Source organism: Oryzias melastigma, linkage group LG22, assembly GCF_002922805.2.
Source record: "Oryzias melastigma strain HK-1 linkage group LG22, ASM292280v2, whole genome shotgun sequence".
NCBI classification, from domain to species: Eukaryota; Metazoa; Chordata; class Actinopteri; order Beloniformes; family Adrianichthyidae; genus Oryzias; species Oryzias melastigma.
In genome coordinates this window covers 14426127-14488943 of record NC_050533.1, presented here as the reverse complement: position 1 = coordinate 14488943, position 62817 = coordinate 14426127, and the positions used below count along the sequence as shown (strand labels likewise).

At 39.1% G+C, this 62817-nt stretch overlaps 7 protein-coding genes across 11 annotated transcripts in view; 5 read left to right on the top strand and 2 right to left on the bottom strand.

The window, feature by feature from the left end:
• Nucleotides 1-1262, top strand: part of fcf1 (FCF1 rRNA-processing protein) — a 3095-nt gene extending 1833 nt beyond the window's left edge. The window contains exons 7-8 of the mRNA XM_024269268.1: nucleotides 320-414; nucleotides 1006-1262. Of these exons, the coding sequence (XP_024125036.1) occupies nucleotides 320-414; nucleotides 1006-1054 (144 nt within the window). The 3' untranslated portion in view covers nucleotides 1055-1262. The remainder of the gene's footprint in view (nucleotides 1-319; nucleotides 415-1005) is intronic.
• An 874-nt stretch (nucleotides 1263-2136) lies between these two features.
• vash1 (vasohibin 1) lies at nucleotides 2137-7687 on the top strand. Of its 3 annotated transcripts, none has more exons than XM_024299165.2 (8): nucleotides 2137-2257; nucleotides 2801-3081; nucleotides 3880-3968; nucleotides 4249-4305; nucleotides 4620-4694; nucleotides 5282-5663; nucleotides 6140-6249; nucleotides 7108-7687. In XM_024299165.2, exons 2-8 carry the CDS (start codon nucleotides 2860-2862, stop codon nucleotides 7178-7180), a joined length of 1008 nt encoding a protein of 335 aa, XP_024154933.1. In that variant the 5' UTR covers nucleotides 2137-2257; nucleotides 2801-2859; the 3' UTR covers nucleotides 7181-7687. The 3 variants fall into 3 exon arrangements, with proteins under 3 accessions (XP_024154933.1, XP_024154852.1, XP_024154770.1); XM_024299084.2 differs by having other exon boundaries at nucleotides 2211-2681; XM_024299002.2 differs by having other exon boundaries at nucleotides 2212-3081.
• angel1 (angel homolog 1 (Drosophila)) lies at nucleotides 7080-16778 on the bottom strand. The gene is made up of 11 exons (XM_024298753.2): nucleotides 16645-16778; nucleotides 12202-13146; nucleotides 10170-10922; nucleotides 9829-10064; nucleotides 9681-9750; nucleotides 9160-9602; nucleotides 8903-9041; nucleotides 8718-8828; nucleotides 8617-8647; nucleotides 7950-8113; nucleotides 7080-7864 (listed from the first exon to the last, which is right to left on the bottom strand). Exons 2-11 carry the CDS (start codon nucleotides 12266-12268, stop codon nucleotides 7704-7706), a joined length of 2175 nt encoding a protein of 724 aa, XP_024154521.1. The 5' UTR covers nucleotides 12269-13146; nucleotides 16645-16778; the 3' UTR covers nucleotides 7080-7703.
• On the top strand, nucleotides 13364-17075 carry LOC112162614 (leucine-rich repeat-containing protein 74A). Its single transcript, XM_024298467.2, has 13 exons — nucleotides 13364-13466; nucleotides 13617-13789; nucleotides 13865-13972; nucleotides 14058-14151; nucleotides 14282-14331; nucleotides 14405-14486; nucleotides 14564-14649; nucleotides 14718-14912; nucleotides 14986-15081; nucleotides 15660-15803; nucleotides 15892-15996; nucleotides 16090-16175; nucleotides 16346-17075. The coding sequence occupies exons 1-13, from the start codon at nucleotides 13364-13366 to the stop codon at nucleotides 16953-16955; spliced, it is 1932 nt and encodes a 643-aa protein (XP_024154235.2). The 3' UTR covers nucleotides 16956-17075.
• Nucleotides 17076-18459: 1384 nt separating this feature from the next.
• Nucleotides 18460-26513, top strand: rps6kl1 (ribosomal protein S6 kinase-like 1). Of its 3 annotated transcripts, none has more exons than XM_024298364.2 (12): nucleotides 18460-19374; nucleotides 19918-20075; nucleotides 20173-20341; nucleotides 20538-20662; nucleotides 21706-21798; nucleotides 21987-22034; nucleotides 22557-22689; nucleotides 23352-24740; nucleotides 24818-24907; nucleotides 25036-25118; nucleotides 25192-25287; nucleotides 25358-26513. In XM_024298364.2, the coding sequence occupies exons 3-12, from the start codon at nucleotides 20206-20208 to the stop codon at nucleotides 25466-25468; spliced, it is 2304 nt and encodes a 767-aa protein (XP_024154132.1). In that variant the 5' UTR covers nucleotides 18460-19374; nucleotides 19918-20075; nucleotides 20173-20205; the 3' UTR covers nucleotides 25469-26513. The 3 variants fall into 3 exon arrangements, with proteins under 3 accessions (XP_024154132.1, XP_024154001.1, XP_024154059.1); XM_024298233.2 differs by having other exon boundaries at nucleotides 18461-19374; nucleotides 19918-20022; XM_024298291.2 differs by lacking the exon at nucleotides 18460-19374 and adding an exon at nucleotides 19381-19519 and having other exon boundaries at nucleotides 19918-20022.
• Nucleotides 26290-31787, bottom strand: dlst (dihydrolipoamide S-succinyltransferase). Its single transcript, XM_024298583.1, has 15 exons — nucleotides 31632-31787; nucleotides 30725-30758; nucleotides 30599-30638; nucleotides 30325-30386; nucleotides 30162-30236; nucleotides 30019-30074; nucleotides 29707-29815; nucleotides 29439-29612; nucleotides 29259-29344; nucleotides 29079-29176; nucleotides 27933-28063; nucleotides 27466-27539; nucleotides 27310-27393; nucleotides 27066-27233; nucleotides 26290-26989 (listed from the first exon to the last, which is right to left on the bottom strand). The coding sequence occupies exons 1-15, from the start codon at nucleotides 31692-31694 to the stop codon at nucleotides 26855-26857; spliced, it is 1389 nt and encodes a 462-aa protein (XP_024154351.1). The 5' UTR covers nucleotides 31695-31787; the 3' UTR covers nucleotides 26290-26854.
• Nucleotides 31788-36303: 4516 nt separating this feature from the next.
• prox2 (prospero homeobox 2) lies at nucleotides 36304-44702 on the top strand. The gene is made up of 5 exons (XM_024272170.2): nucleotides 36304-36981; nucleotides 38143-39704; nucleotides 41270-41377; nucleotides 42469-42663; nucleotides 43799-44702. The coding sequence occupies exons 2-5, from the start codon at nucleotides 38184-38186 to the stop codon at nucleotides 43964-43966; spliced, it is 1992 nt and encodes a 663-aa protein (XP_024127938.1). The 5' UTR covers nucleotides 36304-36981; nucleotides 38143-38183; the 3' UTR covers nucleotides 43967-44702.
• Nucleotides 44703-62817: the final 18115 nt, after the last annotated feature.

Below are 62817 nucleotides of genomic sequence, written 5' to 3'. Positions count from 1 at the left end.
AAAAAAAAACATAATAATCAGCTACAGCTGTTGGTGCCTTTGCGGGGAATTCAATTTGTCTTGATGGTAATTAAGATGTTTGTTTAAATAAAATTATGATCAAATACACTTTTATTTTTATAGCACTATTAAAACCATCAGGGCACCAAAGTGGTTTAATGATTACAAATAAATAAATACCACTCGAATATAGCTCAAATATAATATAAGTTCATTTATTTTGCAGATATTTTTCCACATATGTATCAAGTGTGACTTGTGTCACACACAAAGGAAATAACACACAAAGGAAATAATTTTAAAATGCTTTTTTCTGCAGCATAAGTGTTACATTCTGGCAACAGTGGACAGAGATCTGAAGAGAAGAGTCAGGAAAATTCCTGGAGTTCCAATCATGTACATCTCCAATCACAGGTAATCTGGATTGCCTTTATGTGAAGAGAAAATAGAGTCACTGGATTTGTGCGTAATGATTGACTTGAAACTCATAAAATACACTTTGTGTGCTTTGCGTGTACTTGCACGTGTGTATTCACATGTACACTCGAGTATCAAAAACATACAAATAAAAAATGCAATTTACGCATACACAACTTGAAATAACACAAGCTTCAAATCAAAATATCTAGTAAAAGCTTGACATTTTTTTTCTATTTTCTTAAACGGATATGCCTCAATAATTAAGATTTAAAAAAAAGAAAAAAGTCTAAATTAATCTAGTGATGGGGACAGCAGGCAGCACCAGGTTCTTCTTGACACCCAGAGAGCGAAGAGGCGCTGCCTGCGAATGTGAACACACAATTGCAAGACACACAGAAATGTGTTGTATGAGTTACAAATCAGGAATTATGCACAGACAAATCCAGTGAGTTTATTTTCTCTCAATATATCAAACATTCTAAAGAAATGTTTGCTTTTTAAAATGCATGTATTTATTTTTGAAGCTTAAGGAAATATAAACTTACTGCAAACTTCCTTTTTTTCTTTATCTTTATCTCACTACAGGTATAATATTGAACGGATGCCTGATGATTATGGTGCCCCAAGGTTTTAAAATGTCCAACGTTGAGCTGAACCTGTAAATACAAAGATGACTGCTGGATATTACTTCTTTGTGTATTTAAAATAACATAACTTGATGTTTATTTCATTTCCAGTTTTGGTTGTCAACTTTCATTTTGATTTGTTTCCATTACTTTTTCCCATTTATTTTTCTTTTTGAACAAATAAAGTTTTGAAGTGCTTTCTGCAGTTAATGCAACTGATTTATGTGTTAAATCCCAAAATCCTCCACACCTTTGAGGTCCAGTTGTTATTCTTTTCTTTTTTTATTCATAGATACAACTATTGAAGAAAATTGGATTAAAAGCTTACTCATACCTCATACTATTTTTCAAATATTAGATGGTCTTATGCAAATAAAGAAAGGATAAAAAGCAATAGTTAAAAGTTTTCTTTGAGGTCAAAGACCTTCATGTTTTGGCTCTAACATCCTCCAGATAATAAATATTAGACAGACATTTAGCTTTCACTGAAATAGTTTTAAAGGAAATGAGGATCAAATGCAGCTTGCACAATTTTTCTTCTTTAAAATATAGTTTTTCAGTCCTTTAAACACTTGACATTTTTCATTTCTTTACTAATAGATGACATTAAAAATAAACAAGCAAATGAATCACATTGGCACTTTTATTTAATAGTGGATTTTTTAAGTTCAGATGAATGCTTTTCGTAAATTTATCACTATTGAAAGTAACTCAAATTGTTATTTAAATTTGCCTGAGTGAAACTTCCTGTTATTTGCTTATGTAAATTTAAGAACCCGGAGTAACCAGCTTCTGTTTTTGGTATTTACATGCATTTGGAGAAAATTCACTTTTTCTTGTAAAGATGTTTGTTAAAAGTTTTAAAAAGAACAGATAAACTCTTGTTTTATTGCATTTTTGAATGCCATCAGGCTACCAAAGGTGTTAAATCATAAAAAATAAAGCAAGAAAATGAAGAACAACAACATAAAATACAATGGACAATAACAAACAAAAAAGATAAATGTCACCAACTACTGAATATTAAAAGTACTCTGACACTAACAGGGAGCCAGTGATTGCAACTGTTTTGAAATATCTTTCATATTGTAAGCTTGTAGAGAAATCGACAATTTACGAGGATCACCTAAACGCAGCACAACTTGCAGCTGAGATCATCCGTTGTAAACAACGCATGCGCAGAGGAGAACATCGGGGAGTGTCTTGAAGAGGTTCGTTGGACTCGAGAGCATCATTATGAACAATGACCCGGCTTTAAAGACGAGAACTGATGCAGTGACACGGACCTAAAGTGGCTTTTTGACGAGCGGCGGAGGAGACGGGCTCACGTCACCGCTTTGATTGTCTAATAGATGGGACGTTCACGAGCACTGACGGAACAAGGAATCAGGATTACTTTCCTGTTAACCTTCCTGCAGACCGTTATGATGGTGCACAGCGGTTGGGTTTGGGTTTATTTTAAGTTATCACTTTGGTGGAAATATTAATAATACTGATTTTCTCACCTTATTGTTGGATCTATACTAATATCTTTAAAAAATGCACCCTTATTACTTTTATTTCCACTAAGACATAAAGACTTGATGTAAATATATGCATTTAAAACAAACAGTTTCTTCTGCTTCAGCTTTTAAAGTGAGTTTGGTCCAAATTTTAATCCCCTGCATAAATAATTTAATTTAAACTATGGCTGCCATAATCCCCTGGATGTCATGAGTTGGCCATCTGCTGTTGGATCTTACTTAAACCCACAGGCTTAAGCAGTGACAGAATCCAGGAAATCAGAGCGTTTGGACTACCTGGTGAAGGAGACATGCTGAGGGCCACAGTGAGCTTAACTGAGGACAGGGATGAGGAGCAGGAGGATGAAGGTGAAGAAGAGATGCGGGATGGAGGGGTGCCTTTCTATGTGAATAGAGGAGGTTTCCCAGTGGACGAGGAGACCTGGGAGAGGATGTGGCGCCATGTGGCAAGAATCCATCCGAACGCTGAAGTGCTGGCAAAGGAGATCCGGAGTGCCACTGACCTTCCTAAGGTAAAGTCACCAAATGATTCTTGGACAAATCTCGGTTTACCGTTTGAGCTCGTCCCAATAATTATTGATCATTTCGATATTAAGAGATCAACTGCAAATAATTGTTATTCATCACTGTTCAGCAAATACTGTGTGTATATATATTTATGTATATATCAATCTGAGAGTAGAGACAGTCTAATACAATATAAACAAAACAATTAATCACAGAGTTACATGTAAAACATATTTACAATAGAAACACAATACTAGTGAAATCCACAAAAGTTCTTACAAGAAATATGAATATATAAGTAAAAATGGTTGTATATTTATGCAAGTCAAATTGGTTTTCAGCTGCAAATTACTCAGATTCGAGTTAAAACTGACGTAAAGGTCTTTTTTTGTTTAAGTTGTATACTTTAAACTTAGCCAAATAATAATAGAAAAGTGTATTTAGTTTTTTTATGCTTCATTGATTTTCCCCTTGGAAAATATACATAAAAGAAAAATAAGTACTTGTTTAAAAAAATATGTGCAAGAAAAAAAGTTTTTGGAACATGCGTCTTACATAAAAATGATTCCCTGGTGGCTTAAATTGATTAAAAGTACCTTTTTGTGTGGTTCTACTTTCTGTAACTCTACAATAATTAACCCACCTATGCTTGGTTTTGTCTCAGCATCACATTTGTATTTGATGCATTCGTGCAGCGCTTTATAAATATATCCCATACCTTGTTTAAAGAGAACCTCATATTTTATCTTCTGATTACCAGTATCTGATCTTTACTGTTGTAATGCAGCCATTTTACCCCACAGATTCCCATACCAAGTGTGCCTTCATTCCAACTTACAACCACTATCCCACAACGCCTGGAAGCCATACAGAAGTACATCAGGGAACTGCAGTATCCTTTTCTAAAAAAGGGATTATTGGCTTTAATGCTTCAAAGACAGACACATTTGAGATGTTCCTTACATCTCGTCTCTGAAGTAAAAATACCAACTGTACTTAGATGTAGGTCAGTAGACAGTTTATTCAATGTTAGGCCAATGCACAATTTCTAGTTAGAGAAGAAGGTCTTCAATTATTAAACAATGACCTATGAATATCGTAGCCGTTTTGCTGCTTCTCAGTGTTGGGATGCTGCGTTTCTCAGCTGTTGTTCCTCCTTAACCGTCTTTTAGGTACAATCACACCGGGACGCAGTTTTTTGAGATAAAGAAAAGCCGTCCTCTCACCGCGTAAGCAAGTCTGCTTTTTTAATCCGCAGTGCATTTAGGTCATCAGTCACAGGATAACAAGGATGGTGCTTGTTTGTGGGTCTTCAGCAGGTGATGACTGATGCATGTGGATTAGCCAGAGCCTCTGCTTTTACTCCAGAGCTTTGAGTCAGAGCTCAGACACAGGATGTTATTGTCAATGGTTTATGGAGAGTGCTTTTATTTGACAACATGAAATAAGCAGATATCTGTTTGCATATCTGATGCTGTGAACTTATTTTTCGAGTTTCAAAATGACCCTAAAATAATCACTTTATTTTATTGTTTTTGCACAGGTTAATGGACATTGCAAAGGAGATGACACGGGAGGCTCTGCCAATCAAATGTCTGGAAGCAGTTATCTTGGGAATGTATCTTTACAGCCAATCAGCATGCAGCTTTTATAGCAGTTTTAAATATTTTTACATCATAAGTATGATTTTTTTCTTTGTTTCACAAAACTGAACATTGAAAACAGGCTATGTTCAAATTTCCTCTACTCCCTAACCTCTAAAAGACTAAATAGTACAGGACTATCTAGCGGATTTTAACACAATTCAGACATGTGTTTTTAAACATCAAATGGGACGTCATCTATTTGCCAAATTCAAAACCTAGTAAATATGAACATTTTGCAAAGACTATTTATAAATCTATTGGGTTCTGATGATGGAAACTTTAAAGATATTTTGTTTTCGATGATAAATCTTTCAAATGCAGTGCATTGTGGTCTACGTTCGCCAATCCAATTTTTTGTATAAAACTTCTGGGAAATTTCCAGGGCACTGAATTTTGGAATCAAAGTTTTCTGAAACTCGTGCCTTAAGTAGTGAGGGGATTCAAACACAACCCCAAATTTACCAGTTTTCCAGGACGTTTGGATGAGTAATTGAACCTTCCAACTCTTAAAAATCATTTTTAGTCCCCAAATGCTGTTTTCCTTCACCTGTTCCTCCAGTTACCTCACCAACAACATGCCCGGTGTGGAGCGCTTCCCGCTCAGCTTTAAGTCTCAGTACTCAGGGAACCACTTCTACCACATTGTGCTGGGCGTTTACAGCGGGGGCCGCTTTGGGGCGCTGGGCATGAGTCGAAGAGAGGACCTCATGTTTAAGCCTATGGAGTTCCGCACGCTAACGGACTTGGTTCAGGAGTTCGAAGGGGCTTACAGAGGGTACTGGCACACCCTGCGCAAGGTGAAAATCGGCCAGTACGTGTCCCACGACCCCCACAGTGTGGAGCAGATAGAATGGAAGCATTCCATAATTGACGTAGACAAGCTGAGCAAGGAGGAGCTGCGGAAGGAGCTGGAGAGGCACACCCGTGACATGAGGCTGAAGGTACAGAACACACCATCTATTGGGATACACATATTGTTTAGGCTGATATTGCGATGATGATAAACTTGTGATTTATTGTGCAGGCCTAGTGGATGGTACCAGTACTAGTTACTTTTTTTGACCATTTTTCATCTTATAACGCCACCTGCTTTGTCATGTACTATGAATCCAAATGGTTCTGCTTCTTCCAAGGATGGAAAACACATCATCTCCTTATGCCAAGGCAGCCTTGATGCAGAACATTAGGTGGTATAAAACTAATGCGATGGCTTCGCTGTGTGCTTTGTGCACTGATGGCTTAATCCATCAACAGCTGGCCTTTTATGCCGAGTGCTCCACACAATCTCATTAAAGGCATGGAAGGGTTTAAACTGCCAATGTGGACAGGAAGGACAGAGGCATCTTCTATTCACCCATGTGACGCTCTGAAAGGGTTTGGAGTCTGATGAAGTGATTTTTTTTCCCGCTTTTTGCAGATAGGAAAGCAAGCGCCTCCATCTCCAACCAAAGACAGGAGGAACAGCATGGGCTCACCCATCAGAGGACCGGGCAGCCCCAATCGCAGGGTCAGCCGAGTTGAGAAACGGTATGATGGTGATGATAGTGGGGGTCTGCAACCTTCAACACTTCAAGGAGCAGGAAAATATAACACTAATTTATATTTATGTTACGAAAAATATTTTTGGCAATATTTAAACATAAAAATAGCCTTTTTTCAAAACAGGAAATAACTTTATAATTTTATTACTAACCTTTTTTATTTAGTTACAATATATATAATCAAAATAATACTATATAAATGTTTAACATTTAATACATTAAAAGGAGCAGAAAGAAGAAAACTTGTATTATCTGCCCCTATTGCTAAATCAATCAAATTAAATCAAAATGTATCAAAAACTTTAAACAGAGTATCACGACTTCCTTTCACTATATGACCCTGCTTCACATTAGATCATCTCAATTCAGAAAATGTAGTAGTAGGATGTGTAATCTCAGCAGTAATTGAAAAAAAAAAGTTTAACTGTTTGTGTTACATCTCAGCCAGAAATGTAAAAATCTAACTAAAAAAATTAAATCAGAGCTAATTAAGTGACGACTTACTTGATTATTTTTTTAACTATAAGGTGAACTTAAAATCCTTGAATTTGTTAAAAAATAGAAAACCCACTTTATATTCCACTGCGCCTTAAGCATGATTAACTGATTTTTTTGTGGTACATGACAGCAGAAAATCTGTCAAAATGTTTTAGTTCAACTTGATACGTACAGTCCTTAAACTGTTTGTGAATGAGTCTAAAAATGTTTGAGTTAATTTACTTATTTTTACTTTACAGTTACTTTTTACAATTTAAATCTATTTATTTTTCTTTTGCTCCTCATTCAGTGCATTTAGGTTTCAAAAACACACAACTATTGATGCTCATTTCTGTATTTATTGCAGTCCCTCCGGAGAGAAGAAAGTTTTGGAACAAAAGCCGTCCACCGACATCAACGGATACCAGATTCGAGTCTGAGGAACTTTAAATTGCTTTCAACAATTGCCACACACTTTGACCTATTCAGTGTTGAACGGGTGACCAGCAGCTTTTCTTCCTGAACACCTTTGTTTGTACAAGCTTTTTTATGTAGCCTTTAAATGTGTACAGTAACTGGTGCTGACACTGATTTTAGTATAGGAAATGTACAGAACAGTTTTTTATTAGGTGTGTGGGATAAAGGAACACTGAATGGAAACATAACCTAAGAAATATCTGTGCATCGGGGCTTTATGCAGTCTGTATTTATGTACTGTGAGTGTGCAAAACCATAGCGTGTCGTACAAATCCACCTCCTATGTCTATCACACATGTATGGACCTGGTTTATAAACCACTGCCTGTGCCTTGTTTTAAAGTTTAAATCAAAAAGTTCCTTTATTTTTCAGTCTTGTTGTCTAATCAAACACAAAACGGAGAAATGTCTTCTCTTTTAAATCCCTATCAAATAAACTCAAACAGACTGCCGGCTTTTGAGGCTGGCGTATTTGTCGCGATCTTCTTTATGAAATGTTAAGATCCAGCTGGAAGCGGGCCAAAAGACTGAGGTGGTCGGAGGGGAAGATGTGGTTGGGAAGACCGTTGAGTGACCACAACACATCCTCCGGCAGGAGAGAGAGATATCCGGTGAGCTTCAGGCCTTCACCGGAAAACTTTTCTCTAGCTACAAAAAAAAAAAAAAAAAAAGCATATATGTCAGCATTTAACCCAGATTTAACTCCAACTAGTTGAGGTGTATGGTCCCTCACGTTTTTGATGAGGGGAATATGTGCGTTTTGGGGTGTAGAAGATATAGTCCACAGTGGCTCCTCCTTCAGAGTGCAAGGTCGTGACCTCAGGTCTTTCAAAGTTAGGAAAAACGTGCTTGTAGACAGATTCCAGGTTTAGTCTGTGCTGGAGAATGTGCCGAAATCTGTGAAACAGAAACATCTTTTCTGATCAAAGGTTTGATTTATTTTATATAAAGGTATTTTTTACAAAAATAAAATTAACACTCCAACTATATTTTATTCTATTGTAAAATTGTTCCCAGTGATCCTATAATTATAATTATACAGTTTTTAGCCAAAATCAAAAAGAATTTGTATTTTTTTAAGACATATTTTATGCACAGCGGCATTAGCTCATTAGAAACACAATTTTGGTTTGTGAGCTTGACTGTTGACGTGGACCGACCTGCCCCCCTTCCCGTCGCTGAGAGCTCTGTTAAGCTTTTAGCCTCAAGCTAACATTAGCGGCGCCAACATAGCGACGAGCAATACAGGATCAATCCTCCCGTACAGTTTTAAGACGGAATCCCAATTCACTACAGCACGAGTGTTTAAATGTTTTTTTTTTTTTAATATAATGAATCATTATTTAGCAGATAAACATTTGAAATATTTATAATTGTTGAAATGAGATGATCCAACTGACCTTTGAGGATAATGATTTGGCTTTGAAGCATCTGTGTAGAACAAAACAAACAAACTTTAGGCCTGAAGGGAAAGCAGAAAGATTTGAAGTGAGCGTCTGACCTGGGGCGAGGTCGGTCACTCCTTCAATCAGAACCAAGTCTGGAGGACGAACACACGCAGCTTGACAGAAGCGCAGCTGCAGCATGAAGTCGTGGCTGTAGCGACATTTTCCTACACAAAAACAATGTGGTGAATACGGTGAAATGAAAGGAGAAATTAAGCATCAAAAGTATCAAAGCACAGACCTGCTTTCAGGCTCTGGCTCTCTTGACTGTTAGCGGTGGTGTACTGGCAGCTGTCAGTGATACCCAGTGAGCTGGGCCACAGTGGGGCAGACAGTTTGTGACAGCTGAGTTTGTGGGACAGGTCCTCCTGGCCTGATACCTGTTGGACATAAACTGTTTAAAGGTGAGTGAGCCAGCTGTTGAGGAAAAACCTGAAAAATACTTGACATTTCCTGAAACAAAAGGCAAAAATTGTGTATTTTTCTATGTTTTCTCACCATCCACGTGGGCAGTCCCTGATAGAAGAGCTCACCAGCGACGATGAGCTGGTACAGAGGAGTGTTTGGAAGGGAGTTAAAGTCCCCGCACAGCACAACATTGCAGTGTTCACCTTTGACCTTGCAGGCCTTCACCACAGCATCGATTTCTGCCAGCATTATGGCTAACTGAGCCAGCTTGATGTCTCCCCTGCGTGGGTTGAAGAGCAGGTGGGTGTTGGCCACGCACAGCGGCGGTCCACTCTCTTTGAGCGCCGCTCCTTGAGCCACCAGTGGGCGAAGCAGTAAAACAATGCCCACATTGTGACGGTTCAACAGCTCCGTTTCCGGCCTGAAGAACTCCAGTTCAGTGGAGCTAACTCCAGCAAAGCAACTGCTGCGATAACAAACGGCGCAGCCGTCTGTTTTGGTTCCTGTGCGACGCTTGTACACACAGGAGTAACCTGCACAATATAAACAAAAATATTTGTCTTAAAATGAACAATCGTTGCTATTCTGCTGCTTTGTCTCCGAACACCTACCCATTTCAACAAGGGCAGGATGCAGCTGTTCCACATAGTGGTTCTCCTGAACTTCTTGAAGACACAATATCTATGATGGAGAAAACGTAAACAGCTGTCCTTAAATCTAAAAAAAGAAAAATAAAGGAAAAAGGCGTTTTTGACTCACATCTGGTGTCCATTTTTTAATTTCCTCTACAAGTAGATTGTAGCGGTAGTTCCACGCCAACACCTCCAGGGGGCAGTGTGCATACAAATGCTGGTTAAGTTCTAGTAAATCCTGAGCAAGGAGGTTGTAGGACATGACAGTGAAGTCCATTGACACATTATTGAAGGGGAAGGGAATCAGATCAAGCTCCGGTGCAGCACTGTGATTGCTCAGTTCTTCCCAGACTCTCCATATTACTGTTTAAAAGACAATATTTCAGATAAATACACAAAGGAAAAAAATACAGAACATTAGATGTGGGCTTGTCAATGAATGGATGATATATGTATAACATTTCCTGCCTTCGAATGGTTCCGTTGGTTCCACTGGCAGGTAATAGCTCATAGCAGGAAATTCCCAAGGTTTGCACTGGATTTCCTGCATTAGGCCGGGTCCCTGAGGGAAGTGCCAACAGGTTTGATCTTCGTGTGCTTCAACATGCTGAAGATGCAGGGAGGACGGTGAAAACTGAGGAGCCGTCGCACCATCAGATGCCTCCTTTCTGAAGGGAAGAGCATATTCATCCCAACACTCGGATACTTCTGACACATTCTCCACTGAAGTCTGGGGCGACTTTTTGCTTGGTGTTTGGAGTTGATCCTCAGCTGAACAACTTTGTTCGGTGCTCTCAGCTGGATTGTAAGAGATTTGTGTCTGAATCTGTTCGGCAGTTGTAAGCTTCTCTTCTTGCGCATGGCTCTGTGATTGTAGACTTTTCAACTCTTCTGCTTCTGAACCAGCAATATCCTCTGTGGAGGAGCGTCTGTCCTCACTGTCTTGCTTCTTATTGCAGTTTTCATTGGGATTTCCTTCATCCTTCTGCAAAACAGATTGCACCTCAGTGATTTCTGGGTCTGCATCCTGTTTTGTTCCTTCATGTGATTCCATGTCAGTGTTTGGGTGGAGCTTCTTTTCCCGTTCTACCCTTTCTTTCGTTTCTCCACTCTGGTGCACCAAGGATGTCTCAGACGGGGTGAAGCTGACAGTAAGAGAACCACCATCCCACTCTGCTGTGCCTTTAACCACAGCAGGAGAGAAAGCATCCCCTGATATTTCTGTAAAATGAACACAAGAGAATAATTATTACACATGTAAAGGAAGGTTTTCCACATGAGAAGCAATAAATCAACAAGAAATTCCAAAGGCTTGACAACCTAATTACAAAAAATAACATTTTGACGCCAAAAAATTGTCAAAACTTTGTTTGTTTTTTCCCCAATTGCACTTCCTGACATAAAAAGTAATGCTTCATTGCTTTGGGAGAGCTTAAAAATAAATATAATTCACAACATTCAAGCAAAGGCAATACATTTATACATGCAACTTTAATTAATGCATTTAATTAAGAAAAAAATATTTCTTATATGTTAACATGTTTAGTGAAACAATGTTTATTATACAATTTTATTATTTAAAAGACAAATTTCAAGCTCAAAACTGTAATAAAAGTTATATATTACATAAAAGTTTTTCTATAAGGATGTTCTTCGTTTACAGAGGGAAAAGTTAGCATCTATGACAAAATTTAAAATATCTGATATAATTTGGATTTAGAAATTATTTATTTCAAGCAATCAATCAAAACAAAATAATACGAAACAAAAAACAACAGAAATATATACCAACAGGCTTGAAAATACAATACATATTAAAACAAGTATTACGTTTATCAAAAGTTTAAGAAAAGTTTAAATTAAGATTGAAGAAGAAAATGAATATAATCCCACCCGTGCACAGCCTTTCTCATCTATTTATTTTTGTTTTATTTTCTTTACATTGTACATTTCTTTTAACACATTTTCATATTTTTTTCGCACACTAGTTTTTAAACATTATTTTAAAGCCTTTGAAGCTTTGAAGTCTAGTAGGTGGTTTTAGTGTTTTGTGGAAATTTTTACAAAATTATTTTGTGTTTGGAATGTAAAAGTTTGAATTGATGTCAAGTAGAATTTGACCTGTTTTGACTGAAGCCAAACTTTTTATAAATATAATGTTAATTGGAAAATAAAATCCTACTGGTTTAGTGTTTTCTTTCTTTCTTTTTAAGCGTTTTTGTTCTGAGCTTTTATTATTATTATTATAAGCTAAAAAAAAATGCAACAACATATGAAATGAAAATATTTATTTTTATTTATTTATTTAAATAAACTATTTTTTTAACCACGAAGCTTGCGTCGTGTCAAATGATTTGGGTGAACAAATAACAAAGCTCTGCTGGCTAGCTTAAAATAAGCGTTAGCCACATGCCAAACGCAGCGGCCGTCAGTGTCAAAGTATCGAAATAGTAACTAAACATGCACTTTAAATAACGTAATAGAGGTAATGAAGTTTTACCTGTCGGCCTAGAGCAGAGGTATCGCGAAAACGGATAGAGAACGTGGAAAAGCAAGTTTCCAATCATGTTACTATTTGCTACAAGTTAACGCATGCGCACTCTACGGTCTCTGCTGACGTTGACGTCACTTCACTCCACGCGGAGAGACAAGTGTTTGCTGTCAATCACTGAGAAATTCTGACCTGCTGTTTTCACTTTTTTTTTTCTTTTTTTACCATATATTCTTCTTTCAGACATATCTTGTGCTTTAAAACATATTAACTCTGTGTTTTTTAAGCACAACATTGGGACCAAGAATTATATTTTGAATTTAACTTTTATTTTAGGCATAAATCATGTTCATGGATGAAAAATATTTTTTCCTTCTTTTCATATGTGAACTAAAACGATATTAATAAAATATATATCAATAATACGAGTAAAGAAATTCATACATTTATTTTTACTTAATATGTACCCTATACATATGTACTTATCAGTGTTTGAATATTGATAACTTGGGCTTTTGAAATGACTGTAAAATGTGTATTTCATTTTTTTTATGAATGCTTCAACACAATTTCTCTGTGGAATGTTTTTTTCTCTGCTCCAGTGCTTCATCCAACCATAACCAATGTAATGTAAGTTTAGATCCACAAGTAACTGTAGAAATCAGCTTCACAAAGCTATATTTTCTTCTTAAACTGACAAGAAGGAAACAAAGTTTGTACGTTTGTGGCGTGCAGTAAGATGGTAACTATACGCCTGTGGTTTGAAACCTCTGCACATGATGATCCTCGGCATCCGCTGACCTCCTGTCAGTTTCTGTGACCCAATTCGAGGCTGTTGTTCTCATCTCTGTGGACAGTGATGGCATCCCATCACAGCATCCCACTGAGCTCCAAAGAGCAGTCCATTCTTCTTCATCAAATGTTTGTTGAAGCCGCTTGCATGATCCGGTGTGTCTGCAGGAGGAGCATAACCACACGGAGGCATACATTTTTAACGAGGGGTTAAATTACCTGTTGTGCAGCTCAAATCTATCTTATTTCTCAGAGACCAGTGGTGGAATCTTAAATGTCGGGGTTTTGAACAATCCAAGAAAAAAAACAGCCCCAAAAATTGTTCATATTACTTTATGTCTGATGTTTATGATAAAACGTGTCTGGATTTGAGGCTGGGATGTCAGTACTTTCTATTGAGACACTAAGCTTAAAAGAGCCCGACTGTCCCGCTGAGCCCCAAGATTTGGACTACGAATTTGACAAAGACTGGAATCCAGATGGTAAGCAGACCTTCCGATTTTAATTTCTTTAAAAAATTCTCAAACTTTTTTATAGAGTCTTGGATGGCATAAAAAAAAGTCAAATGTTTCCACTTGTTGCTTCAAGTTCTTCAGTTGCTTTCATGTTGGTGCATTTATTTTTACATGCAGAAAACAAGAAAAACAAAACAGTGTCTGCAGCTGAGGTGTACATGCAGGCCTGTAGGTTGGAGCGTGTGATTCCTGTCTCTCAGTTTGTACGTAACATTGGCACGGCAACCATGACGCTCAACCACTGTGGCCTCGGACCTTCAGGGTGCAAGGCAATTGCTACGGCTTTAGTGGTGAGTTCAATCTGTCACTAAAAGATATCGTTCTAAGGTTTCTTTATTTAAGAATATGCTTTTGTTATCTTTTAGGGAGATACCCAAATCCATACTCTTGAATTGGCCGGGAATTACATTCAAGCAGAAGGATCCAGATACCTAATGCAGCTGTTAAGGTTTAATAGCAGCATTGAGCACCTGGTGTGTAATACCAGCAACTGGTCACTAGAGGGCACTAGCGTCCCACCAGGCCTAATGCTGTCTCACAATTTTGCTTTAATTTAAGGATTTATCCAACAACCATTTAAAGTCTGATGGCGCTGAATGGATGGCCAAAATGTTGTCTGACAACATTTCACTGAAAACTATTAAACTTTCAGGTAATTATGTGAATTGACAGCATCTAAAGTCAAGATGACTTGAAGTAAGACATACAGGACAATAAAAATAAAGTCAATTAAATTTTAAGAACACAAGATTTTGTCATTAATCTGTTTATTTATGTTGCAGGCAGCAAATTTGTAGATGATGATGCCAAACATTTTGCGGATGCCTTGTCAGTAAGTTATTAATTACTTTTTTTAATTTTCAAGGCTGTTAACTTTTGACCTGAGGTTTTCCTTGTTCATGTAGACAAATTCCAGGTTAAAGGAGCTTGACTTGAGCCATAATGAGTTCTGTGGAAAAGGAGGAGAGTATTTGGGGCAACTATTGGGTATTTCAGACTTGCATGCAGATATTCATTTTTTTCCCCCGCTTGTTTGTTTTTATTTAATTTACCTTTTTTGACAGCAAACAATGAAGGCCTCGAGGTGCTGGACCTCAGCTGGAATCACCTTAGAATGAAAGGAGCTGTGGCTTTTTGTGCCGGGCTAAAGGTGAGTTTAAAAATAAATAAATAACAACTTTCTGAACGAATATAATCTTCTAAAATGTTCACATTTAGGTGAATACAACCCTGAAACACCTTGATTTATCGTGGAATGGTTTTGGAAATGACGGCGCTTTGGCGATTGGAGAAGCTCTTAAATTCAACAATACTCTCGTGCATCTTAACCTCAACAACAATCGTCTCACCAATGAGGGCGTCAGTATGCTGTGCAGGGGTCTGGAGTACAATGACACTCTTCAAGTACTGCTGGTATGTGGAAAGCTTCTATTAGGATAAATAATCACAGCCAATCTAAATCATTTTTTGTCTTTTTCCTTCGCAGCTGGCTTATAACTCTTTAACAGTAGAGGGTGCCCTCGTCCTGGTCAACATAGTGAAGAATACACCCAAAACTGCCTTGGATGAGATCGATTTATGCGTGAGTTTCTATGGTCCTTCAGACAAGATGACAGTTGATTACAGTCTTTTAAGAAACAGAACACTCAAAATGTCCTGGTTGATATTTTCACATTTAATCCAAATCAAAAGAAGTCCATCAACAAAATGTCTGTTTTCCATTCATGGATCTTTAAATCACTATAAGAGATAAGAAAACAGATAAATTCATCTTCAATTGTCTTATACTGTTTAAAATCGTTCACCGTGCACAGCTCCAGAAATGCACATATCCACAAACGGACCCTACATGTAACGTTGAGGCCACCTTCATTCACACATTCTGGTTCTGTCCTAAAATACAGTGTCTTTGGAGGGATGTGTGTGACGCATTTACTTGTATCTTTGGGATTAGAATAACACCAAACTCACTCATACTACATAGAGGTTTAGAGTGTACCTTTGATTCAGTATGGAAGCCTGGAAGCCCTTTTTGATTTTATTCAACGACTTTACTACAAAAGTGACAGAATGATCTTCTTGCTATTTTTTCTTTGTTTTTTCTTAACACTAATTTACATATGAAGCATATTTTGTGCTGCACATATTTCCTTTGAACAGAATGTGCAGGTGAATCAGAACTTTGTGCATTTGCTGGAAGTGACGCGTCAGGAGCATCCGGGTCTGAAAGTTCACTATCGAGGTGTGGGGGGCTTTATTGCTAAAAAGCCTCAAAAACGGATAGATCCAATGAAAGTCGTCCAGGTAACGTGACTATGAAGCTCAAAATTAAAACTTGCATTGGTGTTAAAATGTGACACAAAATGTGTTAAATTTCTGTTTTAAAATGTAGGATTATCTGGATAAACGGAAGCTGCGCCTGTGGGATTTCTTTCGGAATATCGACAAAGATGGCACAATGCAAGTCCCTGTGACGGATTTCAGAAGAGCAATCCAGGTTTTTAGATGAATCTGCTCATATTAAGTAAAGGATTGCAAAGATGCTGAACTAGAAAGCAAAAAATTATCATTTTTGCACATTCAATTCCAGCAATCCAGCATTCCTTTGGATGGGTATCAGGTTGAGGAGCTGATTCAGAGACTGGATCGTGGCAGGACTGGAATGGTCGACTACAGGTACATTTATGAGTTTGATCACATTCATTTGTTTTTAGTGTAACAAAAATCTAATTTTATCACTCTTTCAGCTTTTGTTTGTTTTTGGGAGTGATTTCTTGTAAAAAATAGAAATATATCTAATTTCAATCATATTTTAAGAGATTTATAATCTTCTCTGATGTGTTTAGGGGACTGGCAGATACAAGGAAGCAAATGATGAGAGATCATCGCCTCCAGTTGAAGAAAGTTGAGTCACGCCAGAAAAAAGAGAAGCAGAAGAGTGACCGTATCCTCAAAACGTTCCAGAGCGCCGTGGAAGCCGTCACACCTCACAGCTCCATGGTCATTTCTCCAGGAGGGGCCAAAGAGGAGTCAGGTGGTCCTCAGCCTTTCTCTGCAACCCCTCTTAGCTCATGGCACCACATCGTCATGTCCAACAGCAGCAGATACTCTGTTACCAACCTGAGCAGTGAGCACGTCCACTTACCAACGCTGGGAGGGGCCTCATCGTACCGCGTTGCCAGTTCTCCGGCGATGCTGTCACTCTCTCAGCCCAACCTGATCCCAGATTCTCCTCAGTCGGCTGCTGCGAAGACAGTTTCTGCTCAGGGCGTTCGGTCTGATCCAGAGATAAGTCACAGCAAATTAAGTCCCATGACTGACAGCCTAACAAGGTCCAGACCTGCACTTACTATCAAGCATCCAGAGGAAAAAGCCAAAACTAAAAAAGTTAAGAAAAAGAAACCAACAAAAGCTCCAAATAAAGACTCAAAGAATCATTCAAAAGCTGGAAAATAATACAAAGTTGTATGATGTGGAATTTTTTTCTTTACAGAAGCGATATTAATATTAACAAAATATATCAATGAATAAATAAGGACAGTCCATTTAAAGTGGCCTCTTCCAGTCATTGTGTGAGTTAGATATTGTAGTATCTTTGCAAACACGAGACGTCGCTTTCGGAATCAGCACTTTATTCCGCCATTTCACAATATAAGAAGCAACCAAAAGTAGGAGGCGCATGCGTGTTGCCTCAGAACAATGTAACATTCACAGTACGTCAATACAATCAGACTTTTGAGTTCTGTAACTATAACTGATCAATATGCCACAGATATGTTATGACAAATTCTTCCATGACAATTGAAGGTGGAGGCTGCATACATTCTGAAGACATCATAATCACTGAGTGCTGCAGAGGGATTGGTAATCGAGATCCATTCCATACTCCTGATAGTGAGAAAGGACTCACGCGGTGCGTGATTGTTCTTTATGTGTTTTCATTTTTGTCTATATGACCGTGATAGTAATGGTATCGTCACTGTGGAGGACTGCTCTTACAGGAAACAAGAACACTAACAGCATGTAGTGCCTGTAAAAAACATCAACGCTCATGTTAATCAAAGATAATGTTCATGTGAAAAGCTAAAACAAACTGGGAAAACAGGAGAAACTGAGACCAGATGCTAACAACTCTGCTACTGTTTATTCCAACTCTCAGTTGCCCTGAGTTGTAGTTTTTGTCCCTGCAATAATCAATTCTGAATGATTAATTATTAAAACTGCTTTTAGTGAGTAAACAGCCAGGATCTGGAAATGTGAGCACATCTGTAAAGTTCATCAGGTCAGTAAGTACTCTTGTGTACTCAACACCACCTTTCCTGCCATCTGAGTTAGGAACATACATCAAGTCAGCAATAATTTGAAGCAAAAGTTCAACAGAATGCGACAAACTGTTATTATTCATCATCGGAATTATTATGTCTTCAAGAACAACCGGACCATCAGGTCTTTCCACTGAAGAGTGAAAAAAAAAGGAATTCCAGGAGATATTTACATAGACTTTAGTCGATCAGATCAAACGGTGACTAATGGTTTTCTATGTGAGACAACACAAAAATTGAAACAGTTTTGGAAATTTAAAACTGAGTTTTACAGAATGGCAAATGGCATATTAGCATGTAAAAAAATACCCTTCTATAAATATCCACCAAACTGGTGGAAAAATTCAGTGAGAAAAGATCAGGTCAAAAAAGTTGCTTTGGAATCATGTAGACTTTTTATTCTGTTTCAGTATCTGTATTTGTGTTTGTGAATCAAGATAAAAAAAAGAGGCATTGGTTTTTAGATGTTTGTTTTTGCTTTTGGTTAGAAGACATCAATGTATTCAGGAAAAATACTTGACATTCATTCATTCTTATGTAATAAATATAATAATGATCATAATCTTAGATAATCTTTTCCAAATTATTTATGTCCTATGGTTTGCTTTCTATTTAACAGAAGAAATATAACTCCATAAAGAAAAAGTAACTAAATGTAGCTGCAAAACTTTCAGATTTGATCTAAAACTCTCTCATTGTTTGTGAAAATAGTTTGGCTCATTCTTGCATGATGATAAAACTGAAAAAAGACAGTATTTTCCACCAGAAAAGAATCACAGGGCTTTCTTAATCTGCACTGACCTTTTTCTGATGAGACTTTTAAACTACCATCCCATGCTTAAAATTTTTCAAATTTATAAAATGTATTACATTGTTTTGTTCTTTAAAAAAATAAATAAATAAATAAAGTCACACTCCTGTTTTCAAAGCATTCCTAGTGGTGTTTTAATTATGATGTTGCTATTTTTAGCCAAAAATGAAAGATTTTTATATATTTATATATTAAAAACAGTTCCCTTTGAATGGTCTGGATGCATTTGCGAGATCATATGTCAGAGTCCTAATGGAGTATCTCCTCCCCTGCTGTAAACCGGCCTTCCCCCTGGGTGTGTGTTTGGAGTGGGGGGAGACACTCTCCTTTGTGCTGCAGCCGGAGCCTGGCTCCATCTGGTACTGAACATCAAGACTCAGCAGATTAAGATCTCTGATTCTTCCAGTTGAAGCACGGCAGAGATCAAACAGCAAAGTGACTTTTCCCTGTTGTTCAAGCTGAGCTCTCAAAACAAGCACTCAGTGTTTAAAAACTGAAATGTCTGTCGGACAAAACGGCTCTGTCTCTTTAAATCTTCCAGCATCTACTAGGATGGAGAGGGGGGGGAGAGGCTGCCTTCTGTGAAATTGAACCCTGAAGTGACATCACGCTCAGCCAATCAGGAGCCTCGCCTGAGCTCTCTCTTCCTCTCCTGCCTGTGGGATGAGCGTACTCTAGCTGCTGAGGACGCAGGCCGCTGCTGATGCTGATGCTGCTGGGGCGGATGGCTGCCTGACATCAGGTACAGTGTGTGCATTCTCTGTCCGTGCATGATTTTAATCTCTTCTCCAGTCAGAGTGACACTCGCTCTGGAAACACGCGCTAAGATGATGGACGACCATGGAGGAGCTTCAGACTGCTCAGATGGGGCTACATCCCTCACTGAGGTTGTATAGCTTATATGTGGGGGGGGTTCTGTTTTTAGTTTTGAGCTGAAGTGGTGGAAAATTTGGGGGTTTGTGGTTTTCTTGAGGCAAGTGAGCCAGTCACAATCTGCACTGACTACATGTAATCTGTAGCATGCTGGTGAGGATTTTTAGTCACTGTTTTTTGTTCCTATATTCTTGCAGTGAGGCATACTTACGTGCACAAAAATGTGTTCCTCCAGGCTTTTATTCCACATTTAGTCACGGTGCGTGAATAAATAAAGTCCCAACCCCAGGACATTATGACAAAAAGCCTCAAATAGACTTACCTTCTCGTTTCTTTCCATTCATCTGAGATGGAAGGCACACACTTGTACTCACTTCCTGTTCTGATCTCCGGGTTAACTCTTTGTTTCCAGAATATCATGCTTTGCTCCAAAGACCCTTCGCTTGTGTTCGTAGTGGGGAGCCAGTCGCCCGCTGTACACAACAGAGATGCATCCTAATAAGGCTCAAGAGCAAAGGTGAACAATAAAGCTAAAAGAAAAACCTTTAAGAGCCAATAGGAAACAGAAGCGTAAGATTCAGTTTCTGTTTCCACTTTTAAAAACTACATAACACAGCTGCGCCTGAATGTAGTTCACCTTATTGACAGCCGTGTGTGTCACAAACAGGCCTGTCTGGACGGATCTGAGAGGAAGGCGGCGATGGCAAAGAGAGATTACTTGGTGGAAGCGGCTAAGCAGATCCGCATGGCGCTGGACAGTGAGGTCAACGAGGACTACGAGGCCGCTTTCAGCTACTACAAGAACGGCGTGGACCTGCTGCTGAACGGGGTTCAATGTAAGTGAGCAAATCTGGCCGTTTAGAATCTGTGACTCAGAAAAAAGGACTCATGATGAGGATGAATAATGAAAACAGGAAGTCCAACATTAAATGCTGATGACAGTTTTCCACGTGGTCAACTGCTGCACTTCCCACTACTCAATGGTTTAGCCTTTTATTGGTGCTGTAAATGTGATGTGTCTGTGTTGAACAGTGGACCCAAACAAGGAGCGGAGGGAGGCAGTGAAAAGGAAAACAACCCAATACCTGAAGAGAGCCGAGGAAATCTTTATCACACATCTGCAGGATAATCTCGGAAAGGGAAGCTGTCATTTAGGGGTGAGACCCAAATCTTATGCTGTCATTTATGCAAGAAACTAAGTCAACAAGACTTGATGACTCTTCATTTCAAAGATAAAATAATCTGTATCTAATTCCACTAAAGGATATATTTGTTGTCCTTGATAAAATACATTTTTTGAAATAATCAAGAATGTTTTAACAACTACGTGCTTACTTACAGCTTTGATTTGGAGCTAAATTTAGCTAAATCAAAATGATATAAAATGTTATGTTTGGTTCATATTACTGGTTTTGCTAAAGAATTGGACTGACTCAAAGCCACCAATAGATAAATTCCTTTTTTTCTCCATCTTTTTAAGGCATTTCAGGTTCATTTCTATAGCACATTTCATGTACAGAGACTATTCAAAGTGCTTTACAAAAAGCATTAAAAGAAACAATCAAAAGAAATAATAAAGGTGTGACCAAGTCTGACTTTTTCAGTTTTAGAGTTGAATGTATTTGAGCTTCATTTGGACAAAAAAAAGTCAGATGTTTATCTAAATAGAAGAAAAAACATATTTTGGCTACGTCATTATTAGATTTAACCAGTGGCAGAGCCAGAATATTTAATATGGGAGGAATGCATGTAAAATATTCAAACAGTTTATTATTGTTGATAATATGAAAGCAACAGTTCTTTTAGTCGGCATGCTATTACTAAAGATTTTTTTAAATCTTTGTCTCAAATTATAGAAATATTGACATTAAAATCTGGGCTCCCTGTAACTGCACTCCTGGATTTATTTCAGTCATTCAAAAATATGTTTTAAGGAAAAATGTATTTACCGGTGCGATAGTAAACCAGCATTAGTACCATTGTATTTGAGAATTATAAAAGTCTTTTGGATTAGAGGTGAAACATCTTGTATAGTAAAAGCTGACTTATTTTCTCTCTACTGGTGGAATCTGTATGACATATAACACGGGGAAATCGACAAAAATTTAGCAAATTCTTTGCTGGAATTTAGAAGTAAAATCTTATAATTTTGTTCACATTTTAGACTACCGTTTTAACTGCTTTGACTATGTCTCCACAGGGTTACAGTAGTTTGAGATTTCGTCCAATCAGACACTTGAGTTCCCCTGTAGAGGATCTAGAGATGTGTAAAGTGGTGGGAGTCAACGATAAGGTAGTTCGCTTTTCTTTCTCTGATTTTATATTTGCTGTGTACTCTATGTCTCGCTACAAAATGATTTCAAAAAAATAGGTCAGTGAATGATTGCCTGCACTCTAAGTATTAAAAGTTGTTCATGAGCGAGGCAGACGGTAATGATTTACCTGCTTTCTGTGGTTAAAATGTTGTTTTCTACTTAAAAGGTCCTGATTGTACAAAGTATGGTCAACAAAGAGACGTTTGTTGTAAAGGTAAGAAGGCATCAGATAAAAAAAATGATAAGGATTGCACTTTAATAAAAGCAAAGGTGTTTCTGTGTAGGCTGGAAGTCAATTTGAGTCCAAATTCCATTTCCTTGAGAACTTTGAAATTAAGGGTTTTAACTAAAAACCAGCATGAGGTTCTAAGCTGTTGTGAATGTGTGTTTGTTCTATTCTATTGAGGCACCTGCTTGTTAGACGAATGATTTCAAAAATTGCAAATATTTTTAAAATTATGATCACTCCATCAAGCGTCGCACAAAAGTCTACATCAGAAGAAGCCAGTTAGAGAAAAATGTTTGAATTTTTTTCATACTTAGCACACTCACAAATGTGACACCATTCATAAAGGAAATAGACAGGGATTCCAGTATGTAACGTCCATTTTTCTCACTCTTTCAAAGAATGGAAGGCATCCCTTCAAAATAGTCAAAGTTCAGTAGTTCTTATTTTGGGGCTTTCTTTTTCCAAATCGTGAGACTGATTTTTAGAATCCACTTGGTGTTCTTGCAGAGTTTGGTGAAATCGAGCTGGGAGAGCAGAGATCAACCGACCATCATTCCTCAAGGGGTGCCATACATGGTCAAGCTGCTGCGATACTATGTCAGCGAGGATGCAGTGTACCTGCATCTCGAGCATGTCAAAGGTGACATATTTACATGCATGTGTCATTTTTTTTTTTTTAAGAGAGACTTTAGTTGTAGTTCCACTAAGCAGCTTTTTACTCCTTCATTGTGACTCTTTGGCTCTGAAAAAAAATGTTGACATTTTGAATAAATATTAAGTTAGTTTGTTAAGTTAAACACATATTCTAATTTGTGCTGCAAAACAGTGTCTAGTTTTTGTTTTGAGGCAAAGTTCTTAAAGTAAAAAACTGCATTTGCATGTAAAAATAAAGAAAATTGCTGACATGTCAACTTTTAATAGTAAAAAAAAAAGGGATGAAGGGCCACCAATGTCATAATGACAGAAAATGCCACATTTGACTTGGTTTTCTTGCATTTTCAACTCAAATAAATCTACTGCTGCAGGAGGAGCTTATTTGACCCAGGATTTATTTTATTTTGAAAAGATATTACATGTGCCGCTCTCAAACATATAAGAATTTCAAGTTTTTATTACAGAAAAACACTTTTACTATTCAATTACTGTAAATAATTGAGTTTTTTTAAGTGGGACTTGACGGCCTCTCTGGGTTTTGGTCAGTAAGAAACTGGCCCAAATGGCTCTTTTAGGGTTAAAGGCTGCAGACTCCTCACTGAGGGATGTAGTGAAAGATACAAACATCACTTCCTTTGCAATTCTCAGGTGGACGGCTCTTTTCCAAGCTGCACAAACTGAACACAGAGAAGGCCAAGGAGCATCCAGAATGCCTCACCTCCGGCCAGCACAACCTCAAGCTGAAGACCAGCCACACCTCACCCACAATCAGCACAGACTACCAGCACAGCAGCAAGGCTCCAGCGCAGAAACCGACTGATGACAGCCCAGATGTAGACTGGGATGAGGCCCAGCGGCGGCTGGAGAGCTGCGGGACTCACTCCTACATTGAGGAGACGGGTTGCCTGCAGAACACACGCTCTGCAGCATCGTTTTACAACAAGCTGGATCGCCTAACCCTGCTTTCTGGCCCCACAAGGACACAGGTCAACACCCATATCCACCCACCAGCTCCTAGTTTGTGTTTGCACTCTGGTGAAACTCAGGAAAAGCCTGCTCTTCCTCTCTCCTGCTCTCGAGTCAGTCAAGCTCTAGATGTCATGTCGGAAATCCACAAAAAGAAAACCGGGATGGGGCTGATAGAGTGCAGCTCGGACTTCGAAGCGGCCTGGAAAGCTGCAGACCCGACTCTCAACTGTGAGAACATCAACCCCTATGCAGTCACTGACAGAACACTGGGACAAACTTCTGCTCAAAAAAATCAGACGAAAACAGGGACTTCAAACACTGACAATAAGGGTTTGAGCTCTTCTCCTGCCATCCTGCACCTTCCTCTTCATCATCAGTCCCATGCGAGGGCATCATGGGATACCAATGGTTCTGATCAGGGGTCTTTTTTAGGTGGAAGTTCTCCAGACTCAAAGTCACACAGCATCAGTCCCACAGCAGAGGAGAGAAATGGGATGGTAGTTCTAAAGAGTACAGACAGAGCCATATTTTCAGACAGCACGGACTCAAAAATCACAGCAGACAGTTTTCAGCCTTTTTCTGGCTCCCTTCACCTCACCGCTGCTGAAAAAATGAAGACTTTTTTGGGGGTCACCTTGGGGAGCTTCTCAGGTGTGAAATCTAAAAGCGAAACCCATTCCAACGGAGAACAAAAGAGCGCAGCAGTGACCCGTGAGTTCTCCACAGAGACGAAAGCAGACTCAAAGGACAGATCTCGTGTTGGCTGGTTCTCTCCTGATCCTCTCGGAGTCCTGCCCCAGAGCAAGGAACCCGATGAAGACGCCTCTCCGAATCCAAATGGGCAAGAAGAAGACCAAATCATCGAGGTGGACGGCTGGTGCCACCTGCTCCCGTTCCCCACCAGGTCTTCAAGGCCTGAAGAGAAGGCCATGCAGACCTGCTGGGGGCTTCCAGAGGCAGATGTACGCGTGTGGGGAGCACAGATCCTACTGGCCCTAGAAAGTCTGCACGAGCAAGGCCTTCTGTGTAGGGATCTCAACCCGAGAAACATTCTACTGACCAGCAATGGTGAGTTCCTGAAGAGACGCAAAAGAAAAACAACAATCTCTGAACGCTTTAAGATCAACTCTGGTTGTTTTTCACAGGAAAAGTATGTCTGACGTTTTTCAGCCAGTGGAGTGAAGTTCAGCCTGAGATTAACTCCAAAGCAATGGAACAGATGTACTGCGCTCCAGGTACTAATGCATCTACTTTTTAGTCTAATCTGCCACCTAGTGGCAGTTTGCAGGTGGCCTGATAGATTTACTCAACATCCTCATTGGGACATGCAAAGTGTCAGATATGACTACAGCTGTGTTGACAGAAATTGGGGGCGTGTCCAGAGTTACTGAAGCTTGTGATTGGTGGAGTCTTGGAGCTTTGCTTTTTGAGCTTCTCACAGGAATGGTGAGTTAAATGTAACGGTAAGGTTGGATTTTTTTTTTCTGTTATTAAATTAAATCTATTGTTATTTCTGCAGCCACTGTGGCAGCTCCATCCAGCTGGAATCCACTCCCACACCCAGCTCCTCATTCCCAACCACCTGAGTGCTGCAGCTGCATCTCTCCTCACTGAGGTTGTGTTTCGGCCCTAAACACTCTTCTTTATAAAAATTAATATTAATCAAACTCTCATTTGTTCCACAGCTGCTTCAGTTTGACGCTGGCTACCGCTTGGGTTCAGGAGGTGGAGGAGTGAGCGACATCAAGTGTCACCCTTTCTTCAGCGGCGTATCATGGAAAGCTCTGACCTGCTAACATGATTATTCATTTTTGCATATCTGAAAACGGTTGTGCCACACTGGACTTTAGAATTAGTTCTGCTGGATGTGACCAGAAAGGATTCGGCTTTGTGTGCTTCCCATGATGAAGAACCGAACAAAAGTTTAACAGAAATGTGGACACATGTCTGGAAAGAGGAGAAACTACCTTATAATTGAAACTTAAAGATGCCTTCACTGAACTTCTGAATACCATGCATGTCATTACAGATTATTTTTAATTTTTGATATTCCCCCCAGTTATTGTACAACAATCTATGATAGGCAATAAGTGGATTCAAAATTAATTACATCTTTTCTAATGAAAGCTCATAGTAACTGATATTTACTAAAGTTTGGACACATCTGGAGGATCATCTGTCAATTCTGATCGATAAATGTCTTAAAAACCGTCCAAGTCTTCAGTCTAGGCCTCTACATTTGAACTGATTACATATAAATCAGAATCAAAACACGTTCCCATCAAAAACTTTTACTCTTATGCTGATCAAGATAAGAGTATGGCCAGTCAAGCATTTTTCTACTATGAAAAATGAACCACAAATCAAAGTCATGAGTCAATTGTTCCGTTCAGCTTCTTATTCACACTTTAGAAGTGAAAAAAGTTAATGAGTTAAGGCATAACCCATCTGAATTTATTTCCAGCTACTGAAAAATATATTTCATGTAGATTCTAAATTAAGATAATTTTGAATCCTGAATGGTTTGATGTTCATTTGCATCAAATATTTGCATCCCATTCAAATCCTGCTTTGTCTCTGGTTTGTTCAGGGGAACCGGATAAATCAGAACAACAGCTGGGTAATGAAGTTTTTATTGTTTAAAACATTTTTTTCTCTTAAATAGTCTCTTACACGGCAAAAAGAGAGGTCTTTTCTTTATACTTCTTCAGCTAGATGGCGAAAAATCTCAATTTCTCCTTTTTTTTTTAATTGAGATTTTAAGTTTGTTGTTTTCTAGCCCAATGTGTGCGGATTGTTCTGCTCTCAACCAAAATAATAAAATTACAATATGCAGTTTAATCTGTACTTGCCTTGTCATTTTTACAATAAACAAAAGATTTTTTGAGATGCATGTAGAAAATGACATATGGCAAACAATAAAGTACTTTTTTTATCTAAAGACCAGCACCAGAATTCTGTCATTCCTTTACAACAGCCTCAAATATGTAATCACTTTGTCCTGTTCAAAATCCATCTGTTTAACACAAATCCTTTATTCCTAGCCGACCAACACAATACATTAACTGCAGTTAAAGTAATGTTTATCAAGTGCGTAGAGCCACTGCTTGTGCGGACTTTGTTTTATTTTGTTTTAGCTTTTTTGTGTTTTTCCTTTTTGGTTGGGGATGGAGCAGACGCGTTCACATGTCGAGGAGCAGCACCCGGGGGTCCTCCACCACCGACTTGATCTTACGCAGGAAAGTGACAGCCTCCCTTCCGTCTATCAGACGGTGATCGTATGTCAGGGCGACGTACATCATAGGACGGATTTCAACCTGGAAAACAAAGACATTGTAAAACACATTTTTTAACGTGCTTTAGACTTTTTGTTGAGGGTGTGAGAGCACAAACCTTCCCCCCGATCGCCACAGGCCTGTCAAAGATGCCATGCATGCCGAGAATAGCCGATTGGGGTGGGTTGATAATAGGTGTACCAAACATTGACCCAAATACGCCACCGTTGCTGATGGTAAAGGTGCCTCCATCCATGTCTTCAACAGCTAGCTCATTTTTGCGAGCCTATAAAAACAACATTCAACTTCAAACTTTTTTTTTTTTTTATTTGTCTTAAATAGCTCACTATTTAAGACCTTACCTTTTCTCCCAACAAATTGATCGCCTTTTCAATATCAGCAAAGTTCATCCCCTCCACGTTTCGAATTACAGGAACAACCAAACCCTGAGAAAGAAGTTATTTTCTGTTGTCACTGAAATAAAATCCTTTTTTGTTCATATTAGCTGCTTATCTTACCTTTGGCGTGGCAACAGCAACACTTATGTCAACGTAGTCCCGGTACACAATCTCTTTGGTTGTGTCATCAATGACTGCAAATACAGCATAAAAATTCACTGAAATGTTTGATCACTGATAAAGAAAAGAAAAGAAAAAATCTATAAAAAGGTATTTTCTATCAAGACAAGGTTCCTCTGTCATGAGCTACTTTCTGTCATGTGCAAGTAAAACCCAAAGACAATTATAGATTTTTTGAAGGCAGCAGCACAGACCACCCGTTTCTCTGTGGTCTTTCTAAATAGGTCAGAGCAGTCTAAGCGAAATAAATAAGTTAACACTGGTTTTGAGGTTTGGCAATGAAAAATATTTCCTTCGCTACATTAAAGACTCCATGACGCCCAGCCAAAACACACTAAGGCGCAGTTGGGGTCAAACCACAAAGTTAGGGCATAGCAGTCTAATAATTTAGTCCAAAAATGTCATACCAGCATTAACAGCAGGTTGGTCAGTTAGAGCGTAAGCAGCTGCCTTTACAAATGCAGACATGAAGCCCAGTTTGATGTTGTGTTTTTTCAGGAAGGCGTCTTTGTAATTCTTCCTCATCTCTGAGATGTTGCTGTGGGAACAGAGGAAAGATAAAGAGCAATTAAAGTGGTGCAAATACAGAAAACAAATATGTAATACGGCAGAAGAAAAAGTAAAAAAAAAAAAAAGGCCTATTAGGACAAAAGGAAGCCAGAAACCTTTTGTTTATGGCTATAAAACAACACAAAGGTTAATAAAGCTGCAGAAATTGTCCTGTTAATTGTTTCACAATTGCTCGTTTTTCTCTTATATCTATCTTTTTAATTGTTTGTTTTCCTGTCTCTAACCCTGTTGAAGCTCTAGGGTTTCTCCGCTAACACAATTAGCCCCTCCCAAGACACAGACTCTCCGAGAAAGGAGAGAAGAAGCGATAAAAATCTTCACTTTCTAGAGCCTGTAAATCTTATTGGGCTGTCATAAAAGCCCATATCGGTTGAGGCAGCTCTTCCACTCAGTGCGCTGGTCTCTGTGGGCCCTCGCAGATGCTCCAGCCTCCTGTTCTGACTAGTTCCTTCAGCTTCAGATGAGCCCTAGCCTGGGAAGTCTTCCTCCAGACCATCAATGTCAATCTAATTAGGATACATAGAAACCCCTGAATAGCCGAAAGCTGACACCACACATTTGCGGGGGAAAGAAATCCTCAAAGTGTCCTCTTCAGCACAGAGGGGCAAGTGCAGACACTAACATTTCCTTCTAAATTAATAAAACTTGTTTTAACAATTCTTATCTTTGTTTTTAGATGGAATTACGACCAAATATTTACATTCCAGCGTTAACAGGATATTGTGTTTCAAAAAGCTTTTCCAATTGAGCAGATTCCAATCTATAACCATTTGTGGAAGTGTTGCTTTGGCTTATAACTAATGTATACAATAGAGGCCTGTAGGTAATGTATTCATATACGACTTGGGGAAAAGTTCTTGCACATGTGCAAAAGAGTTGAACTCCCTCAAAAGTTTCTATTTACATGTTAAAATAGTGAAGAGCATCATCTAAAACGGTTCCCAGGTCAGCTAATGTAGGTCGTCTAATTAACCGTTTCCTACCTCATGTCGACCTCATTAAATGTTGTCAACATAGCGCAGGTGTTTTGGGCTTCCTTCAGTCTCTGGGCAATTCTCAGTCTCATGCGATTCATCTTCACCTAAAAGCGGAAAAAAATAAAACCACATTACCAAAATATACTTCATGCAAGAAAAATCTTTATTAGTACTTTGCGATCTTACCCTGCTCTCTGTCCTTGCTGCTTTAGCCCCGCCCTCTGTGTGGGTCACGGGTGCAGCTTGGGAAACAGTGGGTTTAATGGCTGAAACTATGACAGAAGAGCAAACAAGCAGTCAGAACTTTAAGCCTTAGACTGATAATGTGAAGTTAAAGGTCAAGAAAACAGCGACTGATTTCCTCACCTGGCTTAGTGTCCATTGCATGCGCTGGCACAGGTGGCACAGGTGGCATGGTGGTGGGAATGGGTCCCACAGTTGAGGGGGGAGGAGGTGGAGGAGGTGGGGCAGCAGACGGTGGAGGAGCTGCAGCCGCTGGGGCCTCTGCTTTTGGTGCTTCTGCAGCCTTGGGGGCACCAGCTAGAGACATATGAATTTATTTAAGAAAAAGCCACTTTGGTTAAATTAGATGCTTAAAGCATTTCTCTTATAGTTAAATTTTTGTCCAACAGACCTCCTTTTCTAAGCTTAAAAAGGGGAGTTCCTCCTTCAACTTTCCCTCCATCTGGAACCAAGAGTTCCTCAATCACTCCAGCAGCAGGAGAAGGAACCTGAACAGATGTCTAAAAAGACAGAAAAACATGTAATTGTGATTAAAAAAAAAAAATGCTCTTTAAAATTTCAATAGCAGTTAATAACCAAGGTATTTATTGGCACAATTTTGGGACAACCTAAATCCCGACTTCATTCTATAAAGACTTATCTTCAATTAAATCTCAGAAAAAGAAAAAAAAAATCATTAAGATATTCCAATTTTATTTTTTACCTTATCCGTCTCAATTTCACACACAACTTCGTCCTCAGAGACAGAGTCTCCAACAGCTGTAAAGAGCAAAAATAAGTATACTTTAGCTTCTGGCAGATGCCAGATTTAAATCTACTAAGGTGCTTACTAAATAAGAAAATTACCTTTCTCCCACCTCACGTCTCCCTCTGTGACAGACTCTGCAAAAGCAGGGGTCTTGACCGTAACAACTTCATCTCCTAAAGAACAAATACAAGTTCAAGCCTTTCAAGGAGTCAACTCTTTTGCAGTTTAAATCTAGTTGAATCCAGAAAAGAAAATACATACTGTAGGCCACAGATGTCCTAAAGTATTGGATCTGGAAGACGCTGGAACGGGGATCATATTTTCTACAAATATAACATAATAAAAAGAGTCATATTAAAGAAGATTATAGTCGTATCAAAGTTCCATAACCCATAAATGTTTCTTTTTTGCTTGTACTATGTATGAAGTGCTTCACATTAATATGAAAATAAGCAAAAACTATCAAAGCTAGCTTGTAACACAACACAGAGTTCAAAATAATATGGCCCCCCCAACAGGGACAGTGTGTACTTACACATTGCTGTTCAAAGTGACAGCATTGCCAGCTGATAGGGCTGTTAAAAAATAAGAATAGATACATTTTAAGGAATATTTTAAGTAATGGAGTGAATCTTTTTCCCAGAGTTGTACGCATTCATACCTGCAGGGGCTCGTCGAACAATAATACTATTCCCCTATTAAGAGAAATACCAAAGCATTACAAAATATTTAAGCATCAGTGAATTAAAATAAGAAGAAAAGAAGTTCCTAAATTTTAGACTTAAATATTGGTCAACTTTAAGAACAGTAATACTTCTCCAAGTCAAAACGCAGTGAAGTAGGAAAGTTAATGTCACTGTGTAAAAAGTCCCTGTAAGGTTACCCAGTGACCTTTGACACCTCAATAAATTAACTAACAGAAGACTGATTGAAGGCATTACATGTTCATTAAGCAAGATTTTAAATTTTTACACATACAAAGAACTGAAAAGTTTCATTAGAATTTAAATATAGACCCTGAACTCATTCATATGCAGATAATGGAGCTGCACTTTAAATCACAGAATGAAGTTTCTATAAGCAACAATAAAGCTAAATGCTACATTCAGAAAGTTATCTTGATTTGAGTACTTTTCTTAACAGGACTGACTGCTGTCACTCCCTTACTAGAACATGACCTCAGCCATAATGGACTGGAGCAACTAGCAAAACCACACAGTTCACTTATAGCTTTCTGTAGCTAGCATGTTTTTCCGAATAGCTTATCTATTCGTAAATAAGTACCACCACTTAACACCAACATTCGGCTGCTATTTTCTGTTCATAATCAACACTTATATGATTTGTGGGAAGCATTAATTTAAAAATCCACAGACAACATTTATGGAAGGAAGTGTCATACTGTCCTTGGCTCGCAATGTTACGGCCTGACCGTGGCCTTCAACGGCTAGCTAGCTAACGCTAGCTCGGATAAGCTAAGCACACAGAGGCTTAACCTGCAGCCGAAGACAGCGAGAGGACCCGCGAGACACCACGGAGACAACGTTTAAACTTTCTGCTTTGCTTACCTGGCGGATGGCAGAGAGGGAACGGCCAAAATTCCTGGTGAGACACCGGGAATGAGATAACATTGTCGCTGTGTGACAGCACCCTGTCAGCGGAAGGGAAACTCCGGACACACCGTCTACGCACGTGACGTTCGAGCAGAAATACAGGAAGTGACGTCATCGAAATCAAACGAACCCTTGGGTACACAGTAGTGCAGGCTGTGAAGATCTTGTATGTTGTAAATACTGTACACAATAAAGATAAAATACGTAACAGTACAACTATAATGAGGTGTACTCTAGTATTATTAGCAGATGAGGTGCAGATTAACTCAATAAGACAGACAATCTGCCAAATCTAAATAGTTTTAAACATTAAAAATAAGAGGCCATCAGTTTTGACCCTAAACCTAAATATAATTTTACATTTTCTCAAAGAGGCTCATTTGATTATGTTTTCTTATTAAATTTTGAATTATGATCTCCAAGTTTATTAGATAAATGAAACAAACAAATACACATTGTCGTCCTGTTAAGCCTGTCAACTTGAACTGAGTAAACAAAAATGTAGTCCTTTGAAAAATAGATTTGGTAGTTTCTGAACATTTTGCACATTTTGTGGGATTTTAGATGTGTAAATACTTCCCTAACCAAAAGTAGTCTGTTTAGGCATACTACAAGTACTCTGAATCTTTACTTAGACTGAGTCAGTATACTTTAAGTATACTTTTATATGCTATTTATTTATTGTAAACCTTTAATGTTCCAACATAGTCTGATGATGTATTTTGTTAGTATACTCCTACACTGCACATACATGGTCTATACCTGCTATACTTATACTCAAGTTAAATTAAATTTCAAGTGTACTACTTTATGCTAAGGGTTAATTTTGAAACATTTTTTGCAAAATAAATTGATTAAAAAGAAGTGTGTTGTGACTTGCAGTATGATGTTTTAATGAAGTTATTTGTTTATATAGATCTAGTACTGATATTTTTAATTTTCTAGGTACAATACTCCCTTGGCCTATAAAATATCGTATCACTGAAATAAATAAAAATATGCAAGTTTTTCTTGCATTAAATGAACTCTGATAATCTACAGCATGGCATCAGCCAAATTGGGCCATCATGTAAAAAGGAACTATTTGATTAGACTATGGTTGCTATGGTGGGCGGGGCAAAGCCTCAAACTTCATGGTGAGTGCACTAACATTCCTTATTCTATCTGTTAATTTGAATAGAGTGTAAGGTATCAAATTTGATGAAGAATTTGACTTTGTCTCGTAAAGGGGCACTACCTTCCTGGATGGAAGAAAAAATTACTCACTGATGAAAAAGTATTAATTTTATTTAATAGACTAATTAAAAGAGTTGCATTTAAACTCAATCTCAACACTTCAGGAGGTAAATTCTCTTCTGAATGGACCTAATCACAAACAAAGAACAAGATGGCAAATGACTGACTTTTTAATATTTATTGAGGAATTAGCCTATAAATATAGGAGAACAGTCAAAGTTTCTTCTGGAACTTACAACTGAATGTGGCTGAAATGTTGATGGTCAGCTGGGTTTGTACAACCAAAAAAGAGCAGATAGTCATTGGTCGAGCATACTGGATTAGAAGTTCTCTGGAACATCTTTGCTAACAAACTGAGTCATCAAAGTCATCAAACTCAGCCAAACTATTTAAGAAAAATAAAAGCTTTGATTGTAAGTTATTTCTCTTGAATCAGGGGTATCAAACTCAATCGCACAAGGAGCCAAAATCTAAAACACACCTTAGGTCAGGGGCCAAACCGGATAAACATTTATTGAACACTCTAAAACTAAATTTAAAAATGTTTAAAACTGTAACTTTTTATCATAATTATGAACTGGATTTATAGCATTACCTGTGATAATGCTAGTGTGAAGGCTGTTAGCTAAATCTGGCCGCTGACGATGCTAATGCTGATGGCTGAAGGTGCTGAAACTGACAGCTGAAATTACTGAAGCTGATAGCTGAAAATGCTGAACCTGATAGCCAGTTAAAATATTAGCTAAATTCCAAAAATTAGGCTACGAAACGGAAAAAAATGTAAATTAGCCAAATCAAGTACGGCATAAAAAATCTTTTAAAAAGCCTAAATTAGCCAAAACAGCTGGCATGTCGCTAAAATATTAGCTGAACTCCAAAATAGCCTAAAAAATCTGTCAAAAAAGCTAGCAGAATGCCAATTTTTGGCATTTTTTTAATATAGTTATGAATAATAAAAAGGCAGGAATATTATTCCAGAATAAATCAACTTAAACCTTAAATAACTTTCAAGATTTTACTCTAAATAAAAATATATTTTGTCAAAATTATACAAGTTAGAAATTATATGCAAGATAACATTAGGCCATTTGTAACAATAAAATAAAATGACCTGGAGGGCTGGATCTGGACCTCCGGGCCTTGACTTTGACACAAGTCTTAAATTTTCTGAGTATTCAGTGATGTAAAGCACAACTAAAATGTGTTTCATGGTAAAATCAGAGGCAACGTGAAAACACAAACAGGTTTGCATAAAGTTTAAATGAAAGTGAGTTAAGCTTAAACAAAGTTAAAACATCAACATTCAAATTCTTTGTGAATAACAGTTAACTATGAAGTTATGACTCATGAAAAAAGGGAGCTGGTCTGTAAATTAGCTGTAAGCTAGATGGCCTGTGGACATGGCATCGGTTGCATTTAGAATTATTAACAATTAATTTTTTTGTCCTGTCCCTTTAAAAAAATAAAATAAATGCAATTTCTTAAGTTTCTTTTTGTCAAATAGGAGAATCAAGTCAAAACTTGAATTGAATTCAACACAATCAGTTCATCAATGTTTGATTAAACTCATGTGGAATTAAAATATTAATGGAGAACAAAAATTATAATGGAGGTTTCACCTGCTTCCTGTTGAGATCAGTGAATAAAGTTAAGTCGTTTTCATGTCAGTTTATTCACAGTCAACATAGCACAAGATTAGATGCTTAAAATCTTTACTTGTGGAAAAAAGGTGATTTAAAACAATGTTTATCTCAGCTTGTCTTGAGTGGATGCTCCCACAGATGTAGGTGTCATAAAGTAATAAACCTCACATTCCAAAGGAGTCTGCAGTCATTCCTGTAGGGAGGAGAACAGAAAGTGTTCTTTGAAGACCTTTTAGGTCAGGGGTCCTCAAACTTTTTCTTGTGAGGCCCACATAACTGTTTTCTTCTCTGATGTGGGCTTGTAGGCTAACAAAAAGAGTGTAAAAATCACAGGGTGTGTCTAAACATAAACATTTATGGATTTCCCGATAGCCATACAAAGCCAAATTTTAAATTATTCATAATTGTAATCGTCACAGAAAAATTAATACTAAAACATTTAATAAAATCCAACCAACAAATAGTCTATCCTCTCCTGTCACAGTTCAGACTGCAGAAGGGTGGAATAAAAAGTGACGTTTAATGTGGGTCTCTGTCGGCCAGATTGAGAAAGAAAATAAAATGATGTATCTCTGATAGTGTTTTGGGGCCTGACCAAATGGGGAGGTGGGGCAGATCCGGCCTGTGGGCCATAGATTGGGGGCCCCTGATTGAGGTAAATCCCTGCGTCCCTAAATCCTTCACATTGGACAGGGGCGTCACACTTAACAACAGGGGCCCCAAATCCAAAACACACCTTAGGTTGCAAGTCAAACAGAATAAACATTCATGGAACTCATAAGACAACAAAATTGTTAAAACTTCTAAAAAAACACTTTTTAAACACATATATGAGTGAAAACGCAAGAATATTATTGCAGACTAAATCAACTTAAACCATAAATAACTTTCAATATTACTCTCCATAATAAAATATTCTGCAAAAATTGTACAAGTTAGTTGCTTTGATGTGTTAGAAAGATAACATTAGGCTGTTTATAATAATGAAGTAAAATGATGTGGAGGGCCGGATGCAATTACCCCGCGGGCCGGATCCGGCCCCTGGGGCTTGACTTTGACAAATGTGATACAGCACACGTGTCAGAGTCAAGGTTCTGGGGCCGGATTCGGCCCACTGGGTAATTGCATCCAGTCCTCCACATCATTTTATTGTATTGTTAATTATGGCCCGATGTATTCTTGTACTTATTTCTGACTTGCATAATTTTGACAATTTATATTTATATGGAAAGTAAAATATTGAAAGTCATATAAGGTTTAAGTTGATTTATTCAGGAATAATATTCCTGCCTTTATACTATTCAGAATTGTGTTAAAAAGTTACAATTTTAAAGTTTTAAAATTGCCATTTTGTGGACTATTTTAGCATTTACTAAGATTGTTTTAGGCTATTTAGGAGTTTAGCTAATATTTCAGCTACATGCTAGCTGTTTTGGCTAATTTAGGCTTTTTAAAAGTTTTTAAAGCTGTTTTGGAGTTAGGCTAATATTTTAGCTGTCTGTTAGCTTCAGCGTTTTTAGCTATTAACTTCAGAAATTTCAGCTATCAGCTTCAGCATTTTTAGCTATCAATTTCAGCATCTTCATCAGCAGCATTTTCAGTGGCCAAATTCAACTTACAACATTCACACTAGAATTATTTCAAGTAATGCTATATATCTAGTTCATAATTATGTAAAAAGTGGCTGTTTTAAGAAATTTAAAAAATGTAGTAGAGTGTTCAGTAAATGTTTATCCTGTTCAACCCGCTACCTAAGGTGTGTTTTGGATTTTGTCCTCCTGTGAGATTGAGTTTGACGCCCCTGTGATTTAAGAATTGTTCAGGGTTTTCCTTATCAAGAAATAGGGTTTTGGAGGTAAAAGACCTGTTGGTGGATTCAGGTCACATTTGGGCCTTCTAGCATCCAAAGTGAAGACATACTCTCTAATATCTTTATGAGATCTTGATAGAAGTTTTTTTTTTTTTTTTTAACAGTCTGGAAGGTATTCCTGGTGAGTTGTTCCTTTATTTCTCATCCTTTGAGAAATCAAACAAGTCACTTTGAGTTTTTTTCATTTAATTGTTTTTTGTTTATGAGTTCCCACAGTTATAAGCAGGTTTTGTGTTAATTAACCTTTAACCATCATGATCAGATTGTGCACAAGTACACTTCCATCAACTCCTCTGAAACTCAGCCCCCAAAGCACCGCGCCTGTCACTCTGAAGAGGACTTCAAGCCTTTTGGGTAAATGGGCTCGTGAGCTCCTGACCACCTCCCCTGCGCGCACGCGGCCACGCCCCGGCTCTCCTGCATCGACTTCGCCGCACCCCCAGCAGTCAACTCTCAGTCCGTGCAGGCCAGCAACTCGGCAGCACTTCTTGCAGCGCAACAGGTAAGGTCCCAGCAGAGCCGCTCACTGTCAGCGCGGTCACACCGCAGACCCAAAGTGAGTATCTTGCATGCCTGCAGCCTACTTTGCTTCTGTACATTTCATGTCAGTCTTGTGGCTTTGTTTGAGAAAGGTGTGATTTCCTTGCAGCTGAAACCGTCATAAAGACACACGCTTATACTGACTAATTAATAGATTATGTAGGGTATTTATTAGGTTTCTTTTTGTGTAAAATGCTTGCATGCTTGTAATTATGAACTCTCTTCGATTCAGATTTGTATTTAACTTATTTTTCAATAAATGTAAACATATATGTATTTTTTAAAAATAAGACATATTTAATAAATTGAAAAAATAAATTTAACTAATTGCAGCCTCCTTACTTTTTATTACCTAATATTTTGTTTATATATTAAATTAGTTTAATTTTTAATTATATAAAATAAATAAATCACAAAATGAACAATATAATTCAATTTCCTGATATTTCTATTATTGTGTTAACTTTTCAAAAATGTTTTTAAAAAAGTAATTTGTAAAATTTAAAAATAAAAACAATTGTGCTCCCCTCAGTTGGTTTCTATTTCTTTTTTTAAACCATCGATGATCATCCGGTTCTTTCCTTGGAGTGAAAAGCTCAAAAAAAACAAGAGCTTTTTCATGATAGTTTCTCTAGTAAATAATGGATACTCAGACATTTCTCCTTTTCTTGTCTACGGCTCTCCTGAGATGGAATTTACCTTTTGTTGCTATTATAGAGTTCTTTTATCTGTTCTTTAACTATTATGACTATCCAGAGATGAAAAGATACAAAACATTTTTTTTATTTAAGATTTGAATTTATTTATTTATTATTCTTTGAAGTGAACACAGAGGATCCTAAAATAATTTAAGGCTTCTTGTTTTTTTTCCTTCTTCTTTTCATCCCTGAAGTATAAATACTATATTATAGGTCAGCTAAAAAAAAAGTAAAACTATTACATTTTAATGACAAAAAGATAACATGCCATATTTACCAGGTTTCTTTGTAGGTTTTACATTTTAAGTTACAATTTTGTCTTTATTCTAAATATATAAGAACAGCACAAAATAAAGGAATTGCATTTTTATATCTAAATGAGTCTTAAAAATTTTATTTTTTGTAAGATTTTAAAATAATTAATCTAAGTGATGCAAATTCATTTTAAAGTTTAATATGTTTTTTACTTGTCATTTCAGATTCTTGTGTTTTAAAGCTGTAGTTTTTCTCCGTTGCGAACATGAATCTAAGCCTTCCCGACCAAAGCATGCACACCTCGTGTGACGGCTGCTTAGAGGACGACAAATCCGATGTCATGATGCCCTGCTTCCGCAAAAACATGTATGATGAGCCTCTGGCCTCATACTCAAGCGGTTCCATAATTTCCCAACTCCTACGCAAGTCAGTCCACGGCAAAAGGGTGCTGGACGAGAACAGCTTTTACCTCTCCACTGCTGCCGACTCCGGCCAGGAGGATCAGAGCAGCGTCTCATCGAAGGACAGCACGGTGGAGGCCACGTCCCCCACTGGACACACCTCTGCAGGAGCCAGCCCGGAGGAAGAGCATCCGCTGACCGATCATCTGCAGGCCAAGAGAGCCCGGGTGGAGAACATTATTAGGGTCATGACTGGTTCTCCGAACAGCAGGCAGCACGGAGACAACGAGAGGCCTGGGAGGGAGGCGAGAGAGTCGTACAGGGAGAACAAGCGTAAGCAGAGACTGCCTCAGCATCAGGAGCACGGTGCTGCAGGAGTACAGGTGAGCAGACAACCCGGCAGCAGAAACGGGGAAAACATCAAAGAGGAAGAGTGCCATAAGCTGAAAGAGCAGCTGCACAGCATGCAAAGGCTCCTCCATCAACTCCAGGAAAAGTTTCTGCAAGTATACAACCAAGAAGAACCTGAATATGAAAACGGTGAGGCGATAGAAGCTGATTCTGATCACGAGATTCTGGAGGAAAACAACTGCTGCATGAATGCTGAAGATGACTATGAGAAGAAGAATAGGAGAGTGACTGCAGATTGTAAGGATCAAAAGACAGGGATTGGTTACCTGGTACACCAAGGAGAAGGCCAGAGCCTACAGGAAACTCTGAAGCAGGAGCTCTCCAAGGCTGTCAATGATTGTGTAGACAGGGTGTTTAAGAAGGTCTCTTCTGCAGGGCTGGATTTATCTCCTCAGCAGCGTATGTCCTCATCACCAGAGCTACACAGCAGCTTAAGCGCAGACAGAAAGAGCCAGCAGGGCAGCTCCAACACGGATCAGCCCCAGGCTGAAGAGGCCAGAGTGAAATCGCAGCCGCTGGAGTTCTACGAAAGCTCAGAGGCTCAAAGCCCCCAGGACCAGACAGAAGCACTGTCGCTGGTCGTCCGCAAGCCAATCGCAGCTCCAGTGAGCTCCATCACCCCAACGGTGAAGAGACCTTACCCCATTCACCAGACACCCTTCCAGTATAACTACAGCGCCCCGCTGCATGACACCCACATTCTGGAGCACCTTCTCAAGTATGGGCCACACTCCAACTTCGCCGCCCTCTCCTGCATGCCCCCATCCATGGACAGAACCTCCCCAGAGTCAGTGGATCTGCCGTGGGACGCCATCTCCATGAGGTCCAAGGTGACGTCCAGCCACCTCGGCCACCACTCTCGCCCCTCATCTTTGGGGGCAGTGGCGGTTGATAATCTGTGCCTCCCCCACGTCAAGATAGAGTGCAGCGAGCTTCAGAACATGGCCGAAAGAAATCCTTACATGTCCCTCAATATATCCTTTTTCTTGAAATAACGTTGATTTAAATATTTATGCAACAATACAATTCAATTAAATGAAGCACAAGGAAAACACATTTTAAAAAAATAGTTGAAAGACATTTTTTTAAAACCATGGAAGTAAACAATTTAAATATATTACATTTAATATTTGTGGTTCTTTCTTTTTTCTTTTTGATACAAAGAACATTTATCTTGTGTTTTAGCTCATCTAACTGAACAATGGTGGACCGAGGTTCACTTCAGCCTGGGCAGTTTCCAGTACCAAACTTCAAGGAGAATTTTCCCTTTGATCTCGCTAACCCCACAGAAAATTATAGCATCTTCTTTAATCTAAGCAGAGTAATGACTTTAAGTCTAGAAGAAGACAAATAAAAAGGAATACAAGGCTTTGATAAGAATTGCCAGGAACAAAAGCCAATTTTTCAAAGGCAGAGAAAGCTTCAGTTTCTGTTGCAGGAAGTATCGCTTTTTTTTTTTTTAACTTGAAAAGGTGCAGGATCTATTTCTACACCATCAGAGTGATAGGGGTGCATCTAAAAGGTCACATCTGAGTGCTGGTGGAAACCACAAGTGCCTTCCTACCATAACACTTGAGCTCTTGTCTTGAGCATTTGTTGTTGGATACCTCTGTCAGAAGGTATACGATTGAACTTGAGTGCAAGATAACAGAATCCGTCGCCCGTGAATTCGGCGCTGTTATGTTTGTTTTGTCGAACACAGAATAGCGGCTCAATTCTTTTATTTCGCCAGTGCTGACAACATTATTTGACAAAATGGATTCCTTAATATTCATCATTACACAAATAATCTTAGGCTAAAACCCCAGAGGTAATGAATTTTAGTCTATCTTCTCGTTGCAAGGCTTTAGAGAAGAATATGATGTGCTACCTCTCAGGATTCGCTTTATCTTTACAGTGCAAAGAGCTCTGCTTCCCTTTGAACAATGCCACATAAATCTTTCATCCAAACTTTTTTATTTCAAAGGTAGTATTCCCTAATAAATGTGTGGTGCGCTGACCTGATAAGAAGATATTATGACCTAAGGCGAGGTAGTGGACTACAGAGGAAAGGATCCTGTGCACCTTTGTTGCCTTAGGGGTGAAACTTGTAAAAGAACTGCTTTCATTTGTATTAAAAAAATGCACACAATAAACAAAAAAAAAATCTAAACATTTAAATTTGGTTTAAAAAAAAAACATTTTTTTTTTTTTAGTAAAAAAAAAAAGCAACATACGCTGTCTTTAAGTCAACTCAATTACATGGGAAAATCAGCATCTCCTTTCACAACATTTCCAAACAAGCATACTTAATTCCCAGCCATAAAGTGCTTTGCTCTCTAATTAAAAATCCCTAATCTAATTCATTATTCTGTTTTGCCAATAAGCACATGTTAGAATCCTTATTGACTCCCCAGTTAAAGCCGAGCTGTTCTTTAGTGAAATTCAATTTAGCCGAAGATTGAGGCAACACAATACTCCGGCCGACTATCGCTTTGCGTGTCTGTGTGTGCTTTAGCCTGGGATTAAATTGTCACCTTTCCTTAACGCAAATGTGAACATCCAGGAGGGACTCACTCCCAGTCATCTGAAGAAGGCCAAGCTGATGTTCTTCTACACCCGCTACCCCAGCTCCAACGTGCTGAAAACGTACTTCCCTGATGTTAAGGTAGTTGTTTTTAATACACGTCTAAAAGGAAATTCTTTTTCTTTTTTTTTATAATCGTCAACAAGCCATAGAGTTGTTTGTCCTGCGCTTTACCCCCTGGTGTCTACCTGTCACTGTGTGTTTGGGACAGAAAAAAATCTGCAGTGTGTCCGAGGAGAGAAACAAAAAGGCACAGGGTTTAAATAACAAAGGCGCTGAGCTGCTAGTATGTCCTGGGGGCAGAGGGAGATACAGGGGCATTCTCTCTTTAAAAAAGCCTCTCCAGTCAGCAAATGGAGTGACAAAGGACTCTGTAGGGAAGGCATTGCTATTGGGTATCAACAGAGAGTTGGTATTAGAGACTTGTGCTATTGCAACCAGGCAAGCTGGTCCCAAACACAACATCCTGCGTATTTTGGCTTGGTCATCCTTTTCTCTCCTCTTATTGTTAGCATGTTTTTTGTCTTTTCTTCTGTCTTCTTTCCATCTTTTTCCTCAACACCTCACAACTTCTCCCCCATTTTCCCCCACTATGAACTCTCAATCCGACGTGATGCTGTTGCTCCGGCCCGGCAAACGTCTCCTCCTTGCTTACAATCCTGTGGTGGGAAGTGGCACTGAACAAAAGACCACATAATCCCAGTGTCTGATTCCATCCTATCAGCCAGAGTCAATGAGAGGGAAGCTTCCTTCTGTCCTTGTGGTGCCGCTTTCTCATCCACCACACCAGAGAGAAGAAGCGTCTTTGATGCTTGCCCAGCCCTAAGGCCTTTTTTTTCCTGTCTTTCTGGGTGATGAGATAGAATAACAAGACTAATGTCAAGACTGAGTTTAGAAACACACAGCTCTGACAGATGTTTTTTCATCCTGGACATTGGTGGGAAAAGATCAGAGCAGTTAAGGTCACGTAGAGTGACTGATCATCAGGTGGCGCTTTGCACTACATGAACTAAATCCCCTTTATAGCCACTATGCTTTCAGAAACAAGTAAAAAATTACATCAATCTGAGATTTAATTAACATTTGAGTACGATTGGTGGAGTTTCAACTTGAATTTTAAAAAGAGCAGCAACTTTTAACAGCAAAATTGTTTTGTTTTTCTCCATCTCTAGTTCAACCGCTGCATCACCTCCCAGTTGATCAAGTGGTTCAGCAACTTCAGGGAGTTTTACTACATCCAGATGGAGAAGTTTGCCCGTCAGGCGATCGCCGACGGCATCAGGGATGTCAAAGACATCACAGTCAGCAGGGACTCCGAGCTGTTTCGAGCGCTCAACATGCACTACAATAAGGCCAACGACTTTCACGTAAGTGTTGCTCAACGGTTGCAACAACACGTCATTAATATGAGAAGAGGCCCATGTTTCTCAGAAACAGAGAAGGTTTCAGTATCTTTTACAGGTAATTTTTAAATTATCTATGTATCTGTGCAAGCTTACAATCATAGATAAAAAATAATTCAATTTAAAGTTCACAGACTAAGAGGTTGTTTATGAATAATTAATTAACTAGACAGTGACATCTCCTTTTGGAGGTGAGGTGGTCGTCGTAGCGACGACCTCAAACACACATGTCAGCCCTCCATCATGTACGCTCCTGTGCTGACCTGTGTGTCACTCTGCACCTGCGGCTGACCAGCCTCTGCAGCCGCTATCAAAACTCCAGAGTGATGCTTTATCACGCTGTGGGAAGAGGAAGCCGCAAAATCCCGCTAAAACAACTTGGGATTAGAGAGCCAGTATGCCTGAGCGAGACAGAGATTGCTACTGATGCGGAATGCTGAGAAAGACGCTGTGGATTCCGAGGGAGAAGGCTGTTCGGTGGGAAAGGGATGAGACCGTTTTCTTTTCCTTAGGACCAAGACATTCCTTTCCCAGGGATGCTTTTTAGTCGGGAGATGAGTGGAAAGAAAAATAACTTGTACCAACAACTGTTGTGCTAACTGGAGAGTGGATGGGAACCCAGTGCTGAGGGAGAGGCTCCTCCCACGTTCTTGCCCATCCGTCTGTTATTTATTGATTAACACAGCCAGCCACCTTCAGGGTTTTACAGCTATAAAAAAAAAGAAAGTACAATTTATTGTAAAAATCTTAAATATCCGGATTTTTTTCTTTTCATTTTTTGTAGAAAAGGCAGCAGAAAACTGAATTATATACATATAATAAAAGAAAATAATGTTATAGTTGAAAGTAATTAATATAACCCCTTAAAGCCCATTGATGCAAATACACATCAAACCACTTTGGCTCCAAAATTACGTTAATTCAGCATCTACTTTAAAGCAAAAACTTTTTTTTCATAGTTAGAAATAAATTCGAGAATCAAAATATTTAGATGTTTACACTACACATCCCTATTGGGCAGAGTTAAGAAGCAATAGTTCATAAATTGATTTCTAAAATCAGATTAATATATTTTAATTATCTTTTTTTCCCCCTTAAGGTTCCTGACAGGTTCCTGGAGGTTGCTGAAATCACCTTGCATGAGTTCTACAACGCCATCAGCGCATCCAAAGATTCCGACTCCTCTTGGAAGAAATCCATTTACAAAGTGATTTGTAAGATGGACAGCGAAGTCCCAGAAGAGTTCAAGACTTCCTCCTGCATGTAGGCGGGGTGAGAGGTCGTGTACAGGTGAAGGAGTGACTTTTTGCTTGGCAATAATATATTTATTTGTTTCTTGTGGTGCATTTTGAGTGTAATATTGAAAGTAATTAAAAAAGCAAGTTTTTTTAAGTTTTCAATTTAAAAATCTAAAATGTTGTGTTCTGCACTTAAAATGGTAAAATTAGAAGAAAAAAAGCAAATAGTGATTACCGGTATTTTTTAAAATTAATTTTGTCAAGGCAATGGTGGAATTTGTAGTTGTCTAAAGCGTTTACAAAAATATAATCATTCCTAGTGTAGCTTTTTAATTTTTTTGATACGTCTCCATCAAATTTTTGTGTTATTTCATAGCTCATCAGTATTGTATCAGTGGGGTTTTACGTTACATGAAGTGTTTGAGTTCTGTTCTGTACTGTAAGTAAATGAATCTTTGTTCACTAAAGTCCTGTAAACTCTTTTCGTATATATCAAACATTGTACTGAATGATTGTTGAAATTAAAGATGCACTAAATTATAATAATATGTGTCCTTTGACTATTGTCACCACGTGAGCACATCTGAATGTTTGTAATGCTGAGCCCCTAAGGTGCCTCTAATCCACGTCCAGCAGCCAGCTGCGAAACGCCCCCCCGAACTATGCTGTTCACATTGTCCAGCGAAGCCAATTCAAGTCAACTTTCTAAGGCCTGCATTCATTGTGTGAGCGCTGCGGATGCGCACAACTGCCATGTCTTGAAAACAGCCACAATGCATTCCCCTCTCGTGACTAATGCCCAGAGGTGACCTCATATCAATTGTGCCACTAAAGCAAAATTCCACAAACCCGTTGACTCTTTCTTCCAGGCAACCACTTGATTTTTTAAAAATCTTTGCACATCCTGCAAATGTTAGATTCATCACCTTGAGATAAAAGTGGAAAAAGCATGTAAACATTTTCCACTTAAGTTGCTATTTTTCAGTTCCAGCAAACATTTAATTGAAAAACCAGTTAAATTACATCAGAAACGATAACATTAAGGAAATTAAAACATTGCTTTGACTGTTCGATGACAACGACTGGAGACAATAAACCTCACTAATCTTTTAATAGACATTTCTTTTCAATTAGATATGTCTTCTTCAGTAAATTGACTTACATTCTCAACTCAATTAAAATGCCTCCGATGGAGGCAAAGTGCTTTGCTCAAATTAATTTGTTGTGTGACATTTTCTGAACAAGACTTGGTAACCTCTCGCATAATGAAAGAAAACAAATAAAGTACCTTCAGTTGTTTGAGCGCCTCCGGCCAGTGCGGCTTGGACTCAAACAGAGCAATATGAAATTATGTTCTGAATTAGACAGCTTCTGATAAAGCAGAGCATCCTCTGTAATGAAGAATTGAACGAAAGGCAGCGCTTGAATTAAAACAAAAACAGTCGGAGCAGATGCTCCTCATCACGTTTCTGACCTTTACTTATTTCACAGAAATGTATAAAAGAACTTTTGAGTTTTGAGTTTTCCTCTTGGAGAAGGGTAACAGCATCCTCTAGTGGCATTTTTTAGTACTGCACACAGCTCACTCTAACCTTTTCAAGATTTTTTGCACATTTATTTTAAATTTTTAATCAAAATAATTTATATAATATATAATAATCTCCACACAGGGAAACACTTTTCATAGTTTAGAGCTGAAACTTACAAACTTAGACAAATAAAGTTGCCGTTGAGGCCAAAATGTCTGAGCAGTAACTATGCTGGGTGTTCTAGTTCATGTGGGAAAGTAGAATGAGCCGGCGTCCCCTCAGTATTTAAAGATAAAGGAGGGATCAAACATATCTGAGCGAGAAACAATACAAGCTGTGGGACTGGGGGGCACTGGGACAGTCCCTCGGTTTATAATCCCCTGCTCCACACTGGGAGGGCCCTTGAAGCCAAGCGGGAGTGTAACTTGAGAATGGAGGCCGCTGACTTTAGGCTGCCCTTCAGACAACCACTTCTTAGTGTAGTTTGGTGTGATCACCAGTAAATCTTTATTAATTTTAATTGGAGCCTCTATTTAAAAGAGCAATTAAAGCGGATTAATCGAGCCCATCCCGTATAATGTCTTCTGTTAATTAGTTTGTCAGCACTGTTTTAATATCGCTTAATGACTTCATATTTCAGGGATGACATTAAAGGGATGGTGAAGGAAAAGAAATGGCCTTATCACAATGCACTGCCTTAATGGGAAATGTCCCCCCCAACCAGCAGGCAAGGTCAGGGCTGGGGCCGCTGGGGAGACGGAGGCTTCAGGATGCCACGGAGGCAGCCGCCTCCGGGAACGCCACGCCACACACACAGCAGCGTTGCTATCGTCGTGTGGTTTCTCTGTTGGTATAATAGCCGTAGGGATGCTGCCGGAGACCTTAGGCTAACACTTACAGGGGGGGCTTTCAAACCTGTTTAATAGATAATATGCATTTAAAGTGTAAAGATTTAAAGAAAGTAAAAAAAAACTGAATGAGGTGCAGGATGCCTGAAGTATTTAGATTGTTTACTTTTTTATCAGTGCTATGTGATGTCTGCAGTTGTCAATATGATTGTTTGAGCCATGACATAAACAAATAAAAGATAATAAATGCAATGTGGTTTTGGGGCCAAAGTAAAGCACACCTCCAAGGATGATTCTGATGATGATCCTCTATTTTAGTCAAGGACCAGATGATTTTTTTAAACTTTTGACATCACTAAATGACTTTTTCCACATTGCTCTCCATCTGAATGTTCTGCCACTACAGTCATACATGACACTGGGTTCTTCCCTCACAGTGACACCAAGACAAAGATGACCAGGAAGCTAGAAGTCAATAACAACTCGACACACATCGTTCCCTCCCCTCTGCCCCGACTGGCTCGAATCTCTTCTAATTTGAGTGTTCCCTCGCACCTCCGCTCTCCTCAGCAGATTCATAAATCTCATTCCCATTATCCCGCTAATTAGCCGGGATTACAGGAGCATGTAATGCCCCCGCTTCCCAATAGATTGATTGGAGGACGGTCTCTTTGTTTTGAAATCACTTCCTGATTGATGTACAGAGCCCTAGTTTGCAATTGTAATGGCCCAGATGTTAACAATCAAATGTGTTTCCGCTCCAGGAAGTAACAGTCTGTCATGGAGGAGGAACCAGCCGAGCGTGTAACGACGCATCACGGGAGTGCGGGGAAGGAGGAGAGGATGAAAGGGTGGAGGTGGTGGTGGGGTGCTTGGCAGGTGCTGCTTGGAGATGGACTGTGAAGAGGAGACGGGAGAGAGTTCACGTCTTTCTGTAAAACAAAAAGCTCTACTTTTGTTGCATTTGATTGTAAGTTTATGTTTTCTTGCAGCTTTTTGAACTGCGGGTGATTTAAAAAGTTTGCAATTAGGTGACTAATTTAACAAAATAAAAGCACAATTTTAATTTTAAGCTCCACAATAAAATCTTAAAATCTGACCTGCAACATTTTTTAACATTTGCATGACAATAATCCAGTTTCCAAATCCCCTTCTATGTCACAGTGATGCACTGTGCAAAAGGTAGAGGGCACTATTGTCTAAGTAAAATGATTTTTTTCCTCGTTCCTCGTCCCCCTTTTTTTTACCCTTCACCTATAAATCACTCTCCTGGATAGTTAATGGATATAGAAGCAGATCATGAGTGAGCTATCTGTGGGGCGATAATTTAAGTGAAGATCCTCACACTGATTGCAGTGAAAGGTTATTTATTTCAACAATAATGCAGGACACAACGGAAGTATCTGGGCAAGATTGCCAGCTAGGGTATGCTGGAGTGCTCATTTCCAATGGAGCAGTCTTTAAATTGGGTTCACTTTCCCCCAATGAGCATGTAGACTGCAGTTTATTTCAACTTTATGCACACGGAAGCCTGTGCTTCCCTCTTGAGGGTGGCTGGGGACTCTGAGATGTGGGAGACGGTGAGTTTTCAGACTTTGAGAAATGCCCTTTTTGTCCCAGAGTCTCTGGAAGCAGGAGCTGCTCCCCTTCTCCACCAGCACATACCCTCTAATTAAAAAGCATGATGACAAAAAGGGACCGGTCAGAGCACGGTGGCCTGAATAATAGCCAGAAAAGGCTCCTAAAAGAGAATGAGCTAAACTGCATGTGTGCATCTGTTTGTCCATATGTGTGACTGTTTGCATGTGTGTTGTGTACACAGTAGAGGCTGCTGGACACTATTGATTGACTGCATGGCCACAAAAGCCAACAGATACTCCAGTTCTCCCCTCATGCAGAAAACACATGAAAAATGTCCAACTGACATGTTTAGAAAGTCCAGGAAAAAGCTCCATATGTTGCCCCATGTTCCATGTTTGGAGTCTGCAACCTGTGCAATAGCCTGCAATCATAGTGGGCACTTTCTGTTTGAGCTTCATGCTCCAGATTTTCAACTACAGCAAAAATATGCATCAGACAAGAAATATAACAATTCTGCAAGAGAGACCTTAACCATCCATGGTTTGGTTAGCGGGTTGCTTCAGATGGGTGAGCTCACCTGTTCACCATCAAAGTGAAGGAAATAGATCACAACGCGCTGACTGAGCAGTCTACAGAGGTAGAGCATGAGGGGGTGCTGTTAGGATCTCTATCCCCAGATGGGTTGACTGATCATCTGATTCCTTCCTTGGGGTGATGTAAGCTAAGCAGCTCTGTGAATGCAGCTTTTCTTTCCAGATGGATGGATCGCAGATCACATCCTCCCAGACAACTGAATGGGTCCGATGGGTGGCCGGTCCCAGGGGGGACCTTGCTGAGACTGGCAGCTGCAGCGGTCCCTCCTGGCCCGGCTCACCCGAGGGGTGTACCTGCTGCTCGGCTTGTGCCCCAGTGGCATGTGACAAATGGTGACATGCTTCTGCTCCTCGGCTTCGTTAGATCAGTGGCCCTGATTGAAAGCAAAGCAGCAGGCATTTCTCAGATCCATATGGAGAGCAAGTGGGGGCATTCTCATCTGCAGCCGCCGCGGATGCTCAGACAAATTAAAATAAAGTGATATCATTCCACCACATAAACGTATGCAATTTTCTGCAATAATGGGGGTAGCGGAGATGAGCATATGCACAGCCATCTTTTTATTTACATATGGATGAGTCCATTTTTGTTTTTATGCACACCACTCTCTTCATTAAAATGTGCAGCTAAGTCATTCAAAGAGCGATCATATTTCACAGGAGAGTTCAGAAGGATTTTGAAGAAATAAAACGAGAAAGAAGACAACTGAGTCAGGCCCTCCACTGAAGTTCCAGCAGCTTTTATTAAAAGTGCAGCATGATTGATAACCTGTCAGTCATCAGAATAATAACGACCAATCCCGTCTTTCACAGCCAGCTCTGCTTCCCGCCCTCATCCTTTATGCCCCTATCACCTCCAACACATCCACTTGCCATTGAAAACCTGTAATTGAATGAGTTTTTGTCAGCATTGTGATTAATCATATTAATTTGAACTAATTAAGAGATGGTGTGAAGTTATGACAATTAGATTAATGAAATTAGTTTAAACTTTTTTTTTATTTTTTCCCCCACCAGTTTTAATAAAAAAGGGAAAATCAAACCAGGACTGTTATGAAACAGTTGGCAATCTGGATTTTGGGACTAATTGAATGTCTGATTTTATTAATGATGAAATTTATAAAAGTCCTTCAGGGGGAAATTAACGCAGATTCAGCTGCTAAGAGTGGAAAATTAATTAAAATTGCTAGAGATATTCCTGCCATTAAAGGCACAGGCCTTGTTAACCCCAGTCCTTGTGTGAATGGCTGTGTGTGGGCACAGAGGCTCTTCGTGGTGACTGCATATGGGGATTTTTGAAGGATTAAAAATGTGCTGATATTGCTTTATATTTTATTTCTTTTAATGAGTTTTCCTTTGCAAAATTAGTGCATGTCGAGTCACAATCCAGCCTTTGATTTTGTATTTTTAGAGCAAACTGCATGTTGACTTGCAGGTGATCACTTCACTGCATGTTGACTTGCAGGTGATCACTTCACCTTGATCAACATGCTAACATCTCTTCTACACCTTATTTACAGATACTGACAAAGCTTTTCCTGTTTTTTTATTAGTTTCGTGTTATTTTGTAATATATGTCACATACTTTTACCTCAGCTTTTTATTTCTTTTCCTATCTGCTAAACAATGCAGACTGTCTGAGTACACAAAATGAATGTGGACCAAACAGCTCAGTGTGAAAGTGCCTTCAGATTTATTAGAGCCATTAACAGTGTTTTGTCCTTGAAATTTTGTAAGATCAAAAGTTTTATACACCTTAAACATCATTGAGAGACAAACATTTTAGAAAAAAATACCAGATTTTTTAAATTAATTCCTATCATGATTATTTTTTTCAACATCATGTCTAAAAATAAAGCTTTAATTGAGAATAAATCAAACATTTCTGTTTTAAGAATCAGCATTTTATATTATTTTTTATGTTTATTTAAAGACATTGTCACAGTATCAGAATTGTTTGCATGTTGCTGAGTCATCCATGAAAAATAAACTGCTTAAACACATTAATGCTCCGTTGCTCATCAATTATACTGGTTCTGAAGTATCTCTAAAGTTCAATACTGAAAAACTGTTTACTTTATGGAGTATTCAAAGTAAAACTTGTTTGTGTAGTTTAATTAAAGGTGAAAAAAAAATTCACACCTAAATTCCCATTTTTTCTTTTATTTACTTATGATGATAAGTGCATTTTCAGAAATGTCCTATTTCCTGATTTTATTTTTTATTTTTTTTTATATCTTTAAAGTTGATTACATCATGAGTAAATGGTAAAAATTGGAATTTCTGCTTTTCATCAAAATACCCAATAAAAATGATCTTTATGGTGAATTTTAACATGTTCTTGTGGCATTTTCTTATATGATGGAGGACATATATTAAGAAAATTAACAATATACTGTGTTATTGAGAATTTCTTTATTCATATCATGGTGAGTCAGGAGCAGACAAAATAAATGCAGTTTGACAGTGCTGGTACTTGTTATGTACAAGCTACAATTAGCAGGCAACAAGCTCCACTGAAAAACATGTCCTGATTACTTCCACTTGCAGACATCTTTGTTTTCCTGGTCTGAGCTGGCTGGATAGCTTCAATATAATTTTTGTTACAACGTCTTGGGTTGTAAAGGGTGGTAAGCTGCATCGAGAGAGTGTAAATAAAGGGATGATGGGAAATGAGAGCAGGCTTATCTTGCACCAACAGTCCCTAATCATAATTAAAAGACCACTGGGAACACTTTTACAATAGATCAAAAAATGATTGGAGTGAGACTTAAAATAATTTGAAGATTATTTTACTACACATATAGATGATGCATATCTTCATGAATAATTTATCATATTTTTTACTTATCTGGTTGAAAAACCGTATTAAGAATAACTATATAATGTATCAGAAAATATTATTATTAAAGAGAGTGGCGCTTTTCCCACGACAAAACAAATTGTTTCAATTAACTTAGTTTGGACTTAATTTTACTTTGAAAACCATAAACATTTCACTCAAATTATCACTACATTTCAGGCGTGTTTTGGGTATGTTGGGTTAAAGACAGTTCACGTTGTCAAATTGTTGCCCATAACCTTTGAGATATTTCACAATAAAAGAACACAACATTTTCTGCCATATGTCCCTTTGGAAAATCAAATCCACCATTTCTATGGACTCAATAATTTCATTTAATTATTATGGATTCACTAACAATCAGGGATTAAACAGGCAATTGTTTAAATGTACAGCATTTCTCAAGAAAAGGCCATTTTGTAACCTTTTTTGTGCAACTATCCAATTGAAAGTTCCTTTCTATGTCAGTCAAACAGCAGTTTTTTTGGGCCCATTCCAAGCAGCTCCTGTGCTGTTGTGAGGCCAGTGCTATTGATTGACACTCAGGTCAACCCTGGCCACTGTAGGTGCAGTGAAGGTCTGACACTCGTGTTGCATGAGCTCACCATGCACCCTCAGCTCTGCATATTCACTGGCCTGTCTCCCTCTCTGCAGGCCAATTCATAATTAACAGCTGTTGGCTTGTCAAGAGTGGCCCTGGTTACCGCGCACACACATATATTTATATTCACTGTGAAGACCCCTTGGCATGGATGGATTTCAGAGGCCGTGAACTCATCCTCTATCCCCGAATGATGGACACTCACCTGAAAGCTCAAATACATTTCAGCCGGCTGTCACCATCCAGCCTTTTTTTCCCCTCTTTCCATCTCTCTTCCCATTCTGCCCTTTTTTTAAAAAAAAGAATCCAGTTCCTCCCTCCTCTCTACCTCCTCCTCTTGCTCAGCACCTTCTGTCTCCCTGTCAGGAACTTTTGCATTAAGTCTGGTCCGTCTGGCTTGTGAGGTGGCAATATGAAAATGAATTGTGGCCATGGCCGGCCCGTTACTATGTGTGTTTGTCATAGCTGTTTAGCTGAAGTTGAAATGTAAATATAGACCACGGGAGATCTTGCGTGCGATAGGCTGCTTGAAATTCTAATAAACAAGTAGCTGTCCACTTGTAATAAATGATGCCTATAAAAAAGGCTGATTCCTTGTGAAGATAAAGATGAAAAGTAATTGTTTGTGCGCTCACAAAATTAATCAGATCAAAACAGGGGCAATCATTTTAAAGAGACACCAGACCCATAAAAAAGGCAAAGCTGTGATAAAGTATTGGCTATCAGGCATGCAGTCTGGAGGTTAACATTACAATATTATTGAGGGCCAGTATTCATGTGCTTAGAGATAGTATTGTTGCATATATTCAAAAAGGAGAAAATGTTTATGGTACATATAAGAGGTCTGCAAATGCATTCAAGGAACAAGGTCACAAAGAATGGACAGTAGTGGTTTAAAGACCGACTCCAATGAAATTTGTTAGTGTTTTTAACATGTTCTTGGGGCATTTTTCTAATGATGAAGGGCATATATAAAGAATATGAAGCATAAAACTGAGTTCTTTATTCAAATCAATGTGAATCAGGAAAAAATGTGGTTTGAAAAAGGGAAATAAATTTCTAATGAACTGTACTCCCGCACCGCAAAATCAATGTCCTAGAAAATGTTTTTTTTTTTTGTTAAAAGGGTATAATCATAATTAAAAGACCACTGGGAATACTTTTAAAATAGATAAGCAATCCCTGCTTTTGTTTTTTAAAATATGGGTAGAAACCAGAAAAATTAACAAAAATTTAAATTTTATTCAATAAATGTTTTAATTTAGCACTAAGAAAATATTTTAATATTACATGTCATGTAAATTCTTCAAAATCAAAGTGATTTTTCTTGATAAAAACACTTAATATTACACGATTATGACATGAAGATGTGCAGCTCCTGATGGCATTTCTTTGTCCAAAATTTTACAGTGCCCTCCCAAAAACAAGTGTGATTTGAAATTGGTTTGGGGGAGCTGTTTGCTCAGCGACAGCTGCCATCACTTCTGTTGAAACTAACACTTGCAGTGCCAGCCAGGGGTGCTCCACTTACCCAGATGCCACAGTGATCAACACACACAACTTGTGCCATCCGGTCTGAAGGCCCAGATATGACAGACCACCTGGAAAGAGAAGGGGTAATGCAAACATGGTTATTTTCACAGCTTTGATATGCTAAACATACAAAACACACTCCAGCAAAAGGGCCAATTTCTGTATCTGGGTGTTTAGCAGTACACATAGTGAGGACACAGAGAAGCTCTGTTGAGCTCTTATGTACTGGCTGTGGTCCTATGTAATGTGTTTACCAGAGCAGTGGAGAGAGATCCCGATGCATACAAATAACAGAGGAGCTCATACCCATTGACCACCCTGGAGTCCATCCATGATGCTTTTTGAGCATAAGGACATGCCCACAGTTTAACGCAAAATTCAAGGTGATTACAGGTGTGCCAATTTATGTATCAAACTTCATTTTTTAAAATTGCTATTTCTCATATTACTCAAGTTTGAATGTGTTTGTTAAACTTAAATGGGATTATTTTTAATTTTGGAGTGAACACCTCCAAAATTAGGTTTTCAGTTGGAAAATTCAGAGTAAGTCTATGAGAATAATGATGGGAGCTATTAATCTGAAAACTGTTGACAGATAAATCATCATTGAAACAATTATTAGAGTACGAGTAAAGGGATCAAATCAGTCACTTGTGTCTAATAGCATGCTGACTTAGAAATAGTTTCTGACATCTTTCCCTGTAAATAGTTTTTTTGAATTTGAATGTTCCACCTATACTTGAAATGAAACATCACAATGGGCGGAGAAAGGGTCTGATTAGGTTGAGGCTAAAGGTGCAGATAAACAAACATAGAGGGAGTGATTTAATGATAAAAAACCTAATCTTTTCTTGTAGCTTATTGAAGACTATTACTGCTGTTGCTTTTGCAAACCTGCTTCAGTGTAGCACAATAAAGCTGAATTTTAAAGACGGATTAAGAGCATCTGTAAGACTGAAGAATGAGTCGAGGTGGTCCCAGTGTTAAAACTCCTAGAGGTAAGTTTGAGAGACACCAGCCACTCAGATGAGTCTTATGAAGCAACTCTTTGATCTAATTGACTTTTCATATTGAGGTTCACAGGGTTGCTGGAGCCTGTCCCATCCATTTTTGGGGTACACTCTTAATCGGAAGCTAGTCCATTGCAGGGCCACAGAATCACATTCACACCTACAATCTGGAGTAATCAAGTAACCTATGAAGCATCTTTTTGAATTGGGGTAGGAAGTTGGATGTGCTGGAGAAAACCCACACATGCATTGGGAGAATATGCAAACTCCACACAGAAAGGTCCCTGCAGGGATTTGAACCAGGATGCTCTGAGGCGAGAGTGCTAACTGTCATGCAGCCAGAATTTTTTTTAAATCACACAATATTATTAATTCATGTTTTAACTATTGATACTTTTAATATTTCTATCTTAATTTGAGTATTGGTTGCTCTGAATGGCCATGGGTCCTGTCTTCTTAAGTGAATGCAATCAGAAGGATTTCTACTTTGGTTTATGACACTAACCACATGCTGCAAAAACAACTAAAATGTGTATAATGTAGAAAATGCAGCAAACTGTTAGACTTAAGAGTGTAAATCAGGGGGCATGGGCTCAATTGCACAATGGGCCGAAATCCAAAACACACCTTAGGTCATGGGCCGAAGTGGATAAACATCTATAAAAACACTAAAATTAGATTTTAAAACCATAACTTTTCAACATAATTATGAACTAGATATACTAGATATTCCTTTAAACAACATTAAATTCCTGTTATACACCCTGAACCAAAAATAAAGCAATAAAAAGACGAGCTGTTGGATGATCTCCATTGTTGCTTTTCTAGTCATCGCACTACAATGACGCAATAATGCTAGTGTGAATGCTGTAAGCGGAATTTGGCCGCTGTAGATGCTGGCGCTGATAGCTGAAGATCCTGAAATTGATAGTTAAAAATGCTGAAGCTGATAGACAGCTAAAATATTAGCTAAATGCCAAATTCGCCTAAAAAAATGAAAAACAAACAAACAAAACTAGCCAATTATTGAGTTTAGCCAAAATAGCTAGCGTGTAGCTGAAAAAAATAGCTAAACTTCAAAATAGCAAAAAAAAATCTAAATAACCAAAACAGCTAGTATGTAGCTAGCTAAAGTCCGAAAAAAAAACAGCTTAAATTAGCCAAAACAGTTGGCATGTAGCTGAAATATTAGCTAAACCCCAAAACAGCCAAAAAAATCTTAGTACATGTCAAAATAGTCCAAAAAGCTAGCAGAATGCCAATTTTTAAAACTTTAAAACTGTAACTTTTTAACATAAATATGAATAATAAATAGGCAGGAATATTATTCCAGAAGAAATCAACTTAAACCTTAAATAATTTTCAATATTTTTTCTCAATAGTCAAAATTATACAAGTTAGAAATGAGCGCAATATAACATTGGGCCATTAATAACAATAAAATTAAAATGATATGGAGGGCCAGATCCGGCCCTCGGGCCTTGACTTTGACACGTGATGTAAATCCTTTGATTAAAAAGTTGTCGGTTATGCCAAGTCTCCAAAAATGGGACATTATAGTCTCGTTTCAACTAAGAAGTCCAGTACGGTAAGGTATTTTTAGCATTTCTATTGTAAAATGGAACCATTAAACACTACCGAACTGGACCTCTTGGGACCCCCCATCGGTTGTAGGTCCATAAAGAAATGGAATGGGACAGTACCTTTAGCTACCCGTTGATTGTCAGAAAGTGATGATGACATTAGAAAGCGCCAATATAGCACTAAGCTAGCATTTCCAGCGGTTTCCTCTTTACTGCGATATTCTTCTGAGCTGCCCGCAATCTTCCTTTAAACAACATTAAATTCCTGTTATACACCCTGTACCAAAAATAAAACAATGAAAAGACGAGCTGTTGGATGATCTCCATTGTTGTTGCTTTTCTAGTCATCGCACTACAATGACGCAATGATGCGTTAGTGGTCTGACTCTACACCACACATGTGCCATGAAAACAAACTGCTCAGTGGAAGTAAGGCTTAACTCAGTGGAAACGCTTCCCAGAGTTAACTGGACCATACCATACCACTCCTTACCGAACCAGACCGTACCGGACTGCTCAGTGGAAACGAGGCTATTCCTCCCACTCTCTGAGCGTTGAATCAAGAAGGGTGTCAAACCACAGAATGACTCCTGCAACTCACCGCTCCTTCAAAGGATGAATCAGATGGAGAGTACAAACTTTACCCATTCTTATGAGTGACTTTAATTTAGTTTTTAAATGCCAAACAGGCTCAGTTAAATCCAATGAGCAGGGTGTCAAAAAAAAGTAGATTCACAGACTTTGCATCAAGCAGCTGTCCTGACAAAGATGACTAAGTGCTCAAGTCATCACCCGAAGGCAGCACTTGAGAGAAATTTTAACATAGACCAAATTCCCCGCTCACTTTATTCATGTCTAGCAGGATGTAATGGAGGTAATTGTACAATAAAAGCCATTCTCTAAATCATTTCCTCTCTGTCCATACAAGATTGATCACGGAACCAATCCTTTCTACTGCTGTAATTTTCATATTTAATGAGCGTGACTCCAAAACTATTATACTAATTAGTCAAATCTCACATATCGGTAATGATGCTCGCAGTAATTAATATTGTATTTAATTAAAAAATGACCCATTTCAATAGCTTGCATGCAGGCGTTGCTGGTTGGTTTGCCTGCGGGTAGAGGGAAATGTTAGAGAGGGGTGGAGGGATGGGGGCTGGGCTGTTGGACAGCAGAATTCGGAGGGATAGAGAGCTAAAAGACACAGAAATAGGGGGTGGAGGGTGGACAGGTGTAGGCGCTGTAAGTGCTCTAGCTGTGCAATTGCCGATTTCCAGCTTCCCGCAGCATATGTCTGTGTGGCTATAGCATGTGCCGAAACCCCCTCTTTTCTTTGACTGCAGGCAGCCAGTCTGTGTGATTTATGTGGGGCCCTTGTTCCACTGTGCATACACTGGAAAATCTCCAGTTTACACAAGAATTGCCTGAAAAATGAGATCTGTGACTACATTCTTTTCATTAGCGGCTTACGCTAGCGTGGAGCCTGGGAGCCTCTGAGCTCCTAATGATGCGCACACAGGCCCATAGCCTCCCAGCTGCTCATAGGCTCTCATTACCTACAATATTCATGTCACAAACACTCTTATTTAATTTTCCACAACAATTAAAAAGCAAAACAGTTGGTAAACTTGTGTGGCATCGAAGCAGCTGAGTTGTTTATTCAGAGCTGCAAACAAAATGCCTGAGTACCTCAAGACATATTGATGCTAAAGTCCCACTCCAATCATCTTTTGATCTATTGTAAAAGCATTCCCAGTGGTCTTTTAATTATGATTATGCTGTTTTTGTCCTGCAAAATAAAATTGCGTTGTTTCCAAGGACATTTTCAGAAATTTGCCTCGGAGTGGTAGGTGAGTAAGCCTGCCCTGACTTCCCATCATCAATTTAATAAAACTCTCCACTAGCTTACAGTCCCTCATATCGTCAACCGAACCTTAGCGGTGCAACAAAAATGATGAGCAATATTGGTGCTATCCTGCCGTACAGCTTTTAACCAGATCAGTCGACAAAAACTAAGATGTACATGGATATTATGTTTCAAAGTGGAGGCATCGCAAAAGAGCGGAGAAGGGAGCTTGTGGTCTGAAGATTGTGGACTATGGTCACATATCCCAAAATGCCACTATGCGGGTACCTAAATGCATGTTTTTAAGCAAATTCGGCAGGTGGCCATACAGCGGCATTTGCAATTGGGAGATGATAGTACCCCAGTTTTTCTTTTATTTTAAGAAAAAATATAAATTCTACAGAGACCGAACAATTTTTCTCTAAAAGTCGACAACGGTCAGTGTCCTCCATGGTAGATTTCGAGGTTGCGCGGAGGCAATCCGGTGACAGGTGGGGCTGAACCCAGTACTGGAGTGACAGCTGCATGGCCACAAGGCGGTGGCAGCCAGAATCACCGGGCGGCAGCAGCTCTGATTGGATGATCTGTACATGTCTCTGTACAGTGGCCGTCCACATCAAGTACTGCCATATCAGCTCCACGGTAGCTCAGAGGTATATAAAAAGTGGGCCATTCTGCCCACCTGACATCCGCCTGACTGCCGCCGTCTACAGTCATGACCACACCAAGAATTTGAAAAAAAAAATCAGGCGTCGGTATGACATCTTGAGGATTCTGCTCATGTCTCCCTATCGCACAGTGTCAGTTGTATTTCTGATTGTAGCAGTAGTTTGTACGTAATAACTATAAGATTTTATAAATGGCAATTTTTTGTCTATTCCTGATTTACCACAATTTCAATAAAGAAATACTCAGAAATGCAATTTTAAGCTTAATTTTCTTTATATATGTCCTCCATCATGAGAAAAAACACCAAAAACATTTTTTTTATTGGAATAGGTCTTTCAGTCCTGAAGACCTTTTAACGAACAACTTCTACCTGTTTTCATGTTGTATTCCATGTGATGCACATCAATGGAATTCACCATAGGAAATACACCATATGAGGCTATTTTGTTGCAAGTGGAATGACTTCACAAATGTAGACTCAGAAAAGAAAAGCCATACCTGTCTACCTGTGTTCAGACAAATAGGCAGATATGCTCCTCGTTCAGTTGATTTGCTTGCACTCCTGCAAACACAACAACAACATTCAATCTCGCTTATGGCATAAGAACATGCAAAGACCAGCCACTGTCCCCCTGCTTCCCCCCTCTTACTCCCAACCTTTTCCAGCCATCAGTAACAAACAATGATGTTCTCATCCCGGGCAGCAGTTCAGTTCTCTTATCTAAATAAGATTTAGCCTTCATTTAAACAGGGCCTCCATCAGTTTGGAGAGATGGCAGAGGAATAGTCAGCAGGATAGAAGACCTAGGGCACCTCGTTTTATCTTTATTTATGTCTCTATGCTTTGCTCTTTTCCCAGCAGCGGGGCTGGGTGTGCACATGCCACCGCCGAGACGCACTCAACAATGTAATTGGGGTGATGAAAAATTATCGTGATTGGGGGCATTGCATCTCTCCCTCTTACCCCCCTTTTGCTCCCCAGCTTTTGCTTGCTCCTGCAGACTCCCTGCCCCAGCGAACCCCCCCCATCCCTCACACACACACCCTCAACCAGTAATAACATCTCCGGGCCCATCTGTCACCATCTAATGTGACAAAGTTTTTATCGCATGTATTAAGGCGGCCAGATTAAAAAGTAAATACGGCAATGTCACCAGGCCCCTTCGCTGGCAGGTTATGGCGCATTTCACGGTGGCCTGAGCACCTCATCAGTGTTCTGCCGCCTGTGCCCCTGGCAGGGAAACAAACAGGCCTCCGGGGAGCAAAGCCTGAAGGTAGGGTGGGGGTTGGTGGGGCCATGGTGCGGTTGGGAGTAGGTTGCGGTTGGCTGCTGGGGGGAAAGAAGAGGTGGGAGGGGCTCCAAAAGGGGATTGGGGTTAAGGAGATGTTAACGGATACCATTAATGTTATATGTCTTCTTCCCCACGAGGTAGAAGGCCGCTCGCATTACCCCTTTGTTCTGTATTTATTTTCTCTGCCGGATCTCCAATGGTTTGGTGAAGAATCTGGAGTAAGTGGAAGGAAGCAGAAATAGTGAACCTAAAATTGTGCGTCCATCAACATGTTAACCCAAGTTGTTGCCAAATGGATTCCTCAAAACATGGCCACCTGACCAAAGGATTCACCTGTGGTACCATAACTCTCCGTGTTTTCCTCTTCCTCCACGAATCTCGTTGCCTTCATGGTCAGTAGCTCGCTTTCTAAAGTAAAGTATTTTCCATCTGTCTCATCCAGTTCTGCAGTCAGGAGGAACAAACTGTGGCTCTCAGCAGTGCGACTGGCAGATGGGGAACTGAATGCCGAGTGCCTGTCAGATTAGCTGCTGTAATGGCTCATTTGGGCTCCTATGAGGAGATATTAGCACATGTGTTCCATACGTCTGTGCAGAGCTCCATTCCACTACCGGGAGAATCCTCCGTGAGAACGAAACACCTCAAGAGTCATCTTAACAAGGGAAACAGGGTGGAACAGAGCAGCCAGAGCTTTTCTCAAAGTTTTACAACAGAACATGATGGCTGAATAGCATCAACTGTTGAAAAATACGAAAGGGTGAAACGCGCCATTTCCAAGCATCACACACATACTGAGCTGTGTTCATAATGAAGTGGCCAATGCCACTTTGAATAAAGCCTTAATGAATCTTAGTAGCAGCAGGCTTGGCAGAGAAGTCGACAGAACATGGTGTGGAGATTGTCAGGCGAGCACCTGGGATATAGCTGGGCTGTACGCTGGGCTGCACGGCTGACAGGCTGGTTGCTGACAGCGCAGTGACAGGTCAGTGTCTGTGCCGGAACGCTATCTGTAGCCTTTTCCAGAGGGAGGGCCAGTGAACATGTGTAGCTGTCTCTCTGCCTGTCATCAGGGGCTGCTTAGCAAGAGGGCCCCAACGTGCCACTCTAGTTCACAATTAACTTTGCATAGCGCTGAGTGTGACAGACAGTGGACGGTGCGCCATGGTGTCAGGCCAACAGTGTGGACAGGGCGTCCGCTGTGCAGCTCCTATCCACAACAGATGCTGGTTCAGATGCTCGGGACCTTCATGTCACTGACCATCGCATGGCTGCTACAGAGTTCAGACCTGAGATGGCACTTGGACAATGACCAGAAAATTCTGTGGCAGCAAATTCTCCATACACGTGTCTCCTGCTGCATAATGTAATAAGTATGCTGTGTAGAACTATACCAACATTCCAGTTGAAAAGGCTGCCAACATGGTGTAGGTCAGTGAAGAAAAATGTCAACCAGCGCTCACATGCAACTTCCTGTCTTCTATTAGCCTGAATGGCAAGTCTAAAAATATTATACACCTGAGCAACACATCAGCTTAGTGGCCTAGTAGTAGAGTGTCTGGCCTAAATGTTGGTTCAAATCTACTACTTAAGGCACTTAGAGGTAAAGCCCAAATCTTTGTTTCTTGATCTTCAACAAGATGGGTCAAATACAGGGAATAAATGTCGTACTCTCAGGTACCTTAAAGATCCCCTCTAATGAAAATCGGGTTTTTTGAGTTTTTGACATGTACGTGTGGCATTTTCTTAAAAAAAAAAATTTGATTTTTGTATTTCCGAGTACTTTTCAATCACTGTCACTCAAACAGTTGCAAAGACGCTCTGTTTGAATTTATGAGCTGTTGTGATATCATAGTGGTCTAAGAGCACATGGACAAACTCCCTGATCTGCTTCGTCCAGCGTGCACAAGCTCAGGTGCAGGAGAAGAGAAGATGGCGTCTTCACACTTCTGTGCTATAAAGGGTATCAACTCAATGAAAGCGCATACTTTTCAGAGGTATTCAAAAAAAAAAGTCTAACAAGTAAGCTGCTGGACCCTTTTTTCTGTTTGATAACACAACAAGATATATTCAAATTTCTGCCATGGCACAATAGTGCTCATCCTCATCTATCGAAGGAGACGTCAGTGTCTTATTCAGGCTATGGAGTGGTAAGCTACTTACACGTGGTAGTGGCTAAAGATGAAGCGATTTGGGGAAATCTTGGTTGGTGATTTTACAGAAGAGCTGTGGATCCAACAATTCCACATCACACACTGTGTACGCTCTGGGAGCTCTTGTGGCGCCCCCTGTGGAGAGCTCAGGATAAGCAGCTCCTACCAAGAAACACATTTAATTAGAAAGAAGTCTTTCCATTGCAGTTTTACAAAATATGTTCATTTTGATATGTCCCAAAAACCACCTCCTCCAAGCACAAAAACTTTTTTCTGATAAATGCTAGTTTGTTTCTTTATTTGTAATTGTGGTGTTTCCTTTAAGCATTATTTATTATCATAAATCCAATTTGTGGAATTTCTTAAACTACATCTGGAAGTGATGAGCTGGAATCTGGCTCAAAATGATACAGCTGGACATTTCTGATATTGCTTGACGTTTCTTTTGTAGCAGCAGTGAAGATTTATGCTAACGAGACACAGCTGGCATAATCAGAAAGAGGGGGATCAAGGGCGGGGCTACTCAGCTCAGCACCAAAGGCCACGCCCATGTCGAGGAGATTTTGGAAACACTGCCTTCAGATTAACATGAAATATAGCTTTTGAAGACATTTAGGTTGTGAGATTTTGGATTAAAATATATAATCATAATTAAAACACCACTGGAAACATTTTATTAATTGTCATAGGAGGACTTTAAAAACCCACTCCAATTAAGTTTGTGTTTTTGGTGACTTTAACATGTTCTTATGGCATTTTTTCATGATGGAAGACACATCTGAAGAACACTAAGAGTATTT

Coding starts and splice junctions, on each gene's coding strand:
- vash1 (XM_024299165.2), top strand. CDS start 2,860: ATGCTGAGGGCCACAGTGAGCTTAACTGAGGACAGGGATGAGGAGCAG. Junction 4,695..5,281: donor GAAGCAGTTATCTTGGGAAT/GTATCTTTACAG, acceptor CTGTTCCTCCAG/TTACCTCACCAACAACATGC. Junction 5,664..6,139: donor CCCGTGACATGAGGCTGAAG/GTACAGAACACA, acceptor CGCTTTTTGCAG/ATAGGAAAGCAAGCGCCTCC.
- angel1 (XM_024298753.2), bottom strand. CDS start 12,268: ATGATTGGAAACTTGCTTTTCCACGTTCTCTATCCGTTTTCGCGATAC. Junction 10,923..12,201: donor CCTCTGCTCTAGGCCGACAG/GTAAAACTTCAT, acceptor TTCATTTTACAG/AAATATCAGGGGATGCTTTC. Junction 8,829..8,902: donor GAGCCAGAGCCTGAAAGCAG/GTCTGTGCTTTG, acceptor GTTTTTGTGTAG/GAAAATGTCGCTACAGCCAC.
- LOC112162614 (XM_024298467.2), top strand. CDS start 13,364: ATGTCAGTACTTTCTATTGAGACACTAAGCTTAAAAGAGCCCGACTGT. Junction 14,152..14,281: donor GAAAACTATTAAACTTTCAG/GTAATTATGTGA, acceptor TTTATGTTGCAG/GCAGCAAATTTGTAGATGAT. Junction 14,487..14,563: donor GTATTTGGGGCAACTATTGG/GTATTTCAGACT, acceptor CTTTTTTGACAG/CAAACAATGAAGGCCTCGAG.
- rps6kl1 (XM_024298364.2), top strand. CDS start 20,206: ATGGCAAAGAGAGATTACTTGGTGGAAGCGGCTAAGCAGATCCGCATG. Junction 20,663..21,705: donor AGGGAAGCTGTCATTTAGGG/GTGAGACCCAAA, acceptor ATGTCTCCACAG/GGTTACAGTAGTTTGAGATT. Junction 25,288..25,357: donor CTGCATCTCTCCTCACTGAG/GTTGTGTTTCGG, acceptor TTTGTTCCACAG/CTGCTTCAGTTTGACGCTGG.
- dlst (XM_024298583.1), bottom strand. CDS start 31,694: ATGTTATCTCATTCCCGGTGTCTCACCAGGAATTTTGGCCGTTCCCTC. Junction 30,387..30,598: donor GTCACTTTGAACAGCAATGT/GTAAGTACACAC, acceptor TTATATTTGTAG/AAAATATGATCCCCGTTCCA. Junction 28,064..29,078: donor TTTAATGAGGTCGACATGAG/GTAGGAAACGGT, acceptor CTGTTCCCACAG/CAACATCTCAGAGATGAGGA.
- prox2 (XM_024272170.2), top strand. CDS start 38,184: ATGAATCTAAGCCTTCCCGACCAAAGCATGCACACCTCGTGTGACGGC. Junction 41,378..42,468: donor CGTACTTCCCTGATGTTAAG/GTAGTTGTTTTT, acceptor CTCCATCTCTAG/TTCAACCGCTGCATCACCTC. Junction 42,664..43,798: donor ATAAGGCCAACGACTTTCAC/GTAAGTGTTGCT, acceptor TTCCCCCTTAAG/GTTCCTGACAGGTTCCTGGA.